The 71,907-nt window shown below is 45.0% G+C and overlaps 4 protein-coding genes, 1 long non-coding RNA gene and 1 pseudogene across 5 annotated transcripts in view; 2 read left to right on the plus strand and 4 right to left on the minus strand.

Annotated features, from left to right (window-relative positions):
• Positions 1 to 16,289: 16,289 nt before the first annotated feature.
• Positions 16,290 to 17,244, plus strand: LOC120686905. The gene is made up of 2 exons (XM_039969094.1): positions 16,290 to 16,468; positions 16,581 to 17,244. Exons 1-2 carry the CDS (start codon positions 16,343 to 16,345, stop codon positions 16,845 to 16,847), a joined length of 393 nt encoding a protein of 130 aa, XP_039825028.1. The 5' UTR covers positions 16,290 to 16,342; the 3' UTR covers positions 16,848 to 17,244.
• Positions 17,245 to 19,710: 2,466 nt separating this feature from the next.
• Positions 19,711 to 25,689, minus strand: LOC120684942 (annotated as a pseudogene).
• Positions 25,690 to 30,029: 4,340 nt separating this feature from the next.
• Positions 30,030 to 31,046, minus strand: LOC120684516. The gene is made up of 2 exons (XR_005679334.1): positions 30,392 to 31,046; positions 30,030 to 30,297 (listed from the first exon to the last, which is right to left on the minus strand). It is a non-coding gene; the product is annotated as an uncharacterized LOC120684516 (long non-coding RNA).
• Positions 31,047 to 37,741: 6,695 nt separating this feature from the next.
• LOC120686240 (FHA domain-containing protein FHA2-like) lies at positions 37,742 to 42,484 on the minus strand. The gene is made up of 3 exons (XM_039968419.1): positions 41,728 to 42,484; positions 39,969 to 40,129; positions 37,742 to 38,445 (listed from the first exon to the last, which is right to left on the minus strand). Exons 1-3 carry the CDS (start codon positions 42,293 to 42,295, stop codon positions 38,236 to 38,238), a joined length of 939 nt encoding a protein of 312 aa, XP_039824353.1. The 5' UTR covers positions 42,296 to 42,484; the 3' UTR covers positions 37,742 to 38,235.
• Positions 42,485 to 49,769: 7,285 nt separating this feature from the next.
• LOC120686689 (nod factor hydrolase protein 1-like) lies at positions 49,770 to 51,609 on the minus strand. The gene is made up of 2 exons (XM_039968901.1): positions 50,210 to 51,609; positions 49,770 to 50,124 (listed from the first exon to the last, which is right to left on the minus strand). The coding sequence occupies exons 1-2, from the start codon at positions 51,381 to 51,383 to the stop codon at positions 49,952 to 49,954; spliced, it is 1,347 nt and encodes a 448-aa protein (XP_039824835.1). The 5' UTR covers positions 51,384 to 51,609; the 3' UTR covers positions 49,770 to 49,951.
• A 15,180-nt stretch (positions 51,610 to 66,789) lies between these two features.
• The window catches only part of LOC120684312 (wound-induced basic protein-like), an 8,413-nt gene continuing 3,295 nt past the window's right edge, over positions 66,790 to 71,907 (plus strand). The window contains exon 1 of the mRNA XM_039966187.1: positions 66,790 to 66,989. Coding sequence (XP_039822121.1) covers positions 66,922 to 66,989 — 68 coding nt within the window. The 5' untranslated portion in view covers positions 66,790 to 66,921. The remainder of the gene's footprint in view (positions 66,990 to 71,907) is intronic.

A 71,907-nucleotide genomic window follows, 5' to 3' on the forward strand; every position in this document is an offset into this window, starting at 1 on the left:
AGATTTTCCCGCACAGCCTGAACCATCTGCTCTGCATCATCTATGATCTCAGGGCCGAAGAGCTGCTTTTCACCAATCTGATCCCAATAGAGAGGAGTCCTGCATTTTCTGCCATACAATGCCTCGAAGGGTGACTTCTTCAGACTGGCCTGATAGCTGTTGTTATATGAAAACTCAGCAAATGACAGGCACTTATCCCAACTGGTACCGTACTGAATAGCACAAGCTCTCAGCATATCCTCCAACACTTGGTTGGTTCTCTCTGTCTGCCCATCTGTCTGAGGGTGATAAGCCGTACTGAAGCGCAGCTTCGTATCCAATGAATCATGAAGCTGCTCCCAGAACCGAGAAGTGAACTGAGACCCTCTGTCAGATATGATCTTCTTGGGCACACCATGCAAGCAGACAATCCGAGAGATGTACAACTCTGCAAGTCTAGCACCGGAGTAAGTAGTGTTCACTGGAATGAAGTGAGCAACCTTCGTCAATCGATCCACTACTACCCATATGGAGTTGTACCCTTTCTGAGTACGAGGCAATCCAACAATGAAGTCCATAGTGATTTCCTCCCATTTCCACTCTGGAATCTTCAAAGGCTGTAACAGACCGGCTGGCCTCTGATGCTCAGCCTTGACACGCTGACAGGTGTCACATATAGCCACGTACTCTGCCACTAAACGCTTCATCCCATACCACCAAAAACGTTCCTTCAGATCATAGTACATCTTCGTGCTGCCCGGATGAATAGAGTAAGCTGTATCATGGGCCTCACTCAGAATCAACTTCCGGAGATCATGCACATCTGGCACACAGATCCGATTCTTGTACCACAAGGTACCCTGATCATCCTCTCTGAAATGAGGAGCCTTGCCCTTCTTGAGCAACTCCCGAATCTCCTGCAACTTCTCATCATCTTTCTGATGCTGCCTGATCTCTGCCTCTAGAGTCGGTACTGCCTCAAATGCTGCACTGGAGGTATGACGCAAGAAGCCCAGACTCAACTGCTCGAACTCCTCGCATAACTCTGGAGGCATCTGGAAAGCCACGGCCATGTTGACATAACTCCTTCTGCTCAAAGCATCTGCTACAACATTGGCCTTGCCCGGATGATAGTGAATCTCCAGGTCATAGTCCTTAACCAACTCTAGCCATCTTCTCTGTCGCATGTTCAGCTCATTCTGCGTGAAAATATACTTGAGGCTCTTGTGATCAGTGTAGATATCACATCGCTGCCCATACAAGTAATGCCTCCAAATCTTCAGAGCATGCACAACTGCGGCTAACTCAAGATCATGAGTAGGATAATTCAGCTCATGCCGACGTAACTGCCGTGAAGCATAAGCTATCACTCTGCCCTCCTGCATCAGAACACACCCAAGACCATCCTTCGAAGCATCACAATATACGGTGAACCTCTTCGTCTGGTCCGGCAGAGTCAGGACTGGCGCCGTAGTCAACCTTTTCTTCAACTCATCAAAGGCCATCTGACGCTCATCAGTCCATACAAAAGCCACATTCTTCTCCAGCAAAGAAGTCAAAGGCTTCGCGATCTTGGAGAAATTCTCAATGAACCTCCGATAATATCCAGCTAAGCCCAAGAAAGATCTGACTTCCTTCACTGTCTGCGGTGTCTCCCACTCGAGCACATCCTTCACCTTGCTTGGATCAACAGCAATGCCTCCCTGAGAGATAACATGACCAAGGAATGGCACCTCGTCAATCCAGAACTCGCACTTGCTGAACTTGGCATACAACTGATGCTCTCTCAATCTCTGCAACACGAGCCTCAGATGCTCTTCATGCTCTTCCTCTGTCTTGGAGAAGATCAGAATATCATCAATAAAGATCACCACGAAAACATCCAGATAATCCATGAAGACCATGTTCATCAGATGCATGAAGTAAGCCGGAGCATTAGTCAAGCCGAAAGACATGACTGTATACTCATATAGCCCGTACTTGCAGGTGAATGCCGTCTTCGGAATATCCCCAGGACGGATCCTCAGCTGAAAATAGCCCGAACGAAGATCAATCTTCGAGAATATTCGAGCACCTCGAAGCAAATCGAAGAGATCCTCAATACGGGGCAGTGGATGCTTGTTCTTGATAGTGACTGCATTCAGCTCCCGATAATCCACACACATCCTCTTCGAGCCATCCTTCTTATCTACCAGCAACAACGGAAAAGCCCAAGGAGAGAAGCTGCGACGGATATAGCCCTTGGCTAGCAACTCATCAATAGTCTTCTTGACTTCTTCATGCTCTATAGGTGCCATACGGTAGGGCCGCTTTGCAATAGGAGCTGTGCCAGGCAAGAGATCAATACAAAACTCAATGGCGCGTTCAGGCGGCATACCTGGCAGATCATCCGGAAAGACATCCGGGAATTCAGACACCACGCGAATACCGTCCGTGGGTCTAGCCTCCATCTGATGAAGAAATCCAGAAGGCTCTACTGCACTGATAACAACCTCTTGGCCACTGGAAGCTGATAGCAAGACTGTCCTCTGAGCACAATCTATCCGGACTCCCCATTTGGCCAGAGTCTCCATTCCCAGAATGACATCAATGCCCTTGGTGTCTAGCACCATCAGATCAGTACAGAACTCTACTCCCCTCAAAGAAACACTGACTCTCGGGCAGTAAGTGTGAGACCTCAACTGTCCTCCCGGTGAAGATACTAACAGGCACCTCTTTAATGTGCTAGTATGAATACCATGATGCTCGACAAAAGACTGAGTAATGAAGGAATGCGTAGCACCAGTATCAAAAAGCACTGTAGCTGGATATGAATTAACCATGAACGTACCAATAACCACGTTGGGAGCCTCGGCCGCTGACTCGGCCGTCACGTGGTTCACCCTGCCCTGTGCTGGCGCCCTGGGCTGAGCTGGGCGCCCCTGCTGTCCCGCCTGCGCCTTCCGGGGGCAAGCGTTGGCGTAGTGCCCCGGCTGGCCGCAGTGAAAGCAGGTGCGAGGAGGTCCCTGAGCCTGCTGTCCGGTAGGAGCTGCCGGACGTGGAGCCTGGGGTGCCGGTGGAGCCGGTGGAGCACGAGCCGGAGGTGCCGGTAACCTCTGGCCCTGACCTGCCTGCTGCTGCTGTCGAGGCGGGTACTGCTGCGGTGGCCTCTGCTGGTACTGCTGAGGAGGCCGGTACTGCTGCTGGTACGGCTGAGGCGGCTGGAGTCGTGGACGAGTGTTGCTGCCGGAAGCAACGGGGACAACCTTCCTCTTCTTGTCCTCCATCTCCAGGTGCTTACGCTCAGTGTTGAGCGCACTGTCAACCAGATGGTTGAAGTCGTCGAAGCGGAGGTTGAGCAGCGCGTACTGGAGGTAGTCCTCAAGACCCTCCATGAAGTGCTCCTGCTTTTTGCGGTCATCCGCAACCTCGGCAGGGGCGTAGCGTGCCAGCTGAAGAAAGCGATCACGATACTCTGTGACCGACATAGTCCCCTGAATTCACAAAGACAGATAGATATCGGAAAATTAACTCAGGATTCATAAGGATAGAACAAGGGGCATTAGCTCAAAAGAAAACGCTGAATGATTATACTTAAGATTACCTGCTTCAGTGCAAGGAACTCCTTCTGCTTCATCTTCATAACGCCCGCGGGGACGTTGTGGCTACGGAAACGCTCCCTGAACTGGAGCCAGGTGAGAGCCTCGCGGTCGTGAACTGGGTGGGACTCCCACCAGTCCAAAGCTGCACCTCGCAGCTGTCCTGCTGCGTACAAGACGCGCTCACGGTCATCGCACTGGGCGACGTCCAGCTGACGCTCCACTGCACGGAGCCAGTCGTCAGCCTGAAGAGGGTCGGACGTGTGAGAGAACGTCGGCGGGTGACCCCTCAGGAACTCAGCACGCCTGTCGCGAGGCTGCGGCGGTGGAGGAGGCGGAGGCTGAGTGTGAGCGTGCTGAAGAGCCTGAACGGTGTTGTTCAGGGTAGCCATCATCTGCATCTGGAGCTGGAAGTACTGCTCCGGAGTCAAGGGCGGAGGCATCCGGATCCCAGTACCCTGGTTGTTCTGACCCTGCTGCTGGCCAGAACCGGAACCGGTGCTCCTGGTGTTCACCATCTGATTTGAATAAAAGATTTCACGAGTAAGGATATTGTAGGAATAAATTCAGATGGATACGATAACTCTTTGCGGAAAAAGACTCAGTCATGATAAAGTAGACAGGATAGAGTTGACTGTTTTACCCCCAACGATCTAACTCATTTTATTAATTAGTTAACTTTAACATCAGAGTGATTTTCTTTAAACAAAATTAAGCTACTAAGCTATGCAATCAGTCAAAAATCCAAATCAAACATGTAGCATAATAACAAGCAGACAACTTTCACAACTTAGCCGAGTTTAGCAAAAGACTCGACTAACACAACGCGTCACGGAACGTGCTATCGTTTTATTATAAAAAGGTCACCTAGCTAACTCATGGTGGTCAGATGACTGATTCAGGCCAAAATCTACAAAACTATTCTTCAGAGAGAGAAATCAAGGCAAGACGGGTAAAAAGTCATAGAAGTCAAGGGGTATAATAGTAAAATAGTTTCAGCAAGCAAGGATTGGTGAGGAGAAGTCCTAAAACTCGACCAGTTCTATCTAGGCTTCGTCCTACAGTCGATACGGCTCTGATACCACTCTGTAACACCCGGTTTATAAAAGAACATAAACCGAGCAATCATATACGTGCCAGGATCAAGTCACACGTATATACAACAGAATGAACAGTATATCATAGCACATATCACGTAAAAAGATATAATAAAGCGAATACGAATGTTATTTATTACAATAATGACATAAATGTCTGATACAGCGGAAGCGAAGTACAAAATACGGTAAAAGCTCTCCAAAGCTGAAGCAGGGCGCCACAGGGACGTCGACTGGGAGACGAAGCACCTAGAAGTCCTCGTAGTCCTGGTAGCGCTGGACGAACTCCCTCGAGTCGGCAGGAACTGAGCAGCAGTAGCGTAGCCAAGAAGAAAAAGTAGAGAAGGGGCAAGAGTGAGTACACCACTTGTACTCAACAAGTATAACACAAACTATGAGGCTCTAAGGTTGGCTGACTCAACTACATTAGCTTTTAAGTGTTGGCAAAATTTTATTAAAGCTATTTACTACGAGTCGATGAGTTGCCATTAACCCAGTTACATAGTAATTAATCAGAATTAATTATACTACTACTGAGAACCAAACCGAAACCAAGCCACCAAGGTAACCCCGAGAAGCACCTCCCTCGTCGGAAGGAGATAACTTCACTAATCAAAAGGAGGATCTGGGCCGCTCATAACCGTGAGCACGGCTAGTATACCAGTTTTACACTCTGCAGAGGTTGCACATCTTTACCCACAAGTCGTGAGCTACGCCAGTTGTTCATCACACTTCCTTAGGTGAGATGGCCAGCGACTCACTACGAGGCCTTTAAAAAGAATCTCATTGGTAAGGCGTAACCGCGAGAGTTAGGTCGGCGACGATGGGGCCCACCTCCGGGGGTACAAGCACAGGAGCGCAATCCAAGCACAGACCAAGCCGGAGGAGCAGGGACCATTGAAGCTTACTACTCTTGCCCCGCAGGTAAGTTACTCCAAACCAAAAAGATCTAGTTATTACGCCAAGTCTATCCCATTCTAGCCTTGTGGTAGCGCTGTTGTCCCAGGTTGTCGCTCTATGAACCGGTCCTTATGGAGAGTGGCCAACCAAGCACTAAGCACCGTGCTGGCCCCCTAAACCATGTTTCTAACAAAAGCCAATTTTAACGAGACGTGAGCCACTCAAGCCACACAGAGTGCCACTCTCAGGATTAGATTCAAGTAAACCATTATTCAAATTAATTAAAAAGGACCAGAGTGTGTTATAGCGCAGCAACCTAGCACATCTAACCAAAATGCAACCCAAGGATATATTTAAAGGATATAAGCTGGCTAGGAAATCCTTAAAGGCATACAGTATTAAAATGCAGTATGAAAATGTAATTAAAAGTGATAGGTTGTTCATGTTACACTTGCCTTCCTCGTACTGCTCTGGCTGCTGCTCAAACTGCTCCGAAGACGGCTGCTCCGGGTACTGGTACTGGGGCTCCTCAACTGGATCAGCGTCTACTCACGTACACATGGCCAAAACAATGCACAAAATAAGCATACAGGCAAACACTAACAAAAAGCTAAGAAACAGTACATCAATACATAAAAACAGCACATTAAACTAGTCTAAAACTATTCTACGCGTTACAACGATCGCGTGGACATAAAGAACGCTAAAAACGGAGCTAAAACGCATAAACTAGGCCTAAAACAAGTTCTAGGGGCTTATTTGTAAGAAAACTGAAGTTCCAGGGACTTTTCTGCTAAAACCGAGGGCGAAAACGTAAATAAACATTAGATCTAAGGGCTGACGCGCAAAACTGCCAAGGGTGGACGGCGGGTTTGATTTCTGGAAAACTCAGGGGGGTCCGTGCAAAATTTTGGGCTTAACTGCGATTATTTTTCAAAGGCGGTGGACTGCGGGTTAATTGTAGAAAACTTCAGGGGTTCTTTAGCAAAAGTGCGGGGCGAACCGGTAAGTTTGGATCTGGGCGCTTGGATCTGGATCTGGCGGCTTAGAACAGATCGGCTCGAGATCTAATCTTGGCCGTTGATTCAGGATCGGGCGGTCACGGGCGGTTGGGGGCGCGGGCGGCGGCGCTGGGTCGCCGGAGCTCTGCTCCCGCGGCGGCGCTGCGCCGGAGACGCCAATCTAGGCCTTCCCGGGGAAAAATCGAGCGGGGCTGGGGTCTATAAGCCTCTAGGCGACACGCCTAAACCACTGGGGTATCTAGGGAGGTGGTGCGGGACTGGGAGCATGGCCCTCGACGGCGAGGGCGGCTCGGCGGCCACGGAGCTCGTCGGAGCGCGGCGCTCGGGCCGCGAGAGTGGGCTGCGGACTACTGTAACATGCCAAAAAGGGAGCACGGGCGGAGAATGTCCTCACCGAGCCTTGGAACGGGTGGGGCGTGTCGCGGAAGGAGGTCGCCGGCGAGGTCGAGCGGAGACGGCCGGTCGGAGGTGGTGGCGCGGTCGAAAACGTGCTGCAGAGTCGGGGCCGGGCGACGGCGGGCTCGGAGATGTTCTTGGCCTCCGGGCGGAGCTCGTGCGGTGGGTTTCGGGGGCTAGGGAGCGGCAGGGCGGCGGCTTCACGGAGGCGCCGAGGCCCGGTGCGGCGGAGCAGGGGCTCTGCGCGGCGGGGCAAGGCGAGGCGGGCGGAGCTAGGTTTGCGGGGCGGCGCGAGGGGTGGATGGGTGCAGGGGGAGTCGTGGGGCGTTAAAATAGAGGCCGGCGGGGATCCTGGGGGGTCGCGCTCGATGGTAACCCCGCCGAGATTTGCGGGCGAGGGGCGCGGCCGTTGCGCGGCGAGCGCTGCGCGGGGGAGAAGAACCTGCCAGTGGGGCCGGCCTGGCAGCGGGTGAGGCGGGGAGTGCGTGCTCGCGGCGTGGGAGCAGGCCGGGGCGTGCGGGCCGGGCGTGAGAGCAGGGAGGAGTGGGCGCGGCGAGCTGGGCCGTGCGGGTGGATCGGGCCCGAGTGAGAGAGGAGTGAGCTGGGCCAGGGAAAGGAAAGGAAGGATGGGCTGCTGCTGGGCCGGAGTGGGCCCGCGGGAAGGGAGAGGGAGACCTGGGCTGAGGTGGGTTTGGGGGTTTGCTGGGTTTGGGTTTGGGCTGGGTTAAGGGTGTGGGTTTTCTTTTTCCTACTCTTCTCCTTTCTAAATCTAATTCAACCAAAGTTTGAATTCAAATTTGAATTTGAATTCAAACCACACTCAAATAAAATTATGCACCAGCATGAATGCAACAAAAATTTAAACCTATGATAAATTTTAATTAATTAGGAACAAAAAAAAATTAGATTAAATGCCAACTAAACACAATAAACCTTAGAAAAATTTTAACTAAAGCCAATTAATTTATTAATAAATGCTGAAATTTAAATTAGGGTGTTACAGATAGGTCCACCATCACCAAGTCACTGGGCCGACACCGAGGAGAGTCCAAGAAGGCCACCAGCGAAGTCGGGAGCCCCCGAGCCGATTGGCAAGGGAGCCGACAGACCATGCCTGGCTTGCCAAACTCCAGCAGCAAGCCCTCGAACTCCTCGGCGCCGAACAGCGATAGGCGGGATGAACTCATTGACGAGTTCATGCCTGAGGAAGATCACCCGCCGCTCACAAGCATTCTTCTAGCACTAGAGACATAGGACATACCCGCTCTCATCTGGGGGCGGGTGTGGGGTGTGAAGAAGAAAATTACCAAAGGGATTTCCATGATCTATTTTTTCATGTGGAATCATGTCTCCATAACGTCCCTATTTATAGGCAAGAGTGGACACGAACGGCCCCAGCACCCAACGGGCCGGCCAAACGTGGCACGCCAAAAGTCTTCACCAAACTAAACCCCTCTCTTAAATGCCGGTGGAATGGGCCCGGTTCACCGAGCAACCGCCGCGCCACTCGGGCACGGGCGCCGCACGACCCACCAATGAGGGGCGGCCACGAGTAGGGGGGAAGCCAAGGCGCCCGCGGTTTGGTGATAAGACACGATGGCAGGCCTCGAGATTCCACGGCACCCGCGCTCCAGCCGGCCATCAAGACCGGTACGACTCCGTCACGCCAGCACTGGCGCCCGCCGAAAGCTGGGAACGCGGATAGGCAGATGGGATGCCCCGGCCAGGGATCATCAAGCCGAATCCAGCGGCTTCGTGGTTATCAAAACTGCAGAGCAACTCGGGGGCCTCTGATAGGGATGTAAACCCGGAACCCCTGACGGGCTTGACTCGTGTAGGGAAAGCCCAACCAGTCTCCTGGGCCGGACGCGGCGTGGCCCGCCAACCAGCATGGGCGGTTGCCCGACCTCCGGCTCATAAGCCAACACGGCTGGGAGCCCGACCTCCGGGGACACGTGTAGGCTCCCCGACCTAGCGCCCCTGGTCAGAGCCTTATCGGATGACTCGGGCCGTGTGCTTCAAGATTGCCGCCCCGCATGACAGGCGTGCCAGTCAAGATAGACCCCCGTACAGGCTCCACGATGCCTGTTACCCTTATCTTGCGGTGTAGACATAGGCTACAGTGCTCTCTGAAAGAGGGACAGTGCTGCAAGTGCGGGCCCCGCAACACTACGGGAGAGGGCGTCAACGGACGTCCCCTCCCACACCGTAATGATAGTTGCCCCTGTGCACCACTCCATTACGCCAGTGAGCGTGACCGGACGTCCCCCGCCAGACCTCGATAAGGCACCCCTCACAAGGCGTGCTGCCGTACGGGCAGGGGCTACGAAAGGAAGGGGTGAGGTAGCCCTGCAGATAAGGGGCGTAGTCCCAGGCGGACAAGACCGGAGGTGATCACCGAGTGACCATCCGAGTGACCAGGCTGTCCTAACTGGTCGAGGATGAGACAACACTTGGGCAAACTGTTGCCCAAGAAAGCCAGCCAGACTCAAGCCTCCCCACTCCCAACTGACCGAGTGGGCCCCGACGACTGACGAAGACAAAGGACTCCCAGACAGGGCCAAGACACAACACTAGATAAATGTAAATAGGGGGGCCCACCTTGGACTATAAAAGGAAAAGCCCCCCACGTAGGAAACGGTTGGACTCCTAGAGGTTCGACACTGCTTGACACCGCTTGTATGCTCCCCTCAGAACTTTGTGCACTAGGCTCGAGAGCAATATAGCAAGAACACCACCCCCCATACTGGACGTAGGGCATTTTCGGCCCGAACCAGTCTAAATCCTCGAGTCTTTGTGTGTTAGACCATATCCGATCAAGCGCACAACAAACGAGCAATCGAGTAGTTTAGTAGTCGCTCATTTCCCGCAGCGACAGCTTGACTCTGCTGACAGTAGATAACTGCCCAGAGTGCAACGGTTTCTACCGTGAAGACCGATCGTACAAGAAGCCACATGTCGACCAGAGCCCTCGTGGGCCGATCTTAAGAGATAGGGGCGATGACCGATGCACCCCTGTACATGATCGGTTGGGGGGCAGGGTTTCAGTGCATGATTGGCTGGGGGGGCAGGACCATGCTAAGTGATCCCGCAGGAGAAAGGATTTCTGCCAATGAGCGGGTTGAGCAGACTGCTGATGCTTGGCTTTCAGATGAGTACCCGCATAGTAGAGATCCAGAGAGAGAGCCTGTTCATGATAACGTTGATCGGCCTCGGTGGTGTCCAGCGGGTTTGACCAGATCGCAGAAGAGGCGAGTTCAGAGATTGCGTCAGACAGAGGCACTGGAAGAGGAAAGAAAGGAGGCTCTCAGGAGACGGGTCAGGTCAGAGGTTTGGCGTGTTAAGCTAAAGGCCGATGATAAGCAGCAATCAGGATCATCAGCTGCGCCTGTTAACATGGTTATTCTGCTTCCACCGATCCAAGCAGGCGGTTTCCAAAACCGTTCCTAATGGATGAGTTCCTTGATGATGAAGGGAAACTGGGGCATGGGTTCACATTGGCTGATGCTTTAGAAGAGGTAGATATTGGAGATGGAGATAGACCAAGGCCGATGTTTATTAGTGCCAAGATAGATCTTGAGTATAAACAATAGTTAGTGGTGCTGTTAAAAGAATATACGGATTATTTTGCTTGGGAGTATTATGAGATGCCGGGTTTGGATCGATCTATTATTGAGCATCGGTTATCTATTAAACCCGGATATCGGCCACACAGCAAGGTTCAAGATGGTGCAACCCTAAGATCCCACGAAATATAAAGGCCGAGATCACAAAGTTAATAGAAGCAAAGTTCATCAGTCAAATGCAGATATGCTGACTGGATATCTAAGGTGGTCCCTGTATACAAGAAGAATAGAAAGCTATGTGTGTGTATTGACTTCAGGGATCTCAACAAAGCTACGCCGATGGATGGTTACCCGATGCCAGTTGCCGATATGTTGGTTGATGCTGCTGCAGGACACAAGGTGATCAGTTTCATGGATGGGAATGCTGGATATAATCATATATTCATGGCTGAGGAAGATATTCATAAAACTACATTCAAATGTCCAGGACATGTTGGTTTGTTCAAACGGATTGTCATGACCTTTGGGTTGAAGAACGCTGGAGCAACATACCAGAGGGCCATGAATTATATCTTCCATGAGATTATCGGCAAGATTGTAGAAATTTATATTGATGATGTTGTGGTAAAGTCTAAAGGGCATCAGGAACATTTGGCCGACTTGCGTAAAGCCTTGCAATACACTAGAAAGCATGGATTGAAGATCAATCCTAACAAATGTGCATTTGGTGTGTCGGCTGGTCAGTTCCTTGGGTTTATGGTTCATGAAAGAGGAATTGAAATTAGTCGGAAGACTATTACAGCCATTAATCAGGTAGTGGCTCCAGAAACAAAGGTTGAACTTCAGTCATTGATCGGCAAGATTAATTTTATTCGGAGATTTATTGCTAATTTGTCCGGTAAAATACAGTCGTTCAGTTCTTTACGGTAGTTGAAGGCCGATCCGAAATTTGTGTGGGGAGAAGCACAGCAAAAGGTGTTGGATGAAATCAAATAGTATCTAACATCGCCTCATGTGTTGGTTCCGCCACAAAAGCACAAGCCGTTTAAATTATATTTATCGGCTGATGAACGTGCTATCGGATCGGCCCTTATTCAAGAGTTCGAGGGAAAAGAACGTGTGATATATTTCTTTAGTAGAAGACTCTTGGATGCTGAAACCAGGTATTCTCCTGTTGAAAGGTTGTGTCTTTGCTTATACTTTTCTTGTACCAAGCTTAGGCATTATCTGTTATCAGTTGAGTGTGTTGTGGTAAGCAAAGATGACATTATTAATTACATGCTCTCGTTGCCGATTTTGAATGTGAGAATTGGGAAGTGGATTCTGGCTTTATCAGAATTTGATTTGAGATATGAATCGACTAAAGCAGTTAAAGGGCAGGTCATGGTTGATTTTGTTGTTCAGCATTGTGGACCAGAGCTGGGAGTGTTTGATCTAGTTCCATGAACATTGTTCTTTGATGGTTCATCTTGTGTAGTTGGATCTGGTATTGGCATTGTCTTGGTGTCGCCTCGGGAGACAACATTTGAATTGTCTTTTCCAATAGAAACTGCGGCTACTAATAATCAGGCTGAATACCAAGCTTTGCTTAAGGGAATTCGGCTGTTACAAGAAATTAGGGCCGATGCAGTAGAAATATTTGGAGATTCCATATTGGTGGTCAATCAGTTGATCGGCATATATGACTATAAAAATGATATTTTACGGGTTTATCATGAGGAGTGTTGCCGATTACTGAAGGAATTTAAAAAGGTGACCATAGAGCATGTTCCCAAACTTTATAATGGTGATGCCAATCGGCTGGCGCAACATGCTTCTGGTTATCGGCCGATGGAAGGTGTAATGGCTTTGGAATTACCTGCTGATGATTGGAGGAAAGAGATTGTAGATTCTTTGGAAGATCCCTCCAAGAAAGTGAGCCAAAGAATCAGATTTCAAGCGACTAAATATGTGTTGCTTGAAGGGGAGTTGTATTACCAGACAATTGATGGAGTTTTGCTCAGATGCCTTGACAAAGAAGAAGCTAAGGTCTTAATGGGAGAAATACATGAAGGTGTCTGTGGTTCACATCAATCGGCGTACAAGATGAAGTGGATGATCAGGAGAAATGGATACTTTTGGCCAATCATGTTAGAAGATTGCTTTACTTATTATAAGGGTTGTCAAGGGTGTCAGAAATTTGACAATGTGCAAAGAGCACTGGCATCGGCTATGAATCCCATTATTAAGCCGTGGCCATTTAGGGGATGGGGAATTGATTTAATTAGACAGATTTATCCACCATCCAGCAAGAATCATAAGTTCATACTGGTGGCAACAGATTATTTCACCAAGTGGGTTGAAGCGATTCCTCTGAAGACTGTGACATCCAAGGAGATGATTGAGTTTATAAAGGAGCATATTGTTTATCGGTTTGGTACTCCGCAGACTATTACGACCGATCAAGGCAGTATGTTTATTTTAGAAGAGTTTGGAGAATTTGCTGCGAGTATGGGAATTAAATTGTTGAATTCTTCTTCATATTATGCACAAGCCAATGGTCAAGCAGAAGCCTCCTATAAAGGGATCATTAAGTTGATTAAGAGAAAGATTGAAGAGCAGCCAAAGAAGTGGCATACGACTCTTAATGAGGCTTTGTGGGTATACAGGATGTCTTGCCATGGAACTACCAAGGTATCTCCGTATCAGCTAGTATATGGATATGAAGCTATACTTCCTTGGGAAATTCGGCTTGGTTCCAGGCGGGTTATGTTTCAGGATCAGTTGGCAACTGAGAATTATGCTGCGCTGATGAAAGACGAGTTGGAAGATTTGGCTGGACATCAGTTGAACACTCTCATTAATATTGAAGCCAATAAAGCTAGAGTGGGCCGACGGTATGATTAGAAAGTCAAAGCCAAATCTTTTGACCAAGGGGATTTGGTATGGAAGCTGGTTTTGCCGATAGAAACTAAGGATCCCAAGTTCGGCAAATGGTCACCGACGTGGGAAGGGCCATACAAAATCAGCAGATGTGTTCCTAGAAACGCGTACATTCTAGAAACATTGGAAGGAGAAGAGTTTTTTAGTGCGCTTAATGGCAAATATCTGAAAAAATACTACCCAATTGTGTGGGTAGATGCATAGCCGATTGTACCAAAGATCGGTTGGTTTCAAATATAGCCAATGCAGAAAAGGTATCACCTTTAGTGCAAAAATAAGAAAGAGTTTGATCGTAATGGAACACGTTCAGGTGCTTTCGTGGCCGATACAATGTATATCGCCCTTAGATAAAAAAATACAATCCAAACGCATGATTAGAGTTTGGTTTGGATTTCATGCTATGATTTTATCGAAATTTTTTGATGATGGTCTTTCGATTTTGGATAGTGGGGATGTATTGGATCATTCAGTATAACGATTGTGGATTGCAATATGAAAATTAAAAAAATCGAGACAAGATAGAAGCAAAAGGCGGAAGGGGAGGAGGCTCGCCCATTGATTATATTTACAAAAGAGTCAGATAGGCTATTACATGGTACAACCTAATCCGACTCATCTCCGAAGAGATTGCTGACAACCCCATCCAAACTCACATTGTCGACGATGGTGTCAGCAACGAGGCTGAGATCGTCAACCAGCTCGTCGAAGTCCTCCCGCGCCGCGCCCCACTCGGGGAAGACCGGCTCCCACTGGCGGAAGTCTGCCCCGGACATAGTGGAGACCACGGCGATGGCCCTGGCGGCACCCGCATGAACTCCGTGGCCGGAGACCTCCTTGACGCGGGAGGGGATGTTCCGCAGATGCACGACGACGGTGCTTCCCCGAGCATTTACAGAGTCTACTATGGCGACTCGGGAGGCCTCGAGGAGGATCTGGACTTGGGACTCCAGGTCTCGAACAAGAAAGGGTTAGAGCAAGAAATCAAATATGATCGCGAAGGAAGGTGTAGTCAGAAAGGCTTACTGGCAACCCTATCAGCGAAGGAGAGCTGGCCGCGGATGACGACCTGATCCGTCTACGCCCGATCGAGATCGCGGCGGGCCTTGTCGCGTTGACGGAGGAGGTCGCGGATGAGTCCCTGGGTGCCCTCGTCCAGGGCCTGGAAGTTGTCAGGGAGCTCGGCGTCGGCTTCCCTGCAGAAATAAAAAACTGGTTAGATGCAGATCTGGAGGGTAGCATTGGTGGAGAACAGAAGCATCTTACCCGAGACGGTGACGGAGCTGCGGAGGAGCATTAGAAGAACCCTCGCCGGCGCGCTTGTTGCTGGCCATTTGCTCGGAAGAAGAAAGGAAGACAGGGGTTTTTGGATAGGGTAAAGGAAGAAGAAGGCGAGGAAGGCTTTGGCCGATAGAAGAACTACAGTGCCGATGGGGTAATTTATAGCCCAAAGTGAAGGAGGTAAATCGGTTGCGGTGCGCTGGTACAGTTTTTACCCTTGGATTTAATTGAGAAGCGTATGGGTAAAAAGACGGAAGGTAAATCGATTGATTCCCGTTGTGTGGACGAGGAGGGGAAAGGTTGAGGGAAAAGAAGAGATTTTCGTTCGCAGCCCGCACGGCAAGCGAGATGGGAGTAATGAGAAGACTGTTCGGCAGCGTGATCATGACACAGATTAATTTCGAAACAAAAAGAGTGTTTTTTTTCTCCGAAATTGGGGGCATGTGTTCACACCAGATTTTGACACGTGTCAAGGAAGAGTGTTGCAAAGGAGAAAAGATGCTGCATGATACGAACGATGGATTTGGAAGGGTGATCGTGCATCGCCGTTGAAGATCTTGTTGACGAGGAAGGGGGAGTTGACCAGATATTTTGGCTTTGGTTGGACAAGAGTTATCTCATTTTAGAATTACTTTTTGTTTTATAGAATAGAATCGTGCTTTGCCGTAATCGGCTAGAATTGTGTTAGCAAGGGGTATAAATATAAGCCCTCCGGCTATTGTAAAGATAGATACACATCCAAACAAATAAACTTTACTACTTGCAATTTACTTTCTCGTCGGCGACTTCGCTATTTTTTTCTTTTCCGCGAGTTCTTTCGAGCTGATCAAGGACGCCTCACATTCAAACGACTTGGTTTGCTGGTAAGTCTTCGTTTACCGAGTAAATCTGAACTTTAGTTTCCGGGCGCATCGTTGTGGTTTCGTTCAGATCTATTTAAAATTTACCAAATCTAAGTTTTGATCTCGGGCGTATTGCTGTGTTCTCATTTCGATCTATTCACAAATTACCCGGCTTAGTGATATATTTAATCGGTTGTAAGCTCTTTGTTTATCACGATAAACCTTATAAAGCTAATTAGATTGGTTACCAGCTTTAGCTTTATCCAGATCCACACATTCGTGGGTTTGTACATTATTACCTGGCACGTGTCGGCTCAAGTCTAGCCATCTAGTTGCATACCGGTATCGGCAGCTCATTGCCGATTCCCTGTACATCGCCTTTATTACACGTTTTTTATACCCGATCTGCTGTCGTTTTTTGTATCGGCAGAGCCTTGCCGATACGCCGTGTGAGAGTGATTCGGAAATCCAGCCAATACACTCTTCAATTTGACTGTTTGCTGTTTCTTTATCAATTTACAGGTCAAATTGGCTGGCACACCTTGGTTTGAATCAAATGGAGCTATTAGACTTGGTGTGTGATGTTTCGCGTCAACAACATCCTCCACAGGCCACAGCAGTTACGCAGTGCACTGCAGCGCAACGCATCGCGTCGCGTTCGCGTCCCCAGTCCTCCTCTACCCTGCTCCGCTCTGCGCAAATAAATGCCACGCCTCGTCACAAAACCTCCCCTTCCTCTCTGCCTGCACACCCTGCCACAAGATGGCTTCATGTTCCTCATCACCATGGCCACCCATCCCTCCCCTCCTGCTCCTCCTCTTCTTCTTCTTCGTCCTCCTCGCCTCCCCCTCCTTCGTCCTCACCGCACCAGCGGCCTCCTCCCAACAGGTAAGCGTCTCCCTCCTTCTCAATCTCTCTACATGTTCCTCTCTCCGTCTCTCGTGCGGTTGGTTGGTTGGCGGCACCCAACATTTACTTGCTTCGTGTGTGCGACCTGCAGCCGGCTGAGAGCGGCGGCAATGCGACTGCGGCGTGGACGCCGCGTCTGCGTAAGACGTTCCTGGACGGCGGCGTGGAGCGATGGCGCGGGCGGCGGCTGGTGGGCCGGTTCCAGGTGTGCGCGGTGTGCACCTGCTGCGGCGGCGCCCACGGGATGTGCATCCCGGCGCCCTGCTGCTACGCCATCAACTGCAACATCCCCAACCGCCCCTTCGGCGTCTGCTCCTTCACCCCGCGCACCTGCAACTGCCTCAACTGCCACCTCTAGCCGGATCCTCCTCCAGGCTCGCCGATGGCGACCAAGAGACGTCACCGATGGATTCATGGTGAGGGGTTCTGTCTGTTTGAGGTCTCAGCAGATTGGTAGTGGTGCTAGTAATATATATACTCTCCTACATTGTAGCCATTCCATGACTCGTAAAGTAGCAAGTGTGGTGATGGTTGGGGTTGATTCAGCCTTTTTGTGCGATTTGTTGGTCCAAACTTGAATTGAACTGTGGATATAGTCGAATCACTAGCATCTTTCTTTTGCTTTGCCTCACAGTAGTGATGAGCTTTGTTTGTTCTTGCCCTCTTGGAATTTGTCAGTGGTGGTACAATTAGGAAGGACAAACATGTGCGGTGCTGATTTCCAGTGAATTTATATTAGGAGAAATTTAGGCACATTTGTGGATTATCAAGTTCGTAACGATGATGATTTCTTTTGGTATCAAGATGGTTTGCCAACTCGACACGTTTCCAAGATAGGTTTTTTTCTTTTTTTTTGTGTCATGGATTGCCAATTTTAACTCCTACGCGTTTTCTCTGGCCATGGTTTTAATTGCTGTGATTGTACGTTACAGAGGCAGAGGAGAGACTCTTTTATCATGTGGTTGGTGCGGGGATGCAGTTTGTTGTGTTAGTGATGACCATCAGCTTATGTTACCGCAGTTAATCTGATTTCTTGAGTTTGACAACAAAATTTAATGAAAATAAACATTCAGGTGTTTCAATAAACAATACTGTTATGGTTTTTTAACTTACTTGCACAACCTTAATGAAAAATAACAACAGCTCCTTTGTTATTTGTTACTTTTATTTTAAACTTGAAACCTGATCCTTTTTATCATAAATAAGAAAGTTTGGCAGCATGTCTGTTATGTTATGTTGCATAGAAGTGGCATAACATGCCTCTGTTCTTGAGTTGTCCTTACGATTCCTGTACCTGTAAGCCTGATCTGTTCTTCAACGGAAGTCAATGGTGTAGTTGCACACTGTCTGTTTTACACTCTTGTTTTCGTCTCAAGCCTTTGTCCCAGTTGACGATACGTTCATGCTTTCATGGCGTTGTCGTTGACACACGTAGATTTCTGTCCTATTCGCCTCTTCCGTTTCAGCTCGCCAGTTGCTTGCATGTGCCAGCTGCCTTGATTTAAGGGTGGCAATGTATTACATTGGCCACATATGAGTCACTGTCTTCCCTCTGCATTTTTCTCTCCATGTTAGAGCATCTCTAAGAGTTTGCTATTTTTAACTTACCAAATCTTGTAATTTGCCAACTCCTAAAAGATTTGCCAAACTAAAAAAAGAATGCATCTCTAAGAATTTGCTATTTTTAACTTGCCAAATCTTTCTTTCTCACTTATATATTTGCATCAGGAACCCTTCTCCATTTTTTATTTCTTTTTTTCACCCACCCACCTGGCTTCTCCTCGTGAGAAACGCCGATGCCAAATCGGAGCCGCTCGCGTATATTTGCGCGCTCGAGGCAGGTTTTTTCTAAGTTGCCAAAAAATGCCAAGTCCTTTGCCAAACTATTGGAGAGGTATTTTTTGTTGTTTTTGCTAAAACTCAAAGATGCCAACCTGATTTGTCAAACTGTTGGAGATGCTCTTACTTCTTCGGGTTCCAAATTCGTTGCCTTTTATTTGCATTACTTGCTCCATGCTACTCCTAATAATAATTTCCAAATTTAATTTTATTAATTAGGATACCGAGAGATGGTCTCCAATAATATTGCAATGGAGCATCTAAATTATACTATTTTACTTAATGGGGTATATGCTATGGAACGATTTTACAATTAACCAGCAAGTCAACCTTGTATTATTGATACGGATGAATTTTGAACTAGTAATCGTTAACGTTAAAAATATTGGACTTAGTATAATTCTAGATGTATTTTCTGGAGATCCATGCAACACTCTACAGCCGCATCCTATTTTTGATTCATAGTAGAAAGTGATAGGTGATTATGTCATTATGTGGCTGAAAGTGGTTTTCTTGGATAGACTCTGACGTTATTATGTGTTGGGAAATGAATCAGGAAAAGTAGTTATTTATTAAGCTCCTTGCATCTTAGACCTTTCAGATAATCACATTACAAAATTTACCTAGAAGCGATTCTTTGTAAAAAAATATTGTTTGGCAAAACTTCTCCATAATCATCATGCGCTTAGCTTTTCATCAGTGACGAATCTAGCCAAGATATGAAGAGTCTCATCTCCCTTCTTTTCTTCTTCCTCTGATCCCTTCTATGCTTCCTCCTCTCACCAACCTTCTTCATTCTTTCTTCTCAAAAATAGAGGAGGGTTTAGAGGGATCCATTGATCTTGGAGAGGTAGAGTGGCTTGAGCCCCTTAGCCTGCGGTCTTTCTTAGATCTGCCCTTGCTTCTCGTTGAGAATTAGAAGTCGGCAAGGCATGGTTGACAGTTTTAGAGGGTTTCTGTTTTCTTTTTCTTTTTCTTTTTCTTTTTAACACTTGGATTGCATGATGAATCAATAACACCCATGTGACAAATTATATCGCTTCCTCGTGAATCGTTGTTGGTCAAAGATTGAAAACTTTTCACCGGACGCACAATAGAGGACCACAACCATTTCTCGACCGGAGAAGTTCCGAGACCAAGGAAATGCGCATGGCATGCCGACAACAGGAACTGCAAAATGGAATTGGGATGGACACAATCGAAGGAAGACCGGCACAACTATTGGCCATCGATCGCTTATTTAATTTGCAGCCACAGCCCTGCCCATATTTTTTTAGATAAAGGATAACCAATCCGGCCTCTATGACGAGGCATACACAGCCAAAGAAACAAAGTTTGCAAAAAACTGAATAGGGCACACTAGTCTCTAGAAAGACACAGAACTAGTAGAAGTGATAGACATGCTTCCACCCTCCTTTAACTAAATCAAGAGCAATTGTCTCAAGAAGTCTGCTCAAGCTGGAGAAAGCGTCCTTAGCGTGCTCCTCATGCTGTAGTTGAGCCCAGAAACGAAACCAATATGTTCCCTAAAGATGACCTGCAAAATCGAGTTAACTTTGATTTTGTTAAAAATAATATCATTGCGACATCTCCAAATCGCCCAACAAACAGCAGCAACCCCCACCCAGATGATATTCCTAATCTTTTTAGATTGATTAGAAAGCCAAGAATTAAACATATGACGAATTGATCTAGGTGGCGTTAAACCAGTAGCATAAAAGATAATCCTCCAAACCATTCTTGCATATGAACAAAGCAGGAAAAGATGTTCTATAGTCTCATTACTATTACATCCACAACATTTTTGGTTTCCTGCCCAGTTCTTCTTAGCAAGATTGTCTTTAGCTAATAGTATCCCCCTTTGAAGAAACCAGAGAAAAATCTTAATCTTTAGAGGAATCTTCAATTTCCAGATTAGCTTATGTCTAAAAGGCGGCTGTGTATCTAAACAGTGCAGATATAAAGATCGAACAGTAAAAGACCCTGATTTGGTCAAAATCCATTTAAACGTATCCGACCCACCCACCAGTTGAATATGCGCGATCTGAGCTAGAAGGTTTTGCCATTCCACAAGTTTGTTACCCACCAACGCCCTCCTAAAATATAAATTGAGAGGCCTTGTAGCCAAAACACTGGCCAGAGTCGCATGAGGATGCCTCACAACCTTGTAAAGTGATGGGTATTTATCTTTGAATGGCATTTGCCCTTCCCATATGTCATCCCAGAACCTAGTTTTGATCCCGTCTTTAATTGTGAAGGAGCCTTTGGCAAGAACCTCATCTTTGATCTTCAAAAGACCTCTCCAGAAATGAGAGTCATAAGACTTTGCCTGCACCTGCGTGAGAGACTTGGATCCTAGATATTTGTTCGTTAGTATGGTTTGCCATATACCGTTAGTATTAAACAAATTAACTAACCATTTTGCCAACAAGCATTTATTCTGTAGCTACAGATTTAAGATACAAAGTCCCCCTTGATCTTTAGGGCAACATAAGATGTCCCATTTGGCAAGTCGATACTTGTGCTTATTGGAAGAACCTTGCCAAAAAAATCTCGATCTAAAATGGTCAAGATTTTTTAGTACACCTTTTGGGATTTCAAAAAAGGACATCATAAATATGGGTAGGCTACTAAGTACCGAATTTAACAAGACCAAACGGCCCCCATAAGACAGGTACTTAGCTTTTCAACAAGAGAGTTTTTTCTCAAAATGTTCTTCAACCTTTCGCCACTCAGAATTTAGTAGCTTTCTATGATGCATAGGATTCCCAAATATCTAAAAGGGTATTCCTCGGCATTACAACCAAAGAGATCAATATAGATGTCCTGCATCTCTTTAGCTACTCCATAGCAGAAAATTTCACTCTTGTGGAAGTTGATCTTTAACCCAGATAACTGTTCAAAAGCACAAAGCAACAGTTTAAGATTCTTAGCTTGTTCCAAGTCATGATCAATAAAGATGATGGTGTCATCGGCATATTGTAAGATAGACAAACCATCATCCAAAAGGTTAGGTATAACACATCTTATTTGACCATCGTCTTTTACCCTCTTAATGATGAGAGCCAGCATATCCGCAACAATGTTAAATAAAATGGGTGACATAGGATCTCCTTGACAGAGCCCTCTCTTAGTTTGGAAGTATGGACCAATTTCGTCATTGACTTTGATCCCCACACTTTCGGTAGAAATCATCCCTTCAACCCATCTACATCACTTAGGAGAAAACCCTTTCATGCGTAGCGTTTGTTGAAGGAAAGACCATTTTACTTTGTCATATGCCTTTTCAAAGTCAATTTTGAAAATGACCCCATTCTATTTTTCGGTATGCATTTCATGGATAGTTTCACGTAAAATGACTACTCCTTCCATGATATTCCTGCCTAGCAAGAAGGCAGCCTGCATAGGACCCACTACTATTTGGGCAATATTGTTCAACCTATTCGTAGCAACTTTAGTAAAAATTTTAAAGCTAACATTAAGGACGCAAATGAGTCTAAATTGTTGAATTTTCGTTGCCTCCTAAATTTTTGGAATTAGCGTAATGATTCCAAAATTCAGACTGAAGAGGTTCAGGTCCTCGTTATGGAAGTCCGCAAAAAGAGCCATAAGGTCGTCCATAATTACTTCCTAGAAGACTTGATAGAATTCAGCCGGGAACCGTAAGGACCAGGAGCCTTGTTGTGTTCCATTTGAAAAACAGCATTTCTCACTTCAGACATAGTGAATTCACTAGTGAGCATCTCATTATCCTCTTGGGTCACTTGTGGAATATCCTGAATTCGATCTTCCTCAAGTGTAATGTCCGAAACATCTGGAGACCCGAACAAGTCCTTATAAAACTGAGTGATATAGCTCTTAAGCTGGGCATCACCAATAATAACTCCTTGATCATTTTCAAGTTTATAAATATGTTGTTTTCGGTGTTTCCCGTTAGCTACTAGATGGAAGAATATTGTATTATCATCTCCCTGTAGAAGTGTTTTCACCTTTGCTCTCTCATACCACTTAATTTCTTCCTCCCTCAAAAGAAGAACTAGCCTCTCTTTCAGATAGTGCTTAAAATTAACCTCTTGATCTGAAAGAGAGGTAATCTCAGCCTTCTTATCTAACTTCTCTAATAGAGCTAGAAGTTTCTTCTTTTCTTTTCTGTATGTTCCTGCCGTATGCTTGGCCCAGCCTCGAAGATGCTGTCTGAGCCTACGAATTTTATTCTGCCACCTCTCCAGAGGAGTACATCCAGACGTTTCAGATTGCCAAATGCTTACAACCATCGTAGAAACCATCCCTAATCAACCATCATCTCTCAAATTTAAAAGGGAATTGGTTTGAGTGGTGTATGGATGCACCAGTATTAAGAATTAGAGGAGTGTGGTCTGAAATATTTCGATCTCTTGGTTCTACCGTCGATAGCGGGAACTTATCTTCCCAATCTGTACTAACCAGAACTCTATCAAGCTTCTCAAAAGTCGGATTGTCACCAGGACCCGCCCATGTAAATTGGCACCCAGACATAACATTCTCTTTGAGATCAAAAGATTCGATAACAGCATTGAACAAGTTTGGCCATTTGAAGTCAAACACCCCAGAACTCTTATCTTCCGGCCTTCTCATAATATTGAAGTCCCCTCCAATTAAATACGGAATAATCTCCTTTGAGCATGTGTTTGCCAATTCGACCAAAAACTCCTGCTTGTTTTGATATTGTGCTGGGCCATACGCCGTATATAGCACAAATTTGAAACCATCGCTTTTGCATCGTAAGGTAAATTTCACATAGAAATCTCCCTCTGCAATGGCTCCAATATCAAAAACCTGTAGATCCACACCTAGTAGAATGCCTCCAGATCGACCATGAGGGGCCATACTATGCCAAAGGAAGTCCCGGCCCGCACAGAGGTTCTTTAAAATACGATCTGGAAAGTCAACCCTACCAGTCTCGGAAAGAGCGATGAAACTGATTTGCTCTTCCGTAACCAAATCAGACAAAAACCTATGTTTAGCCAAGTCACCTAGACCTCTGCTATTCCAAAAAACCACTTTCATTTGATCACAAATTTGGAAGGGGTTTTTGGTTTTTTTGGGACTTTGCCATGTTTAAAATTTTTGGCAGTGTTAGACCTTTTCTTCTGATGGACCGGAGACAGATCGATAATGTGATTCGACTCTAGGTCTTGCAAGTTCTCATTCAGATTACCACAAGCGTGGCTGAGAACTGCATCAAGTCTAGCATCCCTTTCATCATCACTCTCATCTGGTAATTCAGTCGATTTTACATTACATTTTTTCTTATTAGCAAGAATCACCATCCTATCTATTTCTAGATTTTTAATTTTGACAGAAGAAGCTTTAACAATTTCATCAGTATGGCCTAATTTGAAGCCTACCCTACTAAGGTTTGAAATAACATGCGAATCTGAAAAGCTGGTAAAAGATGTACCTGGTTCAAGGTTCTTTTTTGCAGCCACTCGCGAAGTTTTGTGTAGGGTGTGTTCATCCGCCTTGTCCTTATTCCTGACGCTCCTTCGGATTTTGGTGGTCTTGATCGGATCAGCTGCAGCTAGAGCTGAAGTGGGGATGACGTCAGGCGTCTGACCCCCACCCGCGAATGAAGAAGAGGCGGGGTCGCCTGGCCCATCCCCGTGGTCGAAGAGGCGGTGAGCTCGTGGCCCCCATCCGGTGCTGAAGAGTGGACTGGGGGCCCATGGCTCCCACCCGCGGACGAAGGGGCGGTAAGCGGCACTCCCTCTCCCGCCGAGAGCGGGGGGACCGCCCCTGCCGCAGTGTCTCCAACAGAAAGGTCCTAGTCGCCGTCCGCACGCAACGGGACAGCAACCAAGGAACCCTCCACCTCGCAAGGTACCTGCACCACAAAGCTAGAAGCAGCGACGGGAAGACTCCCATCACTAGAGTGTACAACAGTATCAACACCTCTCTTCTAGGGCCTTGTATGCAGCTGCTGAGAAGATTCCAACAAAGCCTGGAACCTCGCGGACTCCTCCTCAGTTGGCGGGGAATAGGGTCTATCCTCGCCATTTGCCTCCACCATGACCTTAACACTGATTTCCTCTAGCAAACTCTCACAAGCTTTGTCAAGGACCTCATCAATTAAGGCGGCTTCTTGCTGAGAAAAACCTATGGTCTTTTTACCAGTTTGTTGATCATTAGGTGCCTCAGGCTGTGGAGCTGCATCCTGAGGGGCATCTGACATGTGTTGATCACCATTACCATCCAAACCGCCTTGTGAACCATCATTCATTCCGGTGTCAGCATCATCACCCAGTAAGTCATCATCCTCTAGGTTAAAAGGATCATCATCTACCACTTCCTCAACATTGAAGTAGACTCGATAGATGCTTCTATTGACGCAGATATCCTCCATTTTTGGAATCTCTTTGACATCGAAAACAGCCACCAGAATACGAACCTCTCCAGTAAGACGAAGGTGATTCATATCCACCTTCTGAGTGGCACCGACCATTGACCCCACAGCCTAAAGGGGTAAAAAAGCACGGAGCGGAGTAGGAACATTCGTCACAGAAAGCCAAACTTGGTCCAGTACCATGATGGGCTTGACCTCTGAATCGAATTCCTCGAAGATGAGAACTCCCTCCTTGTTCTTGGTAGTGACGGTGCGAATCGCAACCATACGATCTAGCTCAACCTTAGAAGGAAAGGGCACTAAGAAAGCCTTAACACCATGCTCCTGCACTGCCTAATCTCAGCGAACCGGAATAATCCATGCCAACTCGGACTTAAGCAACTCAGTCGAGACTGCACCCTCCTCCACAGTGATCAGAGCGGAAACATTTGCACTTGCCATAGGAACAGTATGAAAAGGTCGAGCCACCTGAATACAGAAGAAACCTAGCCCATCGGAAGCGGCTCCGCAATATGAAACGGACGGCTTAGGCCCTTTAAGCTGCGGGCACTTGCTAGTGTAGTGGTCCTCCGTGCAAATCGTGCAATCCAGCTTGAAATTTGCCTCGTCCTTGCGCTTCCGCTTCTGCTTGGCCTGCTGTGTAAGATCCGCCAACGCAGCAGCATCACTAGCGGGATCGACCAACGCAGCACCACTTGCCTGGTCTTCGTCGACAACCGGAGCACCCCGACCCCTGCCCCGACCCCCTGGCCACATCCCCCACCACGACGTAGATTAGGGTTGCCAGTATCGATCGTCGCAGGTTGGGGCACCCCACGCCCGCCGCCTCTGTTGCCTTGGGAACCGCCTGGACCTCCGCTGGGCATGGTCTGGTTGCCATCAGCGCCTCGCCCGGCTGGGTGTCCCGCGCCCACACCCCCTGCAGGCGGAGGGGATTGACCGCGGCCTGGAGTGCTGCGTCCCTGTGGATTGCGTCCATGGGCACCAAATCTCCCTCGCGCACGACAGCCATGAGCAACCTGCCCGCCGGACATGACGATGGCAGCGTAGGTCTTCCGTAGGTGCGTATCGGGAATGAGAAGCAGTCTGACCAGGGAACGTGTAGGCCGAACGATCGCAGGCTCTTTCCTCGGCCCAGACCTGAAGAGAAGTCTAGGCCCAGTCCGGTTAGCCTCCGAACCCGAACTGGTGTTTCGCTTGGAGAGGGATGGTGAATTTGAAATTGGGACCGACGGGAATAGCGAATCGCCGCCAGTCCTTGCCCCCCTCCTACCGCCGGCCGCCGCCAATGCCGGAAGGATGATGTCGCCCAAGGTCTTCGCCGGCGAGACCCTCCTAGGCGGCAGAGGGCCTTTCCACACCTTCTTCCACGGCGGCACCGCCGGATGAAGCGCCGCCGACTGAGAACCCGGCCTGGATTGCCGGGAGGAAGGCGTCACCGTCGGAATTGAAGCCTCCTGTTGAACATTGGAACACCCCGAAGAAGAAACACCAGCCGCTGCAGACTCGCGGCGGCCCGAAGCTAGCACCTCAGCATCTCCAAGATCTTCACACTCAGAGTCTGAATATGTCAAAGTGATCGGGTGCTCTAGCCTAAGAGGGGGAGGGGGTGAATTAGGCACTAATAAAAACGTAGACCTATGGCTCCAACTAGTTTGCACAAAGCTTAAACTAAAACAAGCTATCTAGATGTGCAACTAGGTTGTTCTAGTGTAAAACCCCTATCCCAAAAGAGTTTAGCAACCTATAGCCTTTCCTATCAAGAAACTATTCTATGAAAGTAAAGGCATACAAATTACTAGAATGAAATGCGGAAGCTTAAAGAGCGGGATAGGAGATAGCAAACTCTTGACGCGGGTGTTTATCCCGTGGTTCGGTTAGCCACAAAGGCACACCTACATCCACGTTGTTGTAGCACTCACTAAGAGTATTGCTACTCGGCCACCAAGTCTCTTCCGTGAACACAATCACGGTCACCTTGGCCCCGGGTTCCACTAAGGAGCTTCTCCACAAAGGATGGGGGTCTCCACGTCCCCCGCACAAAGGTGTCGTCGCCGCTCCACACCAAGTCGGAGGGTCGATGACGTTGCCGGCGAGCTCCACGCTCCAAGGTGCCGGCGCACCAAGCTCTTGTTTTGGTTCACTAATGAACCACAGCACAAAGGCTCTAAGCCTTGCAAACTCACTCACTAAGAGCTAATCCTTTACACAACACTCTCAAAGTGTGCTAAGGGCTAAGGATATGATCTTGATGCTTTTGTATGGCTTGGAGATGTTCTTGGGTGTGTGTGGGATGTCCAGCAACTCCAGCAATCTTCAAATGGCCGGGGTGAGGCATATATATAGGCCACCAAGTCTTGTAGCCGTTGCTCCAACGGTTAGCTGAAAATCTGCGTACCACCGGAAGAACCGATGCCTCTTGGCAGGGTAGCGTCGGTTCATCCGGTCACTCATAACACGAAGTAGCCGTTGGACTCCTGATGGCTGACGCAGAGACCACCGGTTGAACCGATGCTTTGCACCGATGCCTCACCGGTTCAACCGGTGCTGAAGGAATCTTCTCCTGGACGCTGACGTCATTACACCGGTGGTATGCACCGATGCCCCATCGGTTGAACCGGTGCTGAAGACACTTCTCCTGGGCACCTGACATCGTCTCTGGTACAAAGGACGGCCAATGCACCGATGCCCCTTTTTGACCCGTCGGTTCAACCGGTGCCTATAGGCTGACTTGGCTTCGACTCCCTTCTGCACCAAAGTACCATGGCGTCGGTTCTTCCGACTACCATCGGATGCTCCGATGCCCATGGCGTCGGTTCTTCCGGTGCTACTGACCGAAGAGCTTTCAGGGCGCTGCCCTGAGACCCGCGAGGGGTGGCTCCCCCTCGACCCCCGTCCGCTAACCGGGTAGCGGAACCCCCGTAGGGGCTGCCCTTCGGGCCTTGCTACGCCTATTTTCTCTTTCTCTTTGTCATCACTTGAACCTAAAAGCCTGAGAATGATCATCTTAACAATCATATTAGTCCAAGTGTTGTGTTGTCATTCGATCACCAAAATCACTCGAAATGGCATAAATGGTGCCATGTTCGTTACAATATGATGCCCAAAATTTCCCCATGCCAGCCCTGAGGTTAGCAGAGAAGCTCGATCTCCTCTTTAGCGCGCTAGAGCAAGTAACGATCTTTTGCCGGGTTGGAAGTTGCACCTCCATCCTTGGCCTTGCACTGGCGCAGTGCAAGACGAACTGAAGGAGCGAGCTTGATATGAGGAGGCATGGGAGAGGGCCGCCGCTTCGCCGGAGCCGGCGGCCGGGAGGCCACCGTCGAAGGCTAGGTCGCCGGGGAGAAGGCTAGGTCGCCGGGCGACGGCGAGGCTGATGGATGGCAGATTCGTATCGCTCGGTGATCTTCTCCCACTTTCTAAGAAGTCTATATACAGCCCTGCCCATATACAAAGACAGTGTTGATCTCCGTCTCTTTTTCCATACACATGACATTGGACATGCCAATGCCATCGATCATAGCTAGGGTGGCGACTGTTGCAGTCCTGCATCGACTGCAGCTGCCGTCCAGGTAAACAAGAACGCCATGGCACTGTGTTTTGGTGCAGCGTCCTCGTTCATGGTCACGACCAGCTCAAATATGCATATATATGCAGAAGGGCGCTAGCCTGCCCACATGGCTCCGCAGGCGTAGGACGTCCTCGGTGGAGACCATGGCCATGCATCTGGTTGTGTTGTCCACACGCCACGATCCGTCACATGCCCAAGCTCATATCCTAGCCCTATTATTTTCTAGATATAAATACAGACTAATTGTGCACATAATGTTGTTAGTTTGATTCCATTAGTCGTGATTAGTGCATGTTTAGCTCACTAATTCATATAAAGCTAGCCCATTCAAACGGAATCATACTACTTCCTCTGACTCCGTCCAAAAAAGAATGTGATTTTCAGTTTTTGATAAGTCAAACAGTTTGAACTTTAACTAAAGTTATATAAAAAAATTTATTAATAGTATTCATGATACAAAATAAATATCATTAGATTAGTTATACATATATTTTTCATAATAAATTTATTTGGAGACACAAGCGTTAGTACTATTTACTCTAATTTGACCAAACGTGAACTAGTTTAACCGGCAGATCCTGTAATTGCATTATGTAGATGGAGGAGGTACCTGCGTGGGAACGCAGTTTGGTCTACCGGCCTAGCACCGAGCCAAGGCCAGCACGCAGCAGGTTTTAACTTGAGCAAGTCGTCGTTGTCTCGCCAACCAGAACTTTGGAGGGAGAGGGGTGGTTGGGGGTTGTATGAGATGAGATGGTGGCGGGGGCGGCATACCGCCGCATTGAAGCACGCCATTGATGCATGCTTGCTTGGGCAGGGCAGGGCAGGGCATGAATCGTCCATCCGTCCATGTATACCCAGGGGACCATCACCGAGGCTGTCTGGCCGGCCGGCTGCCAATTTATGTGAGACCTAGCGGGCTGCCCTGCCCTCGTCCTCCGTCAGCAGGAGCCAGCTTTAATGCACCCACTGCGCATCCTTTTGACTTCAGGCAATACTGATGCCTCCTTTTTTTACTATCACAGAATTTGAAATTTCGATAGGGCACCAGTGATTTTTTTTAAAAAAAATGATCCGAGATTGCAGATATCGAGTAAATTTCTTTCAATTGTGGCTAGCCAACACGTGAGTGAAAATTTCCTATTTTGCTGATAAACCCCGCCCAAATCCTATCAAAAAAGTTTTATAAATAAATTTTATTTTATACTCCTAAATGGTAAGAGTTTTTTTGATGTGATAGGGGCTAAAAAAAACTGACAAAAAAAACTGACAGAAACAAACGTATCATAGTCCTCGCCTAAAAGACGCTAGCTTAAGGGACCAACAGGCAAGAGTAGGTCGATCTCGCAGCGCCAGCCGATTTACATGGCGAAGATCCACTGGTGTGCAATGTCACAGCACCAGTCAGTCAATCCACAAGTTTAGGTCTCTTTATAAGAAAGGGCAATCTTTCCCACACATCAATAAGGCATACATGAAGTTGAAAATGAAAATTGACACACCATATCCAGTTTGGGTTTTGTTTCTTGCAGAACAACAAATTGTTTATCTCTTCAAGCTCGCAAGGACAGCTTCAAACAGCACAAGTTACACTTAACAAGCTCAGGCCATATTTAGTTTCCAAAAATTTTTCTACACTATCCGTCACATCGAATCTTTAAACACATGCATGAAGCATTAAATGCAATTGAAAAAAATAACTAATTACACAGTTTAATTTGTTATGAAGCAAATAAATTAGTGATCAATTCTGTAATTAGTTAATTACTTATTTAGATTAATGACATCATTAGAATGTCATCAAGCAGTTGTTAATCTCATGAAGGGGTCACTCTCAAAGGGGCATGTCCTTTGGAGAAGAGACACTCTTTTCCTCTTGTACATATAAAAGGAATGGTCCAACCATAAATCAATAACAACAATTTATTCTCTCAACACTTTCACTCACAACACGTTATCACACACTCTAGACTCTCTACTGAGCGCAAGAACCGATGGGGAAGAACTCGCAGACTTCTGCAACAAGAAGGCCAACACGAGGGAGAACTCAGCGCTGGGAGAACTCGCCGGAATTACTGGAAGGAAAGGAGTAAGATGTATCGACTCTTACAATTCTCTGAAAACGATGATGGCTTCCTCGCCGTCGAACGACACCACCACGGCCGCCCTCGGCGGCAATGGGCACCCCACCACCCGCGGCGGCACTCGGCGCGGCGTCCTCCAGAGGCGCTACAGCGCTAGGCGGCGACCCTCGGCCGCGGAGCAAGGCGCGGCGCCCACCGACGACGGCGCTCGCCAACGGCGGTGCACACCAGCGGCGCATCCACTAGACGCCGGCGCGCATGGGGACCGGCAAAGATGAGAAGAAGAAGGGAAGGCGAGGAGCTGCGCACACCGGAGCCCACCACTGGTGGCGTCTCTCCACAACGGCGCCAACGGCGCTGGGCACTGCCCGCGGCGGTGCCGGCAGCGCACGGCCCTGCGGCGGTAGCGCCCTCCGGCGCGCAGGCAAACGGCGCCATCGGCGGCCGGCGCTTCACCACCCGAAGCACCCCGTCACGCGGGGCCCTCCTCCTACCGGTGGTGACCGGCGACCAGCTGTTGGTCGGCGCACAAGGGGACGGCCGGACCAGCGGTGCCCCATCGGGCATCAAGCGACGGCGCACCCACAGAGGGCCGCTCAGCGGCGGCGTTTCGCGTCGGCAGCACCCCGCAAGGGGCTGGCGGCGGCGCCCCCACGCGCCAAAGGGGCGAGCGACATCGGTTTCCAGGGGAGGAGGCGGTTTGGGCCAAACCCTAACCGCCCCTCCACCTTTACTCGGGCTGGCAAAGACTGGGCTGGCTTGGGCCTCTGGCAGGCCGCCCGCAGGCGGGCCAAGCCGAGCCGTGGGCCGGAACAACCTCCTGGCTGCTAGCAGGCCTAATCGTGCAAAGCCAAGCTGAGCACCCTCTCTCCCATGCATTTTTACAAATTGGCCCCCAGAACTTTATCTTAATGTTTTTAGCTATTTCTGTTCTATAAATTATATTTAAGGCCCTACATTGTTTCGTTTTAGTCCTCAAGGCTATTCTGAATTTGCATAAATATCGTTAATAGATTATCAAATCTAGAAATTAGCACCAATGTAATGTGAAAATCATATTTACCACAGTAATTGTCATATGTGATCCGCAGATCTCACATTGGTTATGCAAATATTATTTTAGAACAATCTTTCATGTGCAATTTATCTTATTTGTATCATTACAAATATAGCATTTGATTTATATTCTACATCATGTAGAGTTATGCAAAATTAAAACTAAGGTATATAAATCTGAGTTTTTTTGGAAAAACACAAGGTAATGGAGACCTAGGCATCGGCTGCGATAAATTCTTTAAGAATTTATTTGCCCTGAGACCATGCTTTTAGGCAGCAAGTTATTTTCCCATTACTAAAGGTCTACATCTTATGATGATTACCTATAATGTGTGTATCCAAAATATTTATACAATTAATTTTATATAAATATGACTATCAAGTCATTTATTCCCGCACAAATATTATAAAATAGTTACACTATTCAAAACAAAATACCTTAAATTATGATTCAAGAATAATCTTGATTTCATTATTTTGCATAAATTTACACACATATAAATTTTAAATTTACCACAGTAAAGTAATTATATACATGATCTTTCATATAGAAAAATGGCTAATCTAGTCAATAAGAATTTCACTGAAATTGCAGCAGATGGTCACAACTATCTGCTCTGGGCTATAAATGTCAATATAATGCTAACAACAAAAAAAAAAGTTTAATTGATGACATCAATAAACCTAATACACAAGCCCATATTTCAGACACAACTAAATATAATACAATACTTCTTGAGACGTCATCTTCACGTATATCTCAAGATATTGGCAAAGGATCCACGTAAATTTTGAGTTGCACTCAAAATACACATAGGGCAATCATTTTGCCATATGCATGGCATGATAGTCACTACTTGGCCTTATGAAATTCAAATCTATCGCAGAATCCAATTCTGCAGTATCAAAGATTTGTTGCAAGCTTCAGCTTTGTGATCATTATAGATGATGCAGAAATGATCGAAAAGTCATTATCTATATTTTTCCTTTTTCAAATAAGTTATTGCAACAGAAATACCGTGGCACAACAATGCCAAATATTCTGATCTCATACTCTAGATACAAAAATGTGATGAGCCCTTAACTAAGAGCCATCAACTACGCCCAAAAGGGCTCAGTACTACTATTAGAAAATCAATACAATGATCAGAATACCAAAACAAGATTTGGTGGCATGAAATTCAGATTGAATTTCAAGGAAAAACTAAGCATCATCACAAAATAGGGACCTAACAAAGGCAAAGGTATTTTTAAAAAAAACTCAACAAGACACTTTCAAGTTTTGTCGAACATATGATTGTCACAATCATATCACTAAAAGTGCAACAAATGCCAAACATTTGGTTGATATATATTTGAAATCCGTTGGCAAACAAGTCCAATGGGACGAGCTCGAAGCTCACTTCACTACTCAACCCATTGACATCAGTTGCTCCAAAAGATGTTCCTATGGAACACAATAAATATGTTCTACAGAACATGATAATGAGGAGATCCCATCACATGGAACAACCTATAGAGAACTGACATGGTCGTAGAATTCTAATTCAAACGACATATTTGGAGACAGAATTTAATCTCCATAATACCCAGAAACTTGATTACCAAGCCATATTTATATTGTGTTGTAAATATTTGTTGTCAAGGATTATCCTAAAGGAACAATCCAAATGAAAGAAGAAATCCATTAAGTGGACATAAAACCACTAATACTTAGGAAGATTAAAATACTTCTAAACTCTCACAAAGAGTAAAGGAAACTTCACAAAAATCGCATGCTGCGATATTGTGATTATTGTTTTGTTCAAGCCATATTAATTCTTCCTTTGGGTACCAAATTAGCAATTGAGAATATACTTCTATATCCCAATTCAACCCGTACCCTACTGAGTTACAAAGATATCCGTCACAAAAGTTTTCATGTGGAAACACATAATGACAACAATAATGAATATAAATTCATCATAAAAATTATGGGTATATCAAGCAAATGCTTGAAAGAATTCCTTCAACATCAACGGGATTGTATTACACATACATCAAACCCGTAGAAATATTGCGTACAAGATAATTTTCAGAATCTTGATATACTCAAGACATGGCATTATCGCCTTAATCATCCTTGGATATGGATGACATAAAAATTATCGGTAATTCAATTGGTCACCACATAAATATTTCAAAATTTTCTCAAAATCTTCAGATTTGTGTACACATGTGCCATGAGAAAATTAATCTTAAGAACCTCTTATCTTAAGATCAAGGCTGAACCACTACAGTTCCTTGAATGCATTCAAGGAGATATTTGTGGTCTATTCATGCATTAGTCGGACCAAATTGGTACTTCCTGGTACTTATTGATGCATCAACCAGATGGTCATGTATGTATTGTTATCCACAAGAAATCATGCTAAGCATGATTATTTGTTCAAATTATCAAATTAAATAGCATATTATCCGAACCACACAATCAAATCCATCAGGATTAACAATGCCGCTAAATTCTCCTCAAAAGCCTTCAATTATTACTGTATGGCTCTAGGCATTAATGTGGAATATTTTTGTACATACACAAAATGGATTAGCCAAATCTCTTACCAAGAGAATCTTACTTGATAGACCATTATCAAAGAATTGCAGTCAACATCATGTTTGCATCATACAGTCTTACATACCGTAAACTTAATTCAAATTCATATAACTGCAATCAAAACGGTACCCTCGTTATAGTAATTATATGGAATCTTGGCCTCAGCCAAATATTTCCCATCTGCATGTCGGTTACATTTCACATATACCGATATCACCACCGCAGCATACATTCATGGGCATTGAGGATCCATATAAGATATTTATCTGTCATTCATAAAATATCTTGGATCACTCGTAAGAGATAAATTCATTTATTCATAAACTCATATGGTGATTACATTTTGAGGATAATTCCAGGCATTAGGGGGAGAGTAATACCACACATATAGAATGCCAGGAATTATAAATTATAGAAGAATATCACATTCAATCCTCATATCCACGTATATACAAATAATATCTGAACCAATAGTTCAGAATATCTTTATTTGCAACACATTGCAAATAGTCAGCCAAATGCATTTACTAATCAAAAGTGTCATAAAAAAATTCCTAGAATTATTGTACCAGAAAGAGTGAAGCACTTAAAATTATCACTAAACTCCCATATCAAATAAGAGGGGGGAGAAGTATGGTCACAAACTAGGAATTCAGCTTGATACAAGCATCCGCGGAAATAGGGGGAGACATCCTCCTAGATAGTAAATGCAAATCAACATTATGAATGTTGTTAGACACTTTATGGATTTATTCAAATCCAAAGCCTATGAATGCTTTGCATTCAAAAGCCCAGTACATATGCACATAAATTAGGCACTGGGTCATGGAACACCCTAATTCTATGGTCGTGGGAAATAACATAGGATTTAAAAGGTTTATTTCTCACAAGATATATTGATTATGATCAATCAATCATATTAAGGTTACAAATTTGTCGACATATACTCCTATTGAAAATTGCTATACACCTTTAACTGGATCCAGACCAAAAAGTCCTAGGCAGAGTGTTAACAAACACTCAAATTGGGTCAAAGCAAAAGGTGGCAATTAAGGAGAAGTGCTCTCATTTTCAAATAGGAAAGTCTTATCTACATATCATAATGCTTTTCTTCAAGAAAGCAAGGTGGTGAGACAACGAGAGCTTGTAGCACATGGTTTCACGCAGAGACCGACGAACATACCATCAAGGTATATGTGAGAATTACGTTCCCATATTCAATTATTGGCAGATCAATTGGATTTGATAAATTTGGATTTATATGTCCTCAAAGGACTTTGTGAGCTAAATCCAAACGAAAAATTACAACATATAATTATGCACAAGTCACTCTATGACTTGAGATAGTCAAGTTGATTGTGGTACAACTGACTAGATGAGTATCTCTCATTAAATGATTACTCTAATTACTATAAATGCATATGTGTGTTCATAAATTAATTCCAAATCGGAATTTTCATCATCTCAACACACAAACAACAAGCATTTATTTATGATGGAATTCGAAATGAAAATTGGGTAAAATCAAAGGATGTTTAAGTTTTCAACTTAAGCACATATATTAGTTTACCAATATTCAATTAATATTGGACAATCATATCCATCAACACTTGTGTTCATTCCATCTCTAAAAATGGATCAATACCCATTTAGACACTGGGATGAGAAACTAAATGCCAAAGCGCTATTGTATCATACAAATTGCAACAGGCCTGATATTGCTTTTGTAGATACGTAGCTAGCTCAATTAGCGCAACTCTAACAATACCATACAAATCGGAGTCAAATCAGATATCTACAGATATCTAAATGGCACAAAAGATTTTAATTTGTTATTGTCAAATCAGAACACATCAAAAATGGGATATCGAAATACTGGCTAACTAATCCCTATTTTACCAGAATATAAAATGATATTAAATTACTAAAGTTTCATATGAATCATCAAAATAGATTCTAAATGAAAAACTTTCGTCTATCATTCTGAAGCATCACATCAATACATGACTTCTATGAATAGTTAATAAATTATGATTCCATCGAATTGTTAAACACTAGCTCAGACATAGCACAACTCCAACGAGATGCCATTGGACGTGAATTAAGAATATCTTCAGATATTTCCAAGGCACAATTGATCTTAGCTTTAGCTAATACAAAACTATTGTTGGTTACACTGATGTCTGATCCCCATAATACTAGACCTTAAACAGGTTTTATAATTTTATATGGTGGAACAACTACATCTTGTGAGTCATCAAAGCCGACTCTTGTAGTTATATCCACGGATCATTCTGAAATAATTACATTATATGAAGCTTCACGTGAATCATATAGCTTCACAGAATGATCAACCACATACAACAATCATATGGCATTGGTTCAATCCTGAAACCAATAATTATCTATGAAGATAATTCGCCTTGCACTTGTATAAAAGAATGCAGGGCATATAAAGGGAAATATCACAAATTACATTGCTTCTAAACTATTTTATGGGGAAATAGAAACCTTGCAAACCAAATCATGAGATTTGCAAGGATAAGAGGGGAGATTCTCTTTGAATCATGACCAATTCAACTAACCATAATCATCAGATTATATAATTGTACTCTTTTCTTAAATGAGTTTTCCTATCAAGGTTTTTCTCATATATAGGTTTTTAATGAGGCAATATTTTATGTCATATCTCTAATTTTCCCCACCGGAGTTTTTAAAGAGATATTCGAGACATATTAGATATATCATATCTTCTGTTTTCTCATAGAGTTTTTAAGAAGATATCCAAGATATAATTTCTCCTCATATTTTCCCATCGGGTTTTGAGAGAAAGTTAGTTCAGATATGATCCACTGGTCATAATACATTCAAACTTACTTATGAGTTTTCCTTTCGAGGTTTTTCCTCATATAAGTTTGCAATCAATGATATTCCATATCATTTTCTCCTTATATTTTTCCCACTGGATTTTAAAGGAGTTTTAATGGAATACCAACACATATATGTCATATCAACATTTTCTCCTATTTTCCCAAAGGGTTTAAGGAGTTTTTCCCATGACATATACATACATCTCCTGATTTTTCCCATAGGGTTTTCAAGGAATTTTTCAATTGATTACAGGACTACAAGAAAAACAAATTGATCAAGGGGGAGTGTTATGAAGCAAATAAATTAATGATCAATTCTGTAAATTAGTTAATTACTTATTTAGATTAATGACATCATTAGAATGTCATCAAGCAGTTGTTAATCTCATGAAGGGGTCACTCTCAAAGGGGCATGTCCTTTGGAGAAGATACACAATTTCCCTCTTGTACATATAAAAGAAATGATTCAACCATCAATCAATAACAACAATTCATTCCCTCAATTCATTCTCTCAACACTTTCACTCACAACATAACTGTAAATGACAAGACGAATTTTTTTAAGCCTAATTAGTTCATCATTGGACATTAATTGCCAAGTAATAACGAAAATGCTACAGTACCCAAATCCAAAAATTTTCACAAACTAAACATGGCCTCAAAGGAGACAAAAGAAAAAAGAATCTTTACCGTTCCAGTTGATGTTTCACCACATGAACAGACCTTCTAAACAAACTTACAACTTGCTTCAAGAGTATACATACATCATCGGCATAACATCATAGTGCTTAGAAAATCCAAAACGCAGAAAATAAACTGACAGCTTTCTATAGGCTACGGGCTACATTCTCCAATCTCCATCCATCCATCAATATCAATTTATCCTATAATAATATACTGTTAATGGGTACAAAATCAACATCATCTTAGTATTATTCTAAATATGAATCTACTCATGTAGCTTATACAACCAATATGGACGAACAGTTTTGACTAATTGTTACATGATATTTACAAATATGCTTTTTATGAAAATGAAATACACCCCACAGTGATGGTGAGGGAGTAGATTGATGTGATGCCCTAAGGCACAACTGAAACCCATCAGCAACTTGCCATCAAAGCAGAGCACATCCTAAATCCTACCGGCATACAAACCACGCAATAGCATAGCAGATAGGAAAATTAACCTCGCCACTTTTTTTCATAACCAACATATCAACTTTAATATGAACGGAAAGGAAAACAAAGCCTAAAGCTACTTTTTACCCTCCAACTAAGTACACTGTTTACAAAAGTACCAAAAGGGTACTCCAAGCTATACTACACCCTTGGAAAGGTGTCTGGAAAATTCTCAAGGTTGCAGTGAGACCAAAGAGACAAACTCAGTGCTCAGGCCCCCAGCTTTACTTATGTTGATCACAAAATGCTCAGGGTACTTCTTTAGCAGCAATGTGAGTCCATGCCATGGTCTACCATCAGTTTCACTCGCAGAAAAGTCTTCCGATGTCAGATATTTTCGCACCCTGCTGTGGTGCCACAAATTTCCGTACTTATCAAACATCTGTGACAACAGAAAGCTTGTTAGAAATAAATAAAAAGAATATGGAGGTGCTCTCGCGGCTGCTGGCTAGTGGAGCTCGCTCTCAGCTAGGAGACCCCGGTCCGAGTCCTGCTTCTTTCTTAATTCAAAGCGGAGAGGCTGTCAGCCTCTTCCCGTCAAGCTTTTTTTAATAATAAATAAAAGGATACACTCCCTCCGTCCCAAAATACAGGTCATTCTATAAATTTTAGGGAAGATTAACATGAAGATAAAAATGACCATGTTTGCCCCTATTTATTACCCATAATTGGCAATAATTGATTCTTACATGCACATACACTTTCTAAATAGGGTAAAATGACTTGTTTTCTAGGACAAATTTTGAATCCTAGAATGACCTGTTTTTTGGGATGGAGGGAGTAATACATATGGCAAGAAAGGCTAAAAAAGAGTGAAAGACTACAGGAAACCTGATAACGACAACCTCATGAGCCACTAGAAGTTTGAAACAATAATTGCAACAAGAAACTGTCGAGCACAGAACAGGAAACAGAGAAGGGCACCAAATGGTCCAAGATCATCCAACAAGAAAGAGACCACTAGTTGTGCCCAGAGCTATTAGTACTGGAAAAATAAGGTGGCAGCTACCAGCTTCTAGAAGATTATAGCACCCACATTTTGCAGTAGACAATCATCTTGGTTTAGATTTGAAATACTATTAACAAGTCATTGACCATTGTATCTAACCTTTCAGCACAAGTATAAATGTGCCAACTACCTCCAGTTTCCAGTAGAACACAGTATCTTGTTCAAAAAAAGTTTGTAGTACAAGCAAGAATGGCAGCAAAATAGAAACTACCAACAAAATCTATATAATAGTAGTATGATGTATCTATCTATCTATCTATCTATCTATCTATCTATCTATCAGATGAAGATGCAAAGGCTAGGAATAGGTCCAATTTGCTCAAGCCAAACCTCACGCTACTCAAGAAACAATCAAGAAGCTATCTTGTACTTCATGATTGTTTTACAAACAAACTTGTGGCATCAGATTATTAGTTCGTAATTCACTTGGACCACAAGGATAACTCTTATTTATCAAGAATCCTCGATCATCCTATATAAGATTCTTTTCTACTGGGATTGCATAGATACACTTAACATAGACAAGAAAATGCGCGTTCGTGCATGCCATAATTCATCGCTTTCAAAGGACTGACAGTAAAGTGGTAAGGAGTAGGCTAAGGCTGTTATGTTCAGTGTTTTAAGTAGCAGGCATATACTACTGCTATAGTGTCTCTAGACAGCTACCTTATGACCTCTGCAGTAGCTATGGTGGGATATAGTGTTCGATAGGCACAATTAGTGGCTAGAGAAGGCTGCAGCAAAACCCGATAGTCTGCTATTTAATAACAATGGTTTTGGTTGAAAGGTAAAGGGACTGACAGCATCCACAAGAATAAGATTTTAACAAAAAAAAGGGAGATAGCAAAAGAAGTATACAGTGACACTTCTCCTGGAGAAAAAAAAAACATTCTTACCACTTCATGAAGCTTGTTCATAGAAACCCATTCTTGAGGTCCACAGAGATCAGACAATATAGTAGCAGCTGATGAGATGACATCTTTCTCTTCCAACTGAAGCAATAGTTGATCATCTGCTTCCTTGTAAGCTTTTGACCCTGCAGCGTCCGACCTTCTTCCTGAAGAAAAGAATAAAACAACTATTAGTCTTCAACATGCTCAAAAATCAGTTTACGACAATGAAAAATAGATTAAAAAAATGTGTGCACCCATGATTATGTGGAAAAAAAATGCGATTCTACTAAAAGTGCTGAACAAGTAGAAAATAAAAATAATACGGGATCTAAAGCAATAGAATCTAAGCATTTCATGATACTTCAAATGTTTTCTGTGCTTATTGATCTATGTGCTATATATGTTTTCATTATTACAATATTTCAATTTTCCAAATCAAACATAGCTCTCAATCCAGGCCCTGATTCAAATAAAAACAAGGTGATCGGGGAATGTATGCATGAGCTATCTCTGTCAGCAATCAGTTTTGTACATGTTTCATTTTCAGAATCAGGCATCTAAGAAGCAGATGCACTAAGATTACACCTTGCTATCCTATCAGAACAGAAATACAGAAAGCAATTCACCATAAACTATAATCAACAAAGAGTTATATCTAGGTTACGCAAACTTAAAATAGGATGAATTTTGTCAACAGCTTTTATTCGATAAACACAAAACCTAACAAATAAATGCAGGTTTACCGAAATGTCTAGAAAAATAGCCTTGTGAACTTACACCCTTTATTGTGTATATAAGAATATGGTATGTTTCATGTCTTAAGAAGTATGCAACAGAAGTATAGGGCTAGGAAATCAAGAAAACACTTTTCTGCCACTACATTAAGAGTCTAAAAGTTACTGATCACATTTTTCTTAGCTTCAGGGGGGAATCATATTTGACATTGGTTTCACATATCTAATCTATTTTCATGGCAGCAAAAACTGCCACAGTGTGGCATTAATGACACAATATGGTGTCAAATAAGACTCACTACAAAAACATCGACAATCCAAAGATACTGATAATGTAGGATAATGCCATACACAAAATGGAGTGACAAAAAGATCTGGACACATGCACCAAAATGCATACTACATTTCTGTCACCTAAGCTAGCTATAAGGTGTAATTTTCACGGAACGAAAAACTCCAAATCCTTCAGTCAGCAGGAACTTAATTTAACTAGCACAAAAGATGCCAATGACACTAGTCACCTCCAACTATTGTTGCAACACAAACCAATGGCCAGCTAGATGTAGCAATAGCAGATGACAGACGATCATCAACAGAACTCAAAAGCGATCCTGAAATATTGCACGAGCATCAACAAGAATATCATCTCAGCCATGAACATTCACATAGACACCCATTCAACAAACATGATATAATGCTATTGCAGTGCCAGCAACTCTCTTCATCCAAATGGCAGGCATAGGCGCAACAACTAGAACCAGTAGCAATGGGTACACGACAATTTCAAGACAATAAAGAGACGAAGCACAATTGTGACCAAATTCATTCCTGTCTCCTATGATGTATCATCCATTTTATTGGAATATGCAGAAAGAATTGCGGCAAAAGCATGAAGAAACTCATCTCCATTCTCCAACCATTTTACCAACCAAATGAACTTGAAGATAATCCCAAGCAGCAGTTCAATGTACAAACAAATAGCAATTCTTCAAATCCAATAGAGATCAAGAGACAAAAGAATCCAATACCATCATTCCCGTTCCACAGATGCTTTGCCGCCGCCAGAGCCTCTCCCTGTTCCTCCAGCTCGTCCTCGTCGTCATCAGACGGAGGCGGCGGGATGGCGCGCGGGACGGCGGGGGCGCTCCGCGCGACGCTGGCGCCGAAGACGGAGCGGGACGGGAGGAGGAAGTAGAACTTGGCGTCCCCCATCTGGAGGAGGTCCTGGGAGTCGAGCTTGACGGGGGGCGAGCCCGGGAGGTGGTGCACGCCCTCGACGAGGCAGCCGTTCTTGCCGAGCACCTCGAGCGCGAAGCGCCGGCGCGGGAAGTCGTAGAAGATGCGCGCGTGGCGGCGGGAGACGTTCATGCCGCCGCCGAGAGCGCCGAGGTCCACGTCCACGCCATCGTCGGCCTCCAGCGGCGCCGCGGCGGCGGGGTCCTTGCTGCTGCCGCGGCGGCTGTGGCGACCGATGATGATGGAGTAGGTCTGCATGTAGTACTCGAAGCACTCACCGTGCAGCTTCGCGAACCCCACCTCCTTCTCCGACGATGCCGGCGCGGCGGCGGCGCCGCCGGGGCGCTGGGGATTCCCCATGCGGATACGAAGGTTTGGGGAATTGGACCGTTTGGGGATTAGGGCACGGTGGTGCGGCGCCCAGGCGAAATTCTTCTCTCCTGATTGCACGGGGATTAAGTACCCCCGCCGGCGGCGAGGTAGGAGAGGGTTTCCGTTGAGCCTAGTGCTAAAACCACGGCTGGCGGCGAAAATTGGCTATGTTGGGCTACATCCTGAAAGTAAATCCGGCCCATATAAGATATTCATGCTTGTACCATTTTTACATTTGTTGTATTGATTACACTCGTTACCAGTTTCTAGTGAACACTTGTTTTGTTGGTGAATATTTATTGTACTCAGGGTTTCATTGGAAAATGGTTAGAATTTCCATAATTTTGGTCCAAGTGTTATTACATTTTGTCTCTGGTTTCTTATGTGGTGTATACTTTTGGTCGGTACCAGGATGAGTGGTGACCTTAAATGTATATTGCCATGAGGTCACAACAAGAAGGGATTGATTCTAAAAAAAGGATTTGTTCACATAAAAATTAATAAGGAATTCATATGTTTGTTTATTATGTTGGGTTTGGCCGCGGAACATTGTGCTAATATGGCCAAGATTACATCTCTATGAGAAGAGGGATGGTGTTAAGAATGGATGTGCAATCTTATTCTTATATAGTGTTTATGAAAATGGTTAAGCAATTTGAGGGTTTGCACGAAATGCCCAAATATGATTGATATGGAACATGTCCTTAAGATCTCACATATCTCTAGTGAAGTTCTGTATGGATCTCTGAAGATGTGAGAGCAAATTCTGGAAGAATTAGTGGAAAGAAAGAGGACATGTGCTCTCATGACAATTTAGAATATTGGTTCTGTAATTAATGAAGAGCAAGCTAAGGAGTAGATGAAGGAATTGAAGAAGTAATTTACTGGGATGAAAAAAAAGACAAGGGCTTACCATACTTAGCATTATAAATGTGACATACATTGGGCATTGTGAAAGGTGGAGTCACCTTTGGAGCTTCCTCGTTTTCTCTTCCTCCTCCCTCAACTTGGTTTCCTTCTCTTGAATGGCTTTATCCATGGTCATATCCATGCACTTCCCTACTCCTCAAAAGAGCATTTGTGTCCTAGGGATGTCGTGTGGTCTTTTTCACCCTTTCATCCTACTTCGTACCTGCCCATGATCCAAAAAAAAACACAAAAATCAAACAACCACTAACAACAACCTCGAAAGCAAAGACACGTCAGATTACCTCAAGGGACTCCACAGAAGCATCTACAATTATGCTTCCATTCCTAGCATACCTTCTTCCACAAGGACAAGCCATGGTGACACCAGAGTCTAGTGCCTCTTTCCTTTCGGCACCAATCGAACTCCTCAAATATGTTGCACAAATCAATCAAAAACTCTAAGGCCCAAATAAAATTCCTTAATGCCAAATGCAAATAAAATGGCTCAAGAATTCCAATCCTATGGACAAATTTCACATAAACTAAAAATCTCTATTGCCCTGAACTTCATATCAGAAACCCAACCCCTTAGACCCCAGTACCAAAAGTCCAAACACTCTAGGCCCCAAATCGTTTGATATGAAATATTGGGACCCAAAAATGCATTAGCTATTTCAAATCAAACAAGATCCCCAAACAGATTAGTAGCATAACCATAGCCCCAAATCAGTCGAACAAACAAAATCCTTGATCCCAAATCGACTTGTAACCTAGAATTCAATGAAAACTACTGACCGATAAAGCCTTCTTTTGCGGCATCATGCTCGTAGTTCATTGATCCTTGACTCCGCGCCCTTGTCCCTTACTCTCCGCTAGCGTACGCCATCACCGCGCTTGGTTTGGGTTTGGGAGAGGGCAATGAGAGCTAAGGTGAATGAACAAATGTGGGGAGTGTGGCAACAGCGTGGGGGTGCTAGGGTTACTATACGAGGACATCATGCTAGGTAGCGAAGTAGGCCGACCCAGTTCAGTTAATGCAGGGATGGTCATATAAGTTAGATTGGCCTCATGGCATAGGCCTAATTGTGATGTGGCAAGTTCGAATGGCATGCCTAGATATGTATATAAATGATGATGGGCCCCATGGTAAGGTTTGTTGTAGGGTTTTGGAAGTTTTATTTCTCTTGTACTGGGGCACAAACTAGTTGAATCTACAAATTCCCGATACAAATTTCGTATTTCTCAATCAAAGATAGTTGTAGTTATATAAAATCAACTCGCACTAAAAACTTGCAAGAAAGTAGTTTGAAGAGTTGGCTTAAATACCTTATTAACAATCATGAACTGTTGGCTACAAATCTTTGTGAGTTCTAACTTCTAGCCCATTTCACACTCTCACTACATTATTAATGTAGATGGATAATTTTCCATTTTTCTCTCTCAAATTTTATATGCAAGTTGATTTTTAACCCTTAATTCCTTACACCATTTAACCATTAAAATTGTATCCATTTATACTGCTATACACGTATCATCCAAGATGACATATGAGAGTGGTGATTTTTTTTTTGTAAAGTGGACCAAGAGTGATTTAGTATTAAGGTAATCAACATCGTTATGGAATAAATTGAAATGTATATTGAGGTTTGCACTCATCCGACTCCCTTACAAGGTTTTAGGGGCCTATTTTAAACTATAAAGAGACTTATCAAGCTTGCAAACAAAGTGGGGCAATGATTCATCAATATACACATGTGGTTGTTCCATATAAACATCCTCCTCCAGAACACCACGCAAAAACGAGTTCTGAACATCTACTTGACGGATAGACCATTGATTTGATACAGCCTATAGTAAGACTTGTCGTACTGTTGCTGCTTTAACAAGTGAGCTTAGAATCATCATAAAATGGGCTCTAATACCATGTAGAACTTGTTAAGCGGCTTAACCTCAAAGGCTGCCGATGCACTTTTTTATATATGGGTCGTACATGACCGATTGTTATAGGACTAGGACTCTAAGTCCAAGTAGTTTATACAGTAGAAATAATAGAATCCAATCCTAGTATGTTTATACATAATGTATTTTTACATGCTCAGGGGCGAAGCTACATAGTCACAAGGGGGTGCTAATGCACCCCTAAAAATGAAAAAACAGTGATTATGTTCAAATTTTCACCATATTTGCACCCCCTATGACTTAACTTTATGCATCCACAGAGCAAGCACATCTCCCTCCAAATTGCTCTAGCTTCGCCACTATACAAGCTGCTGCTTGGAGCGAGCGGTCGTTCACGCCATTTTTTATGCCTAGTCGGACTGTATCTGCCCCATTTGAATTAGCAAGTGAACTGAGAGGATGAAAGGGGTGGAGGGGAATGGCTCTAGGGTTGGAGCATGGAGAACTAGCATTCAGCTTTATCCAATCTTGGTAGTATTTTACGAATTTGAAAATGGAAACATGAAGGTGGACTCGTCACTCCATCTTTCCGCTCTTTACAGCCTTGTAAAAAGACAAGAAAAGAAAATCCATGCACCTGATCCATCCATCATAGGAGGACTAGTTGGACGCTACCCCCCTGGCTGCCTGTGAGGTGTGTTCGGAGAGCTTTTGCTCTGTTTAAGCAGAAGATTAGGGTGCGCAGTGCATTCCGAGAGTTTTGTGCCATTGCACATTAGATTGCAACATGGGGGTGGATCAATTCTTTAGTCCTTGGAGACGATTCCTCTCGGTATGTTGTTGTAATCAACTTTTTAGTGTTCATGTGTGGATTGTGTTTAGATGAATTAGGTGTGTCGGTACACTCAAACAGGGGTACCCTCTCCTACAAGACAAGGACGAAGGCGCTCAGGAGCGGCGACCACGGACCACGGGTCCGGACCCCCGCGGACAGGTCCCGAACCTCCGCGGGCCGGACCTGGGCCTTTACAAGTGGAAGCTGGACCTCCAGCAGGCATGAGCCTTTGGAGCCAGCTCAGTTTCCCGGACCCTGCACCTTATTCGGGCAGGGGTCCAGAGCCCTCACAAGCCCCTGTGGGCGCGGCCGCCGACCCTACACGTGCTTAGAAGTGTAGAATGACCTTGGGGGCAGTCAAGGAGTGCTCGATCTAGAGGCGAATGAATGCGAGAAGCACACAAGAATTTAGAGTGGTTCGGGCCGCCGGAGCGTAATACCCTACGTTCACTGTGAGTTGTATTGCCAGAGCTTAGAGTGTGCTCTTTGAGCCCGAGAGGGAGGATGTGTGAGCTTCGTGAGCTTTTTATCTTGTTTTCTATCTATCGTGTGTGCCCTCCCTTTTATATGCCTAAGGGGAGTACGTACACAGAGCGGGACCCCGACATGTGGACCCGGCGATGTATTATAAACTATACTTTGGCCTTCAATGTCCTAGATCCGGAGATCTTGTCATTGGCCTTCGTGCGTAGCTTCTGACCAGGGATGGTCTTGAGCTGTCCTGTCGGAGTAGAGTCTAGCCTCTGCAGCCGCGCGTCGAGGTCATGATGAAGTGCCGAACTACTGACTCAGTCCGCTGTAGTAGCGTGTACTGTTGCCCCAGTTAGTAACCGGTCATCATAACTCGTTGCCCACGCGCGTAGTGCTGAGACACTACTGCGTGCCTCGGTAACAGACGAGCCGCCTTGGAAACAGGCGGGCTTACCCTGTTGTCATGTCACGCCTGACCAACCCGTCAGAGGGCATCCGATGCCCTGATCTGGCAGCGCACGCCTCAACCACCAGCAATTAATGCGGCAGGAGGGTTGGCTTCAGGTAGAAGACTCGCGCCTGTGGGACACGTGGCGGCACCAGACCCAGGGGTCGGCAGCCGCGCCCACATGGGGACGTGGCAGCTCCGGACCCCTGCCCGAGCGGGGAGCGGAGGTCCGGAGGTCAGCCCTGTGGGACACGTGGCGGCGCCGGACCCTGGGGTCGGCGGCCGCGCCCACAGGGGCTTGTGAGGGCTCCGGACCCCTGCCCGAATAGGGTGCAGGGTCCGGGCCCCTCGGCTGGCTCCAAAGGCTCAGGCCTGCTAGAGGTCCGGCTTCCACTTGTAGAGGCCCAGGTCCGGCCCACGGAGGTTCGGGACCTGTCCGCGGGGGTCCGGACCCGCGGTCCGTGGTCGCCGCTCCTGAGCGCCTTCGTCCTGGTTTTGTAGGAGAGGTTACCCCTGTCTGAGTGTACCGACAAGGTGTTAGGGTTATTCAGTCTATTACTAAGATAGATGTAGATGGGATTGTGATTTTGGTTCTGAATTTATTACAATAAGATTGGACTGGAGCCATTCCAATAGAAGATTAGTCTTGCTGGTTTCGCTTATTTAATTCACTACTATAGAACAAGTCTTTGGTCCAAGTCATTTATCCCGATCCCTGTTGGGCCCGGGACCAATGAAAGATTAGTTCGGGGTCCAACGACTAGCCGGACGGATGGAGAGGGAGTGGTTATTGGTCCCCCTCATTTGTCCCGGTTGGAGCCACCTAGGTAAGTTTCAGTTCTGGTTGAAACAACCCCCCGGGACAAAAAAGATGGCTGGCCTCTCCCTCGCCTTGATATTTTCTAAGTCCCCGCCTTCCCACCTCCTCTCTCTCTTATCTCCGGACCTCTCATTTCTCTCTCTCTCCTTTCTCTCTCTCCCTTATCCCTCTCGCTAAAGAAACCAGCCGCCGCCGGCCACCAGTGGCAGGAGCGAGCGAGCATCTGGCAGCTGGCGGCCGCTGCCACTGGGGGAATGCGCGGGCCGCCGCCGGTCACTGCTGTCGTGGAGCGCGCGGGCCACTGGTGCACGGGCCACTAGCGCTGGGCCGCCACCACCGTAGAGTGTGCGGGCCGTTGGCAGCCGGCAGCTGCTGCCTCTGCGGGAGGGGGTGGGCCGCCGGCAGCCGCTGCTGTGGGAGTGCATGAGCCGCGGGCGCCGTGGGAGCTAGCTTTGAGTGATTTTTTTCTTACTTTTCTGAAATAAAGATTCATGTGGAATTGTATGGATTGCATCCATCTTGTGATGAATTCTTTGAATGATTTTTGGGATCTATTGATTTTGTATTGGTTGATTCTATATTTTTTGATTGATTCTTCGAATGATTTGTCACTATTGGTGGGGATGCGAGGGGAACGAGAGGGGATGGATGCGAGCGAATGGGAGGGGATGCGAGCGGCGTGGACGGTCTGGCCAGACCCCGGTGGGCGGCGCGGCCAGACCCGGCGAGCGGCGGCGTGGACAGCCTGGTCGGATTCCGGCGAGCGGAGACCGATTTTTTTTTGTTTCTGAAAAATTGCATCGGTCTCGGTTGGATAGCTGCAGGGATAAAATTAGGAATGCAAATTGGTGATCCTTAGATGCACCTTTAACCCTTTTTAGTTCAAAATTTAGTACTAAATTTTCAAAATGAGATATGATTTTGGAGAATTAGTTCAAAAAATTTTGAACTAAAGAGGGTTGGAGGTGCACCTAAGGATCACTAATTGACACACCTAATAAAACGTTTGGCACATTTATCCCAGAGTGGTAGTTCCGGTTGGATAAAGATGGTTGCCAACGGGAACAACATCCCCTTTCTGTAGTAGTGATTGAATCTAAAATTCGATCTGTTGTGGGTTGGAATGGGGGACATAGACAATTTAAAGTATAAATTTTGATATACCTCTGTGCTGTCCATATTGTAATCTTCTCTTGCAAATTAGCGGCGCTCATTGCTCTAGAGAAATAACTGTATTCAAGATCTGGCATGTGTACACCCTGCATTAAGGTCCCATCTATTCCAAGAAGTAACTCTGTTGATCCGCGCTGTTTGGTAGGGCTTCTCTACCAGCTTCTTTGATGCGTTTCGATGAAGCCCTACCAAACGGATGAAAAGAAAACGTTCCACACAAGAAGCCCTCATGAATCCCCAGAACGACTTTTCATCTCTCCCAAGTATTAATTGTCATAAAATTACCTAATTTGGCACCGAGGAGCCACTTTACCAAAGATTTTGAGAATAGCTTCGGCTCTAGTGAAAAAGCTGCTTACCATTGAGGAACAAGATCAGTCCACCCAAATAAAGCCCTTAGGCATAGGTGCACCTTGCATTAAAGCTTCATATTTTTACTCCGTCTTGTCCAGTTTTATTGGCTTATTACCAGCTGTTAATTCTCTTATCAAATTTTACTAATGTGCTGAAAGTTTAATTGATGCTCAGAGTCAATTAGTTAAAGTGCCCAATATATTTCCTATTAGCTTTCTGTTCTGACAGAGTCGATCTTGTTACTTTTGAACTTGAAGAAAAACCTAGCATGGTAAAGCTGATGTGCTGCAAAATGACAGTTGAAGTCACCTGATTTGGCCACACAGTTCACCTCAGGAACAATTGAACTTGGAAGAAATCTGCTTAAATATTCAAGCAAATATACTTAACGACTAGATTATCGATAGCAAAATGGCTACACAAAAGGAGAATGGAAAGTTTTGCTACATTATACATTCATATTGATGTTTGATTTCTTTTGGTTGTTTTTTCTTTTAACTTTTCTGACCTAATTGGTTTTATAATATGCATGCCGAATAAGAATAACTGAATGTAAAGGAAATCAACGTGACTATTAATTATTTAACTTGCTGCAACCCTTGTTTTGGCCTTTTGGGAAAGAATGACTGTGAAAAAAACTCAAAAAATACAACAGAGCATATATACTAGAAATTCACTTTGATGAACAGACCATTTGAAACTACTTTTACATATCTGGCATGTTTACTGATACTCTCAGTGTGATAGAGTCACCAATAAAAGTATCGATGACAAGAAATAGCTGAGAATTTTCGAATACCAGCTGCCAGATGATACTGAAGATGAACTAAATGCAACATACTGGTTTGAACCTCCTGCGTGCATGGTTCCAAAACCATCTTGTGCATATTGGTGCCATGATTCGGTAGCTGCACAATACAATGTTTCAACAATTAACTTTGATAGCAGATGGCACTAATCTACAAATGTTTGCAGAATTCAGTAGCTACTGACCTTGCTTTGCTATTGTGCTGTTTGAATCGTCGAAGCCGACGGTCCAGAGGAAGTACCCAAGTAACTGAGACCTGGCTGCAAACTCCAGCTTCTTCTGCACCACCTGGGCACTGTCGAAGCTGACCCAGAGGTCACCGTTGTAGAAATACTCTGCCACTGACTGGCTGTCGTAGGTAACAACGGTGCTTGCAGAATTCGTGTACTCCTCAACCTCGGCATACGCGATTATCCCGATCTGGTTGCTATTCCTCTGCTTCGTCCCAGCAGCGGCCGTCGGCGATCCTATCCCGTTCTTGGCCTTGTTTCTGAGGAACCAGGACCTCCCATACAGAGGCATCCCCATCACCAGCTTGCACGGAGGGACTCCGGCATCCAGCCATGAGATGACCCCGTAGCTCACCGAGAAGTGCGACGTCGCGTCGTAGAGAGGCGCGTCGGCTGTGGTGACGTTGCTGCCGCCATGGAAGCCGAAGGTGAGAATGTTCGCCCAGTCGAGGTTGCTCGAGATGTCATCGATCGGGTAGTCGAGGTTGCTGTCAGGCATGTCGAACAGGTGGTTGGAGAAATACAGTGTTGCTGTCAGGAGAAGGGGCTCGGACAGGGAGTTCGTGGCGGACTCCTCGGTGATCTTCGCCCGCCATTCCGCGAGCAGGACCCCGAGGTTCTCCATGTCCATCTGCGTGGCCGGGAAAATCCACGACAAGTCGAGGCCGTCGAAGCCGTTGGCTCGAGCCAGTTCCACCGAGGAGTTGATGAACACTCCCCGGAGGCCCCTGTCCGAAGCCATCCTGGAGAAGGCGGCGTTGGAGACGTCCACCCGGTACTCATCCGTGCCGATGGACAGCATGGTCTTGGCGGACGAGCTACTGGACTTGACGGTGCTGGAGAAGGCGGCGAACAGCGAGGCCTCGTCGGCCGGCGGAGGCGCGACGGCATAGCTCGCCTCGTCGATGGACACCGAGCTGTAGTAGAGGTGAGAGAACAAGGAGGCGTCGATGCTACTGACCGGGGAGTAGCGGCTCGAGGACGGCGACCAGTAGCCGGCTCTCACTCCAGCTGCAGGCCCGCCGCCGTCGGCGCATAGCTGCTGCAACGTTGACGCAGAAGTAAGTGACAGGAATTCGACGAGGGAGATCAGGGATAGGGTGAGACTGAAACGCCGTGGCCGTGCCATCGGTGTGGCAGGGGAGGTGGTGAGGTGAGGTAGCTGCAGTGGGAGGCTGGAGCGAGGACGGAGTGGTTGCAGAGGTGAGCATGGCGACGAGGGAGCAGGGGTTAGGAGCGGAGAATCTCAGGGTTGGTGGTGGGAGCAGAGCAGATGGATGGCGATCGCTGCTGATTGCGTTGCGCGGCTGTCCCTCATCAGGTTGCCGGTCGGACTGAAACGAGGGTGCTGTTCAGTTCTTTCCATCCTCGCCTTGGTAATGGCTGATCAGCTTGCAGGTAACACTCTGTTCTGGGGCTTAATCACCCTGCCTCTGGCTCTGAAAGTCTGAACTCTCTAACAGGAAATGCGTGAATGGCTGTGTTGTTTCTGCTGGTAAGACATCCTTGGCCTTTTTTTTATATATAATAGTAAGACATGCTTGGCCTTGGCCGGCGACCCTTGCGGCTCTTCCTGGCAATCTTGGAACTCCTCCTGACCGCTTGCGGCAAATCTGTTCTCACTGTCTATCCTCTACTTTGGGCTCTGTAAAAACAAGCATGTTAGCTGTGGTAAACAAGCATTGTTCAGAACAATTGTAGCTTGCAACTTCTTACAGCAAACTTCTTGCATCTTTGACAAAGCATGAGGCTAGCTGCCGTCGAGCGTTGACTGCTTTCATTTGAGCTGCCACCGATTTTGTTTGGTCTTGCCAACCATTAAGGGTTGGTATGTGACGGTACAACTTTCTGTTGAGCCACTGCTTTTGTTTAAATGGATGGTTAACTGCTCCTTGCATTGCATTGCTGTTAACTTATTTACCCCTTATAGTGCAGGCCAGGTGGGTACGCAGATGCAGCAGAGGCAAGGCCATGTGCCCAGAGCGTCAATTATGAGGTCAGCGCGGCGAGGCCGTGTCCTCTTGCGTCCGGGCACTATTAGGACCCAGGCACATTTCTTAGGATTTTGGGTGCCGGTTTGGGTGAGAGGTCAGATACTCGGATGTATTGGGAGGAGCCCCTTCTCCGGTTCGCCATGGATCCGTGCCGTAAAGCTGGGTGGGTGCATCACATGTTGTGCGGCTGTGGCATGTGTGTCTTCTGCTGTGTGTTAGGATCGCAGAGGCTGCATGGATTAGGATATGATAGATAGACTGGCTGACACGCCATGCTGTTGAGATTTTGTTGAATTCGTTATGGGGATTTTCTGTTTGGACTCTTCTTCTGGGACACAAATAATGTGCTCGTTTGGATAAAGATATACAGAAAGGTTCTTGGTTGGATTAGGATATGCAGAAACGGGTACTTGTTTGGATATTTTTTTGGAAAGGGGAAACTTTATTGATTTCAAGAGGATACATCAAGGTGATACATCAACTCGGAATGTTCCCGGCCTCTACCGCACTGCATACAGCCTAAAAAGAGTTTTAATATAACTAAGTACACTAGTGACCGTCAATCCTACGACTAGACCGCCACCCATGAGCCTGGGCAAAAAAATCCTTGGCCACCTGGGCCAAGAAATGAGATGCCGCTACAAGGATATTCTGCGAAGAAGGCCATTGTAGGATAGCCCACGTACGAAGCCAATGTGTCGTCAAGTAGATAACCTGCAAAAAGAAAGATTGTTATCGGACACCACGGCATACTTTGAATATGGAGATACTTTGAATTCTTACATTTGCAGCAATGTAATTCTTTCCAGTCTCGAACAAATGAGCTGATACCCATTTATCCAAATTGAAAGGTTTTGAGCTTAGGAATGTTTGAAGGTGCCCACACGGTTACCTCATTTGGCATTAATAGTACTGTTGACGATCAAAATTGGCACGACTGGGCGTACCGGTCTGACGATGCATAGACCGGTCAGACCGGTCTATGTGATTTTGTCAAAATGTGGATTTGACTTTACCATTGCGTAGCTCTCATTGAGACGATCAAAATTCATATATAGAACGTCTGATTTGCACTTCGGATGAGAGAGTTATGACTCCGGGAAGAATTGACTCAGACCCGGATCGGTCAGACCGGTTTGCAAGAGCGGTTAGACCGGTCCGGACTGCCCAGTCCGGGTTAGCAGTTGGATTTTAACACGAAATTAATTAGGGTTTTAACTTCTAATGGGTTAAGACCATCCCTCCCTCTAAATATAAAGGGTCACGGCCGATTGAGGACATCCAATCGCATCTATCAAACACATTTATCTTTTTTACTCTTTTTGCCCTAATCTTTTCCAATCCTATGTGTTGTTCGTCTCTCGTCTCCATGGCGTGAGGGGCGCGCCCTAGCTGGCCAGCCGAGCCTAGGGCAAACCGCCGTGCGCATGCCCTGACGGGGTCCCTCCCGGGTGAGCGTTCGACGGATCTTCGCGGGAGGTGTTGCAAGGAGCTTCTCCTCGCACTGCGCGATCTAGCGCATTCGTGTGTTGGCCCTAACAAGGCATCAATATATTTTTGACGACTCCGCTGGGGAAGAGAATTTTGCTATCATCACTACAAAAAATCTGTTGATCCATGACGATTAAATTTCGTCACAGATCACTAAAATACCGTCATAAAGCAGTATCTATGACGATCTCAAATAGCGTCATGTATTGAGCGTTACAGATCACACCTCGTGACGTTCCTTGAATTTTCGTCATATATTGTTTGATCCATGACGTTTCGAAACCGTCATAGAATGCCCCTGGCCCCAAAGCCCAACCCAAACCCATTTTCTATGACGAAAATAAACGTCATAGATAGCCGCCACACGGATGATGACGTGGCTGCCTTACGTAGACGATGACAGGACTGTGGCTACTTATGTGGCTGCCTACATGGACAATAGCGTATCTGCCTCCGTGGATGATGACGTGGCTGCCTACATGGATGATGGCGTCACCACATTTCCAGCCCACAGCCCATAAAAAAAAATCTAGTACAACAATTTCAATAGTTTTTTCAGCACATTTTAGGATTCCAATTCCAACCCATGGATCTCATTTCCAAAAATTAAACAGAACAGGCATCACATCAAATACAACAACTTTTCATCCAGTATTACATCAAATACAAAGTCTTTCTTCCAACACATCAAGTACAAGTTTTCATCCAGTAAGAATTTTTATTAGCAACTTGTTGCCGTGCTGAACAAAAAAGAACAGAGAACTCTCGATTTTCTTCAGTTCTAATTCTGTTCCATGGCTTCTGTTCTAATTCTCTAGTTTTTTTCTGAAATTAAGAAAACAAATGTAATATCAGTGCTTAAGAGTATGCAACTTGTTGCTGTGCAGAGGAACAGAGAAATCTCGTAAGAGTGTGCAACTTAGGCTAGTGATATTCATCAACCATTTCTCTTTTTGCCTCGGTGGATTTTGAACATGTAATAAAGGAAGCCAAGTTCAAACTTAGCATAAGTCACTATTAAATTGTATGAAATCAACAGATACAATGAAGTCTGAATTGCAATGCAGTATAGCAAACGAAATTTGAACATGAAGCAGTCACAACAACAAGAGAAAACATATCATTTTCAGTAAGGATCATACCGAATTTTGCTTACTGTGTCAAGGTTGAATTTGACCTTTTTATCCAGGACGGCTGGACCTGAAAACCAATATCAATTGAAGTAACATAGCATATTGTAATAAAAAAGGCACATCAGAGAGAGTATTAGGGGGTGATTCCTTTCCTTCATGTAACTCAAGTTATGTTACCCATCTAAGTAGACTGCAGCAGCTATTTTCAGTCACTAAGTTATAGTTAGCAACGAGAAGTCTCGACAAGTGCTATTTTCAGCCAAATAATTAAACAAAAGCAGCACCATAGGCATGGACAAGGACTGACAGCAAAATAAAAAAATGACATGGCCAAGTGCTCGGATGAACATAAATAAAAATCAGTGGCATGGATAAGTTATCAGACTACCAACAGTAGCATTATAGGCATGGACAAGTGCTGAACTTAATAGAAACAAATATCATTAGCATGGACATGTGCTTAGAATTAACATAACAATCATCATTGACATGGACAACAGCACATCATATAAACAGAAATAATATCATTGTCATGGACAAGTGCTCAAATATAACAAAATATCATCACAAGCATGGGCAAGTGCTCAGATATATAACACTATAGCATTCTTATAGTTAAATAGAAATTCATGGTTCCAGCATTCTTATAGTTAAACAGAAATTCATTGGAACCATGCAGAGGGGTTACGAGAAGGGGGCATTCATGGTTTTACCATAGCAGCAGGCAAGAATTCAACCCAGCAGAACGGAAGCGAGGACAAGCAGATCCACTCGATTCCTTCATAGATCAAAGGTGTGAGGAATCTACGAGATTTACATGTAATCCTACGCAATTAGATGCTGAAAAGGAACAAATCAAGAGGGGGTACAGAAATTACTTGCCTCTGCACCACGAGTTCCACGAAATTGACGCTGCAAATCGAAAAAGATGAGAAAGAGGAAGGGGATTAGGGTCTGCATGAAATTGATGAGAAGTATAGAGGAGAGGATTGCCAGGAGAGGGGACGAGGGCGCAATGCATGGATCTTGGAGCAGAGAAGAGGGCAGTGGTCGTCGCCGGCGAGATGGGCGAGGAGCCGCCGGAGATGTCGGACGCAGGAGGTGGATGACACAGATCCATGGATGAGCGAGGTGGCCGACCGCGAGTCCTTGAGGGCAAGGAGGCCATCGCCGGATCTAACCTCCGTGCGCGGCTGCCTCCACAGGCTGTCGTCGAGCACGGACGGCGGCGTTGACGCCAGCTCACGCGCCGGTGCTGGCGCCGATGCTGGCATGAGGAGCCTGAGGACGAGCGAGCGGCAATTCGAGCTGCATGGGGGGGGGATTAGGGGGCGGGGAGAGAGAGGCCGCGGATGAGCGGCGCCTCCGGCGATGCAGGAGGACGCCGGCTCACGCGTGACGGCGGCGGGACTAGGGTTTGTGCGAACTGAGGGGATGAGACGGAGGTGCCGCATCTTGTAATTTATTTAGTGCTGTGAAATTACGAGTTTGCACCCCACATGGTGTATGTAAACTTGGTGACCACATGGGCATTAGAGTAAATTTCTTGTGGGAGCGTTTTTGGCCTGGTGGGTTTCACTTCGGGTTCCCGCGCGGCCACACAAACATGAGGAGAGTGAGCTGTCTATGATGAGTGGGGTCCGTGTAAGCGGGGGACCACACATTGGTGGCACGTGTGTGTGGGGTGGTGTAGATGCTGATGCTGCAGTGGGTGGCAGGCTGGGAAAAATTGAATCTCCCGCGTTAGATGAATGTTGTTTTCAATTGCAACTTCGGCTCCTACCGAGTGTTTTTTATTTTTCTATTTATTGCACCATTATGAAGTAATGCATAAAAATAATTATCTTATATATGCCAATAGTTTTTTATATATAGTACACTATGTATAAGTTATTTTGTAGAAGTTTCAATAATTTATAATTCATTTTCTATTTTTAATAGTTTAAATCATTTTTTGTAGGTTTAATGAAATTATTTAGAATTTGAACTATATGTATCTCAAATAATATTTAAAAAAATCTCAAAAATATTATTTAGGTATTTATGTTCAGTTATAGCTTGTATCATAAAAATAGATAAAATTTCAAATGTTTGTTAGGGATAATTCAACCTTCTACTTGCCCCCTTTTACAAAATAATGATAATAATACCTAAAACTTCTGTGAAAATTCTGTAAATTGCCATAGAATCATTTTATGGGTGTATAAACTTTACATAAAAATTTCATAAGATTTTATGAAAATTGAAGTATACATTGTTCATAAGTGGATAGATATCTCACATTGTTTCATACAACTTAAGTCAAACTTTGAATTTTACACACCTCATAACATGTTCAAACTCGTATGCATCTCAATTTTGGACACCACCTTATGTTGACCATAACATTGAAAAATATCAAGTTACATAAGCAATTGTTATGCAAAAACATGCTTTTCAATGCTCTATTTAGTTGGAATAAAACATGTCATATGAAAATAATCAAGATATAGCAATTAACATATAAACAAAAGCCACAGAATAAAATATTTTGATTTTAGAAAAATTCAAAAAAAAGAACCATCAAATTTGGAGTTGTTATGAGGGAGAAATACTGATTACAAAATTTAATTCCAGATTAAAAAGAAAAGGATGAATCGCACATGTGTTCTTCAATGCAGGGCCACGTTTCAACATAATATATAAAAATTTTATTGCCCCTGACCTCCACAAACGAAGCTTCGGCGAACTGGTAGGGTACTAGGATCTCGTCTTGGTGACCCCGGGTTCGAATCCTAAATGTCCCATTTTGCCTCTTTGTTCGAATTAAAACATCAGATAGCTTGTTATAAAATATTCAATACCTGACATGGAACTAAAACCGATGCTGTGGTGTAATGGAAAGGTGGGTGCCTTGTATCCCTGGGGACCAGGGTTCGAAACCCTCCACCCCCCCCTCGCTACTTTTTTTTCTTTTTAACCCATACTGATAATTTAACAAAACAAAACAACGCCTAGCATTAATGATGGCATAGCTCATTAGTAAGTCATTTTTATTATATGTTTGAGATTTGAGACTAGGTTTGGAATCTCATATGTGAAAATGTTTTTGCTCTTTTAAATAACTAATTAAGACAACATTGTGAAGCAAAATGCAAAACTAACAATCTTATAGATCCCAATAAAAAAGAACTAGCTCGCATCTTGTGTTTATTTGTTTATGAAATATGCCTCAAACTAAAATCTGATAATAGAATAATACGCATATTTCCAACATGATTTGAATGTAATTAAAACTAAATAACGAACCATGGCACAACCAAGGAGGGGGCTCGGTGGTTAGTTGTGATCGACTCAAACCCACCGCGCCTGTATAAAAATGATGAATGCCAAAACATATACTAGTCAAAATAACTATGACGATTTTTGTGACATTAATGCTGAAACGTCATTGTTTTGTTGGCTCGATTATGACGAATTCAATAAAACATCATATTTTGTGGGCTCAACTATGACGAATTCAATAAAATGTCACAAAGTTCTGGGCCTAGGGTCCATACCTTCAAATTCGTCATAGATTGTGTGCAATTGTGACGCTCTATTAAAATGCCATAAAATGTTCGTCATAGATCACCACATTTCTTGTAGTGCATGGCCGATCTTTCAAACTCCAGTGACATAATAACACTTGAAGGATTACCTGAAGACCTACGCAAGGTCATCGACATAAATATGCATTCTCACTGTTATCGGGTAACGGAGCAAGGTGTTATCATGATGAAGATGTTTGCCATCAATGAGTATAGGATGTTTGATCTACCAAAGCACAGTAAGTCCACAGGTAGAATCATAACTTATTTGCTTAGTTTTGTGGATGAACTGATTAATAAAAAGAAGAGTGTTGATCCAATTCTTGTTCCTGAAAAGTCGGTTGTTGAGAGGCAGACTAATAATCCTTGCAAAGATTTGCCAACTTGTGATGTTGCTGGTAAAGATACAATTCAGCCGTTTCAAGCAGAAATTGTTAACATGAAACCCTATAGTGAGAACATAGAGATTGTATCTAGTTCTTCAATGCTCGGGGGAAAACAAAACAAAGGCAAAGGTGCTGGTTGCGCCGCAACCGGTCTGGCCGGTCTTAAGACCAAGACCGGTCTAACTGGCTCATCTTGGGTTTTGCAAAATAAATCAAAATCTAAGATGGTTAAGCCCAAAAAACCCGAGATTGGTGTTTGGAAAACCGTTGAAGCTAAAGGCCGTGGAAAGCATTCAAAAGGAAAAGCCGAAGCATGCCAATGGAAAGCTTCCGTCTAAATCCTCAAAGCAAAAAGAGATCAAACATGCTAGTTGGCCTAAATATTTTAAGCAAACTCCAAAACATCAAGTCCATCATCAAAATCGGCAATGGAATAATTTTTCTACATTGATGCCGTTTCCATCATATGGTTCTCCTATGAATATGCCATGGGGTATTTATTTCAATATGCCTTATTTCTTGTCCACCATGATTTTATAATTCATATATGTGCTTCCTAGATATTGGTATCCACGTTATATCACCTATAGGGAGCTGGTAATTAATGAGCCACCACTTATGCATAGTGACCGTTTTGATAAAGAAAATCAGTCTATTCAGAAAAAGAAGTACAAGGTGACTAAACAAATCTATCGTGTCAAGAAAGATGGGATATTAAGTAAAAATTCTGATTTGACACAACATATAGAAAAGCCGACCGTTGAAGAAACATCGGTTTGTTCTGTTGATCAAATTGTCCCCAACAACGATCTTGCTTCAAATAATATAGCTGAACAAAGATCAAGTTCGGTTGGGGGGCAAGGCGAAAACCAAAGTGTCGGATCTATAACGATCGGTCCGATCGGTCCTGCAACAGGTCCGACCAGTCCATCTGAGAATTTTGGGAACAGCCCCAAAACTATGACGAGGAAAAAACCAAGCTTTGAGGAGCTACTATGCAAGTATCAAAAGATAGCCGAGAAGAAACAAATTAATCGACTAGAAGGGAATCAAAGAAGGAATTATGCATCATCGCGAACAAAGAAAAATCAACATCATTGGCGATCATCTCATTGGTATTCATCGTTTATTCTGTCAATGCATGTGCCATGGAGCGCATATTCAGGTATAACCGATTCTAGTCCATGGTCTCATTATGGCCCTTGGTTGATATGTTATGACTATCAACACCCTTCTTATGCTTTACCAAGGAGTCATGATTCATATGATCGGCCACAATTGTCATATCAAAATTTCTATTTTTAATATATGTTCATATGTTCAAAAGCCGAAATAGTAGTTTCATGCATGTTCTACTTGCTAGTGTCTTATTTCGGTTACATTAGAATGCATAACAAGTATAGAGAAACATATATGGCTGATGTATTGTTCATCATTGTCTTTAGACAATTTTAGTCTAGAAGATTATTTTTTGGCATGCAAACATTGCCAAAAAACAGGGGGCATATGTTGACGATCAAAATTGGCACGACTGGGCGTATCGGTCTGACCGGTATGAATAGACCGGTCAGACCAGTCTAGGTGACTTTATCAAAATATGGATTTGACTTCACCATTGTGTAGCTCTCGTTGAGACGATCAAAATGCATATATGGAACGTCCGATTTGGACTTCGGATGAGATAGTTATGACTCCGGGAAGAATTGACTCAGACCCGGACCTGTCAGACCGGTTTGCAAGAGCTGTCAGACCGGTCCGGACTGCCCAGTCCGGATTAGGAGTTAAATTTTGACATGAAATTAATTAGGGTTTCAACTTCTAATGAGTTAAGACTATCTCTCTCTATAAATATAAAGGGTTACAGCCGATTGAGGGCATCCAATTGCATCTATCAAACACTTTTATCTTTTTACTCTTTTTGCTCTAATCTTTTACAACCCTATGTGTTGTTCGTCTCTGGTATCCAGGGCGTGAGGGGGCGCCCTAGCTGGCCTGCCGAGCCTAGGGCAAACCACCGTGCGCATACCTTGACCGGGGGTCCCTCCCAGGTGAGCGTTCGACGGATCTTCACAGGAGGTGCTGCAAGGAGCTTCTCCTTGCACTGTGCGATCTAGCGCATTTGTGTGTTGGCCTAAAAAGGCGTCAACAAGTACTAGAAGGGCACATCGATCACGTGCATTAGTCCTCGCCACATTTAGATCTGGAACTAATATAAGCATTATTTATGAGTCTAATGGTTAGGGGGTTGGAGGGAATATCAGTCCCAGTTGGAACCTCCAACCAGGACTTTACTACCTTTCACTCAACTGGTACCAAAGGTGATGAGGACATCTTCCACTATTAACCGCTGGCAAAGACACAACGAAAGGGCCAAGTGGCTCAATTGTAGTCAGGCGGCGACCGTGTGAGCCTCTGAATAATCCCGCCTTGCTTAGCTTGGGAGGAGAGAGCTACCTTAAAAGGGAGAGCCAACCTTTCACTATTGTACTAGTCTTTTAAGGAGATTGGGCATTTCCCCGAGTGGGTGTGCCTAAGAACTGTTGGGGTTCGGGCAACCTTATTTTATTGGGCTTTAATTTATTGAGTCTCGGCCAACCCCACCTGGACCGAATACATCATTTGGTATCAGAGGTGGGCACTTGTTTAAGAGGGTGTAAATGATGAGGACATCCTTCACTATTAACCGCCGGCAAAGACGCAACATAGGGCCCAAGTGGCCTAGTTATAGTTGAGCGGTGACCGTGTGAGCCTCTGAATAATCTCATCTTACTTAGCTTCGGAGGAGGAAGCCACCTTAAAAGGGAGAGTCACTCTTCCCCTATTGGACTAGTCTTTTAAGGAGATTGGACATTTTTCCCGAGTAGGTGTGCCTAAGAACTGTTGGGGTTCGGGCAACCTTAATTTATTGGGCCTCAGCCAACCCCACCTGGGCCGAATACATCAAAAGGGCCCTCCATGTGTTAGTTTAAAAGAAAAGAATCACATCTAGAGTCATAGGTGTTATATAGGTTGGAGTGGTAAGTTAGCTATACATGAGATGAGAAGTCTTGGATTAAAGTTCTGTAGACTGCAAGGTTTCCGGTTGCTGGACCGATGCTGGACCTGGTTAGGATCCTTTCCTAACCGGGAGTAAAGCCAGTTCTTTTTATAGTAGTATAAGGGATCTTCTCCACCTAGTTAGAAAGGTAGTAAAGCCAGTTCTTTTTATAGTACTATAAGGGATCTTCTCAATCCTCATATTGTTATTTGGCTTAGAAAGTGGTATGACCCATCACCAACTCATTCCCCATCAGCACATGATTAGCTTAATATTGAGCTATTTGTTTAGCCCACTAGAATTCATGGAATTACTTCATGATGGGTCATTCCATTCTAAAAAAGGTGATTTCCTTTTCGCATCATGCCTTAGTGCATGTATTTCATCAAGAGGAAAGATACTTGCATTGACACAACCCCAGCACAACCCGGAAAATGTAGAATTATAGCACCTACAACACGCTACCACATGTAAAGGTGGTACACATAAGTGCACACAAAGAAAATAAACACTAGTGGAAATAGTTGCTTCGATGACGAACAGTTTTCGTCACCGTAGAAGCCAAATACGTCGTAAAAATGGCCAGTGACGAATTAATGATGAATTCTGATTCGTCAAAGTAGCCACGTCAAGTTAGGTATACTGCGACGTATTGCCCTCTAATGTCACGGAACAAATTTTTCCTATGGCGAAGCAACTTTCATCATCGAACCATTTTTGCTTCTGTAATGCGTTGTAAAAACATTGCTGGACGTCCAGATCCACATGTCTCTGTTCGCGTTAGTAGTGACATGGCACGCTGTTAGGTGCCATGCCGGTAGCACATTTCGCCGATAGACAGACACGTGGTGAGGTAGGGAAAAGCCACGTGCCAAAATTCAGGGAGCCACCTGGTTCGACCATCTATCGTGTTCCAGCTTGCCCACGTGTCACTTTCCTATTTGAACACTGACATGTGTCACCTGTCTACCTGTCCACGTGTCACGTTCGCTATTGGGCCATGTGTCGCCTCTAGGTTCGGACATGTGGTGTCTTCCTCCATGTCCACATGGCACGTTCTTGTTCCGCCATGTGTCCCCTCCTGGATGTTCTGCCACATGTTCACGTGTAATTTTCTTGTTTAGCAATGTGGTGCCTTAAGGTTGAGACATGTGGCATTTTCATGCTTGTCCATGTGTCACTTTCTTATTCGACCATGTGATGACTCATGCTTGTGACACATGGCTTGTTGCTTGTCCATGTGTCCCTTTCTGATTTGGCCACGTGTCTCCTAAGGGTTTTGGCACATGGCGTCTTCAAGCTAGCCCGGATACCACTTTCTCGCTTGGCCATGTGTCACATCCTCACTCTGACACATGTTGTTTTCCTGACTAGCAGTGTGCCCTTCCCGGGCTTTGCCATGTGTCATTTTCATGTTAAGCCACGTGCCCATCATGATTTATACACGTGTCCTTTTCTTATTGGACCGCGTGTTCGTTTCTCATTCTCCTGCATGTCAGTTTCGGACCACCACGTGTTTGAAACCTGGATATTACACATGTCCATTACATGTCGACGTTCATACAGATCCATTTCATCACAGAACAACAAATGATACGACATTATTAGTTCGAGGAAGTACACCACAGTCAATTAAGTTACAACAAAATAAGTTTATGAGACAACCAAATAAGTTCTTGAGACCACAAAAACTAGGTTCACGATCAAGACACATAGGATCAAGTCTGAGGAGATGTACCAGAGGTGTTCAAGAGTGTCCGAAGGATGAGATCGTTCTCTTCCTTATGCTTCTTGAGCTCCTTATACTGTCTTGCAGTTCTCTCTAGTGCTTCCTCTGTTGCTTCATTGTTCTTCTTTAATACTTCAAGTTTGTCATGGAGAACAACTAAACCTTATTTTTCAGCGTCAAGTTCTCGACGTAGCGCCTCTCCATCAGATGATGACGGAGACTTTAAGGATGGAGTGGATATACCAACATTCTTCAAGAACGTGTTGTTGGAGCTGTTCTGCGAGAGGACCTTGGAAACAACCTCGGCACTTGGAAATGGTGGCTGCCCATCAGCAACAGCTTCTGCCCGCATAGTTTCCATTGAGAGCTAGAAAATGGAAAATTGAACTATTAGCTTGCTGATTAGTGTAAAAACAAAGGAGTGTATTAAACATAACGGAAACAAAGGCAGATTGTATTAGTGCTAGTAAATAGTGTTAATGCAATACACCACCGAAAGATAGGCCAGCCATGAATATTAAAGTAATATGATGCATCATGTACAAAGAGTGCTGGACAAAGGACAAATGTCTTGTAGAAAGAATTGAGCATGTACATGGACTTACCACTGCTTCTATAGCCGCGTCACTCATACCCTTCTTGCGGCTGGTATGGCAGACCTTGAAGGCTTCCATGGCATCAATTTCTTTGTCAGCTGCACCAATTTGCGCCTGTAGTTCCTCCTCATTGACTTCAGTGGCTTCGGAATTAGTGTTCATGTTCTTGTGCTGATTGATGTATTCAAATGGTGGTCAGACAAACAACAAAACCATGAGAAGCAAGCAGGAACGACTGATAATGGGACTTGGTATGAGAGACATCCGAGGTGGAAGTGTGTATGTATGTACTCATTTAAGGCAGCAGTAGAAGATTGAAAATGTTTCATTGCAAGAGTGTTGACACTTGCATATGAATGCAACTGTGCAACGTAGCAGCAAGATCCTGTTGATTGAGACAACTTGCCTCTAGCATGGTTTCGCTTGTTCTGCTCAGAAACTCCCTGCAAGAGATGCATGAGAAAATGCATCGAGTCGTTTATCAAGAAAGTGGACGAGCATGGTGGTCCCTATATCTCTGAGGGGTATACCACTATTTTTTTCAAGTCAGCTTAAGAGGTTCAAAAGAGAAAGTCACTCTCCTTATTCTTGGCTAGTGGAATGGAAGCACGACTCTTTCCTATCCACTTTGCCGAGGGGAGAGAACTAAAAGATAACTCAAGTTAGACATAAAGGTGCAAAAGTCCACAGTTTCTAAAAGATCTTGTAAGCAAGTAGGTTCAAATTGTCATTTAGCTTCAATTTCTTTGTGTTAGTCTCCATAAGAAATACATATTTGAAAGCACAGCAAGAGAAATTACCCTGTGTCAACAAGTTCACACCACTATGCCTCATTCATGAAGGGGACATGAGAGGTTCTGCGGATCTCATTAGTAGGGACGCCGGCAAAGTATTGCAGCTTCAACCTATACCGGTTCGGTCGTATCCTTGACTTGAATACATTGGCAGAAGCATCTGTCATTGCCTTGTGGTTTGTGTTAATTGCTAACCTCCATGGGTGATTAGAATTGAAATCCGAGTTACACAAGAGCCATATAAAAAGATTTGAATGTAAAACAACTAGTACATAGGCACTCATAGAAAGCCTTCCCACGAAGCCGCATGGGAGAAATCACCACCACCTTCACCCAAGCACAAACGGAATTGGCAGCTTCTCTCCTTAGGGAAACTAGACCTAGATACACACATATCTACAATAACATTCGTGGCGGGGGAGGCGTCGGGGCAGTCCGACCACGTCGCCCGAAAATCGTTGGCCCTACGATGTTCGTCGTGTGGCTTGCAGCATGTTGGACCATGAGATGTGGCCACTGCGATTCGCATCGTTCGGCAAATGCCGTGCCGCCGGCCACGCAGCTGTCTGCCTAGCTTTGTGCTTTTCTCTACCGTCGACATGTCCACTGCCTTTCGAACTCCGCGTGTCGTGCTGCTGCGGTAATGGCGTCGCTGCAAGTCGTGGCCGCTTGCGACTATCTTAGGATAAAAATACTACCCAGCGTCGAATCACTGTTCTTCTTTTGCTCTCGTTTGAACCAACTATCACACGCCACTTTGTGACTGATCCTTTCCTGTTCTTTTCCTTGTAAAGTTCTGTTCGCTTCCCTATTTTGGTCGCTTTTGATCTGCGTTGCTCCTTGCTGTTGTGGCCATCCTTGCAGGGTGGCCCTTTCTTGCTGCGGTCAGGTGATGGTTTGTAGGCGTTTGTTGCAGCTGGCGGTAGTGATTTGCTTCTCCGTTTTGTTCTTCTCTTTCTCTTTCTTCGCATGTCCATACTTCCTGGCTTCCTTAATTAATGTTGGTGTCGGGGTTTTCTTTTTTGTGTCCTCTTTTTTTTTATCTTCAGATGTAAATGTTCTTTTATCTTTTGGTTCCGTACCGTAGGGGCCATGTGGATCTAAAGACGCGTAATTGTTGTATATTCTGTCCACTTGCTGGATGGCAGCTCAGAATCAGATAGGCTAAGCAATTGAACGACGTTTAGAAACATTTGGAAGATAAACAGAAGCATACCTACCGCGGGATCAAGCCAACACCTTCCCGCTACACGCTGTGCTCAACCTACTTCAGAACGCACGACATGAACGCAACACTATCTAGTAAGTGTTGTAACTTGGATCTATGATTGTAATATACCTACTACTACTATCTCCTTACTTTCATTTCTATCATAAGGGCATCCCAAACCCTCCATGTAGGATAGTTTCCATAGCATAAATGCTGTCACGTAGGATTTTTAGTTTATGTGACACCATAATAAATGAAAGAGAGTAGAGTGAGGGGAAGAAACTAGGTCTCATGTAAGACTCAGTATCAACACGTAAACAAGACGCTAGACACTACAAGTTGTGTATTGGGAGTGAGATGATGTTTTCATCGTAAATGGAGAGCAAATATGATAAGTGGAGAGGAGAGAATGAGTTTAGTAGGAATCTGCACCAAGACATCATGCGTTGTGGAGTATAGTTTCTAAAGATAGTATCTTGATGATACGACACTATAAATTGGGATCCCTAATCGCCTTCAAAACTCGAAAACTCTACTCTGTTCTTGACCGTACTTTCATTTCTATCATATAATCGGCACCACAGCCCAGCCCACCACTGTGCTGCGCTCCCATCAGCCCACAGTCCCACACACACTTGCATCGCAGGAGCGCTCGCCGGAGAGGAGCAAGGGTGGCCGGAGGACGAAACCCTAGCTTGCGGCAGCATCGGCGGCGGTAGAAGGAGAAGATGATCTACGACGTGAACTCGCCCCTCTTCCGCTCCTTCCTCAGCCAGAAGGGAGGCGCCGACAAGAGGTCTGCCCGCTCCCTCCTGGCCTCTTCTAACCCCTGTCTCCTGGATGCCAAAAAAAAAAATCCCCAGCCCGCCGCCCGTCGTCTCCTCGTATTTGGTTGCGCTGCTATCTTCTTGTTTGCGCTTCTTTCTATGGCGTCGGGGGATCATGCGCGTGGTACTGGGCGCCTCGGACGTGTCGAATTTGGATATTGCGAGAATCTAGCTCCTCAAATTAGGGGGAAGCGTTTTATCAGGAATAGGGGGCATAGGCAGGGCCGCAGGGGATGTTGTAATCCTTGATCGTGGGGTCGTTCCGTGGGCGCTTCCCTTGGTAATAAGCATTTGGGAGATTTTTTTTTGGGTTCAAATTTTGATGTTGGTGTTATTAATGCTGATGATTTTTGGATTGTAGGGAAGCAGAGGGTACAATGATATATGTTTATATTCTAATATAATTCTTGCACTTTCTGGTCACCAGTTGAAGCCCCTTCTTTATCAGACTAATTATATTGTGTTTATCGAATTAAGTAGTGTGTCTGGCTGTCTGCTAATCTTGCATTATTGGTTGAACAAAGGAAAAAGCCAAAATTACTTCCCTCAAGTATGGCCTAAGTCTATATAACCCCTTTAACTATCCCTTGGTTCAATTTGGCCCTTAAACTATGTCACTTGGTTCAATTTACCTCCTAATAAAATTTGTCTTTTTCAGTTCTCTACATACAAGTGTAATTTTAGTTTAAGATTTTGCAGGGTTGTAGTGGGCATCACAATGTATGTCAAACAATATATTATGAATTTATTTGTTATCTTCTTTCAAAAAAGAATTTATTTGTTATAATTTTTATATAATTGTATATCATAAGGGTTAATTTCTTATTAAATATCAATACCCTATCAAAATAATGATGAAAAATGCTTGAAATACTGTTCTATAATGTGTTACGATGTCATCTATCATCTAGCAAAATTTAAACCCAAAACTTTGCTTGTGCATGGATAAATAAAAATGATTAATCTTATCAAGGGGTGAATTGTGTTGGAACTGATCAAACTGATCAGCCTTCCCCTTGTGAACTCTCAGCACAAATGCAAGCAAGCACTCCTTGCTAGCTTCACTCGGTTGTTGGAAAAGACACAAGCTAGTAGAGATCACAGATACACACACGAGCTTTTGGAGCTCCGCACACTGGTGCTCCTCTTTCTCTTTTCAGTTTTCACCACACAAACAAACGCTGATTACAGGTCTTATATCAACACACCCTTAGCCATGTTTTGGCCGCACAACCCGGCCAAACACCACATGGCTTAACAACTAAGCACTTCCCTACATGCAGGCCACATCTCCTACCATTAAGAGCACACATGCTAACGACTCTTCCAAGAGAAAGCTCTGATCCAGTCCATCGACCATGCATGCACCCATGCAAACTGACTAACCTTATCTTCTTGCTCCTGAACTAGCGCCGCCACGACTCGATCGACCAAGCACCTGGCCGCCGCACACACACACACCTGCAAGAAGTGGCGGACCCAAGGATCGAAAGGAGTCAAGGAGACCGTGCCAAGCTTAAGACAATCCCATTACCATCTCCAGTAGAAAAAGATTGTGATCACAATCGATCATATTTGAACCGCAAGCATTTTTTTCTTTTTGCCAGCATGGGCCAGGCCCGAATTTCATTACTTTAGAGAAACGAAATTACAGAAGTTTAGCATGTTCCGCCCGGAAGGGCACCAGTTCGGAATTTCACACAATGGTCTAGGAGATTAAAAGAACTACAAGTCTGACGAAGAAGCAAACAACAAGCAAAGGGAACTACTACTAACAGCAAGGAAAGGAAATGCTCTGATAAGAGCCGAAAACAACCACACAGCCACCCGCCTCCAGAAGAAACGCCATCAACAATGAAGAGTGACATGCAGATCACTGCAACAGCACCGTCCCTGTTTCACCTTCAGTTTCTTGAGGATGGAAGTTAATCGCAGCCGTCTTGCCGGCTCCTGCACCGATCTCCAGTTCTTTGGCACTTCCCTTCTGAAGACCTGCCCAGTAAGATAGGAAGGAGCTCGCTAAGCAGATTATCTCCGTTGGAGATGAGATTAATTTTCTTTCAAAGCAAGCATTATTTCTGGACTTCCAGATGGCTCAGCATATTGCAGCCAATCCCACCGTATAAACATATTTTTTGTTTTGTAAATACTTGTGGACCCAGAGCCAATATTGCTCAAAAGAAGTGGGCCTGTTGCCAGCCCCAATAACATAGGCTACCAGACTCCAGACGTAAGTTGCGAGCTTGCATTCAAAAAAAAGATGTGGTATAGATTCATTCTCTACAGAAAGCACAGTGAATATCTCCCACCCAACTTTTCTTGGCCAGGTTATCCTTAGTAAGGATAGCATTCTGCTTTATCAGCCACATCCATATTTTTACTTTTAGAGGAATTTTTGCTTGCCAAATATCTTATATGACGCTCCAGTTTCATTACAGCAAAGATGTTCATATGCAGATTTCACCATAAAGATACCCGACTTCTCCCAGCACCACTTTGGGTAATCATCTTCCTCATTCAAGGGGAAGAAAGTTAAGATATCACACAACTCTCTCAGATGGTTTTGCAAATTCTCTCCCAACCAATGCCTAAAAGTGAGCCTCCACCCACTATGTGCTAACTGGGCAACAGAACACTTTTGTTCATTGCAAATATTAAAAAGATCAGCAAATTTGGCCACTAACGGTAACTCTGTGCACCATGTATCTTTCCAAAGATTTGTTTTGTTTCCATTTCCCACTATCATCTTCCTTCCATGTACATGTTAGCACTAACCTTGACATGTGCGTATGTGTCATGCCATGGGTGTTATCCTGGCATGTGTGAGTGTTCGCGTGTGTCGCGTTGTCGAGTGTGTGGTCGAGTTCAGGCACCTGCAGGGCTGCGCAAGTTCGTTGCGCATGGGCTGCGATGGTGACAGTGTAAGGCGTGTGTCAGCCGTGTCGAGTCGGAGTCACGCGAGAAGCTGTGGCCGTGACAGAGTCAGAGCGCGTTGCGTCGCGTTCTAGACGTCCGGGTCATCCTCGCGAGTGGAGTGCAGGTGTGCTGCCGTGGTAAGCGGTGTCAGTTAGGGGAGTGGCGTGCGTGGCATTGATCTGCATGGATAAGGCCACGACGTGCGGGAGTGCCGGCGTCGTCGTGCGGGTCCTGCGGATCATGGAACGTGGAGGTAAGCTCCATGGCGTTCCAGGCCGATTTATAGCCCCGAGCTCCCCTGCGTATGAGGTAGCCGCGTGTATGTTTACAATTTCAATCAAAGGCCAACATACAGGCGTACGTCGCCGGGGCGTTCGTCGCCAAGTTCCAGTGTCTCCTGTTCTTCCTCTTCCTTGGTTCGCTGGCGAGTGTGAGAGCGTGGGCAAGCGAGCAAATCCGAGAGAGAGCTGAGCGCGTGCTCCAGGGACAACCCCAACAGTACATACGCATCTTTGACCTGCAAAAGATCATTCCAGACATGGGAATTGGACTGCTTTTCCATGTTATCTAGTTGTCCGACTAATTGCGATTAGTCGGGCTTATCGGTCCGGTGACCCCGATAAGGGACACCGAGTAGGTCTGGGCGACTAGTTTTCTAGTCGTCCGACTAGTCGTCGACTAGTCGCGATTAGTCGCACGATCAGGTTGGAAAACGATCAGACTTGAGATTGTTTTGTGGGCTGTTTGAGTTGTGGGCCTCGGCCGGCGATGGGCTTGCAAGGTGGCCCATTAGGTTTTTGGTATATAGAGGCTGAGAGACAGGAATATGAACTATGGGACAGGAATACAGAGTTCTGGACAGTTCACAAATCATCTCTCACAAATAAGTGAAAAATTGATCATTATTGTTGCCTTCATACTTGCTTTTTATTAAGTAATATGTAGTACATATATCATATCGGTCCTGGGACACATAGGACGACTAGGCAGACGACTAGGACCGACTAAGCTCGACTAATCGGCCTGATCGACGACTAATCGCGGCTAGTCGTCTGATCGGTCCCATGGCGACTAGGTTCGACTAGACGATTTGAAAACATAGCTGCTTTTTCTTTAGCATGGAAATGCACCGGTGTTTCATATATTTCTTCTTAACAATATAATGCCACAGACCTGCCTCTTTCTCAAGTTTCCACTACCATTTGCACAGTAAACTGATGTTCATTTGAACCGCTAGCTATTCAAACTGATTCTAGTTATTTTTTCTCTCAAACAGTGCAGGAGGACTGTGTGTCATTTCATTTAAGATAGAAAGAATAGGAAAGAACACAAATGTTAGACAACCCCTGTACTCCATACAACTCACACAAATAGGTCAACTTTTACAAAAGAAACAACCCATGACCATACCCCCAGGACCTAAGGTGCCGTGGCTATCGACCTATCGAGGAGCTCCTTGAGCTTGGATGCTCCTGCCATGCACCAAAGAACACACTCATTAGACACTGTCTGGAGGAGAAATTGAACACTTGGTTGAGCACCCTCGAGCACACAAGCGTTCCGATGCTTCCAGACCTTCAACATGACCAGGATGATGAGGGAGTTCAGACCCTTGCGCCTATCTTTAGGCACAGATTTGATAGTTGTGCTCCACCATGCCGAGAAATCGGTCGTCGCGGTGGCTGGCCCAGCAATGACTAGATTCAGGTGTTGCGAGATAGCGACCAGCATTGCAGGGTGAACATACAGGTAAGAAGGAGATGCTGGGCAGTTTCCTATTCCTGGTCGCAAAGTGGGCAAGCAGCTTAGTGAGGCAGAACCCGCTTAGCGAGGCGATCAGCAGTGAAATGTGTTGCTTGATGGCTAACCAGAGAAAATTTGCAGCGCAAAGGAGCCCAGCTCTTACAGATTCACCTCCAGGGTAGAAATCTGATGGAGCCGACAAAAGCAGGAAGCATAAGCTGTTTTGCC

The sequence above is a fragment of the Panicum virgatum genome, chromosome 8N (genome assembly GCF_016808335.1).
Source record: "Panicum virgatum strain AP13 chromosome 8N, P.virgatum_v5, whole genome shotgun sequence".
In the NCBI taxonomy this organism is placed as follows: domain Eukaryota; kingdom Viridiplantae; phylum Streptophyta; class Magnoliopsida; order Poales; family Poaceae; genus Panicum; species Panicum virgatum.

Excerpts from the sequence above, each read along its gene's own strand:
- LOC120686905 (XM_039969094.1), top strand. The coding sequence starts at position 16,343 with ATGGCTTCATGTTCCTCATCACCATGGCCACCCATCCCTCCCCTCCTG. Across the intron at positions 16,469-16,580 it reads CAGCGGCCTCCTCCCAACAG|CCGGCTGAGAGCGGCGGCAA; the intron begins GTAAGCGTCTCC and ends TGCGACCTGCAG.
- LOC120686240 (XM_039968419.1), bottom strand. The coding sequence starts at position 42,295 with ATGGGGAATCCCCAGCGCCCCGGCGGCGCCGCCGCCGCGCCGGCATCG. Across the intron at positions 40,130-41,727 it reads TCTGTGGAACGGGAATGATG|GAAGAAGGTCGGACGCTGCA; the intron begins GTATTGGATTCT and ends TCTTTTCTTCAG. Across the intron at positions 38,446-39,968 it reads TGAACAAGCTTCATGAAGTG|ATGTTTGATAAGTACGGAAA; the intron begins GTAAGAATGTTT and ends CTGTTGTCACAG.
- LOC120686689 (XM_039968901.1), bottom strand. The coding sequence starts at position 51,383 with ATGGCACGGCCACGGCGTTTCAGTCTCACCCTATCCCTGATCTCCCTC. Across the intron at positions 50,125-50,209 it reads CAGCACAATAGCAAAGCAAG|CTACCGAATCATGGCACCAA; the intron begins GTCAGTAGCTAC and ends TGTATTGTGCAG.